This window comes from Natator depressus, chromosome 2 (assembly GCF_965152275.1).
Source record: "Natator depressus isolate rNatDep1 chromosome 2, rNatDep2.hap1, whole genome shotgun sequence".
Lineage (NCBI taxonomy): Eukaryota > Metazoa > Chordata > Testudines > Cheloniidae > Natator > Natator depressus.
Window position 1 is genome coordinate 120,711,175 of NC_134235.1, and position 72,089 is coordinate 120,783,263.

A 72,089-nucleotide genomic window follows, 5' to 3' on the forward strand; every position below is an offset into this window, starting at 1 on the left:
GGCACAGCTCTCAGTGTAGCTCACAGCTCACTCAGCCTCTGAGGTCACTTGACTTGCACGGCTCCGCCAGCTGCCATGCAGGGCGGGGGGCCCGGCGGCACCATGGGACTGAGCACGGGGCCAACTCTGCGTGAACAGGAAATCCACACACGGGAGTGGCCCTGCCTCGAGCCCTGGGAGACGAGTGGTTTCCAACCATAGCTTCCAGTTCCCCACCCCCTGCCCATCAGGGGGCACCTGTGTATTAGCTACCCCATGGCCCTGGTTAAATCCCCCCACCCCGGTCCCTGTGTGAGACCCGAACAAACACTGGGGCAAGGACCCAGCCTCATGGGCCAGCAGTGACCTCACAGTGGGCCCAGCCCTGCAAGCTTCGGGCGGGCATGGAATTTGCACCCCCATGCACAGCCTCATTGGCCTGGCTGGAGCTGCCCCCCTATATAGAAGTCAAACCATACCTATGTTTATCTTGTGTAATTAGAACATCATGCAGCTATCTAGAAGTGATCGCCAAAATACCTAAGGTACCAGTGTTCCTACTCTGCTATTTATTCCTCATCTCCTTTTATTACAAAGTACTCATCCAGGCTACAGAGTAGCAGTCGTGTTAGTCTGTATTCGCAAAAAGAAAAGGAGTACTTGTGGCACCTTAGAGACTAACAAATTTATTTGAGCATAAGCTTTTGTGAGCTTATGGATGTGATGAAGTGAGCTGTAGCTCACGAAAGCTTATGCTCAAATAAATTTGTTAGTCTCTAAGGTGCCACAAGTACTCCTTTTCTTCATCCAGGCTAGGATCTTTTAAATATATGAGTAAGGTTTAAATATAATCTCAAAGTTAAATTCAGTAAATTCTCTGCCGCTAGCATGAGAGATTAGACACACATGCTCACTTTACTTCCTTGTTTGACACCTTTATGCATCATCCTGTATATAAAGGTGATGGGTTGAAATTCTTACTTACCCCAGGCAGTTCAGTCTCAGAAGTTGATTTTGCAGTCTAATGAAGCAGTCAAGGAAAAATCAAAGTGCACATTGAGCTGTTTGAACTGGCAAGAGCAGTGCACTATGCGACATGTCAAACATAATAATGCTGCAGATGAACAACTGAAATTTCCCCAAGGAAATTATAAACCTGCCATATTTTGGAGACAAGTGTTCAGTTGTTTATGGCTACAGAGATGGGAAATAATTGTTTGTCTCTAGACCACCATGTTGTTGTCCAATTCAGTCCCTTTTCTACTCAGATTTGCAGAAATCATGTGAAGTCTCTACCCCAGGAGAGACTGATTTAACAACATTCCTCCTCCTCTAGCTACAGAACTGCACAGGAATAAGGGGAAGAATTTTAACAGCTTTTCCCTTACTCCTATACAGTGCTGTACCTAAAGGAGCAGCTAGTATTAGAGCAATCACTCCTGGAGGGGAGACGTCACATAACTTCTGCAAACATAGACCCTTTTTGCAATCTGACTAGAAAAAGGATCAAGGGTCTCATTTTGCCCTTACCTACACCATGAGGTCTCCACAGTTTTCATTAGTTCAGTGGGATTGTACAGCTGTAACTGAAGGAAGAATTTCACCCTCAAACGTAAACTGCCTCCTCAGTTTTCAAGAAGGCAAAACCAGTTCGGTGTCCATCAGAACATCGACAAAAATCTGCAAAGCGTTCAAAACAGATTGAAAAATCAGGAGTCACACTTGAGGTTAGTTTTCTTTTCCATTTCCATTACATGTTCCAGCAGTATCCCCTAGTTCAGTGTCATCTGTGGGATAAGTGAACAAATACTTTCCCTCCTTCTCCTAACATAATTACCTCTTAATAATCAGAGGATGGAATCTGCAGAGCAAAGACTTAGGGAAATTGCAACACTCAGTGGGAATTTGCCACTAGCCCCAGGCACCCAAACCAAGTCCTTCAACTCCAGACTTGTGGCACTGGCCCTCTAGAGTCAGTATTTCTTCTACCTGGTAAGTACCTAAGAGAGTCAGATTTTAAGAGCAGAAGGGACCATTAGATCATCAAGTCTGACCTCCCATATATGACAAGCCCCTGAATTTCACCCAGTTCCCTTCTACTGAGCCAAATAACTTGCATTTGGCTAAAGCATAACTTGTATTTGGCTATACAGTACAGGGGATTGTATGCAGACTGGTAGGCAACATTCACAGAAAAATTCCAAACCTCAGTTTCATATTCATTCCTTCTGCTTACACAGCTGCACAGAACACAGTTTGGACAGTGACTGCATCACCAGGTTTCACTTGCAGATTCTTCTGAGTGATTCCATTCAGGTTAATTTTCCTTCCTGGGAAGCCTGTTTCAGGAAGGAAGGAAGCAGTACAGACCTATGGAGTGTTTCAAATGAAAAACATTTGATGCTTAATCAAGGGCTTTTTTCCAACGTTCAATTCCCTAGTGAAGGGAAAGAAAACCTTCATACCTTTTAATTCAAACTCCATGAGAGGTTAAGGAGGGAGATAAAAAGGAACATTCCACAAACAGTTAAGATGCAAGACAACTAGCACCATGACTTCTTAAGGGCTGAACTAAAATGCTTTCAAAACCAAAAAGACTTACATTTTGTGAACCAGAAAGAGAAAAAAAATCCACGCGTAGTTACATATAATGTAAAGGATGGAAAAGCATCTTCTATATTACCTAGGGGGAAGGCTATAAAGCAATGAGGGGAAAAAAGAGTGGGGGAGTTCATTCCCATTTTCCATTAAAATAAATAAATAAAAGGGGAGTTGACTTCTAGTGGTATTGGAAACAATCCATGACAATAGCTAAATTCCTGCATAGAACAATCAGAAACTGTGCATAATTCTTGACACTGCCAAAGCTACAAAAATGGCCAGGCATGCTATTCATCTCCTTTTCCAGTCCTGAAGTGGACCAGATCATTGTGCTACAAATGTCTAAAATAATCCCACCTCTCCATGATTTAATCCCACTGCACCTTTTAACCATGCACAAAAGTCACCTAACAAGAAAGGAAATCTCACCTGTTTTCCATCTGGAAGCAGAACTAGTTGATTTATGCATATACTTGCAGATTTTATACAGTTGAGTCCTAGTTGTATGAAGGCTTTTCTGTACAAAACTGAGATACTGAGTGTGATCCATATAGCATCACAATTAATATGTGCCAGACACAACGCCTCAAGTAAGGTAACCACAGGCCTTCGTGTCATAGACTATATTGGGATTCTGACATTATTTGCTCTCTTGGGCTGCCCTCATTTCTCTTTTAAGGAGGCAGAAGAATCAGAATGAAGAAATAACCTGAAATTCTGATGGGAACATTGTAAGGAAGCCAAAGGCATGTGCTATGTGGAAACGACACGGGATACCTTTTAAGCAGACAGCCTGGATATTTTGGAAAAGATACCCCTAGGTGTCTGTTTAAGTACCACACATAAGTCACGGAGAGGTCAACTACATCCCTGATGGTAGGTGGGGGATAATATTTATGCAGGCGAAAGATACGTTATTTAGATAAATGATCTTTTCAGGAGGGTAATTAAAAACAGAAAAACAAAGCCTGTGCTGTGAATTGGCATAATATAGAACCATCTTGATCATCACAAGACACCGATGTTTCTGGTGTACTATCCGATCACTTGATGAGAGAAAGTGTACGGCCCCGTCTCTTGCTGACGGAGGAGGAGGAGGAAGGGGAGACTGGGCAGCAGAGCGGGCGCGAGGGCGCACACGCATGTTCGAGGGTGTGAGAGAGCACTGTGGTTACGCACGCCTCAAAAAAGTTGCCACCTCACTTGCTATCTTGCAGGGGTGGCCAAACTGTGGCTTGCGAGCCACACGTGGCTCTTTTACCATTAAAGTGAGGCTCACGGAGGCTCTCCACCTACAAGACTTAGGGAGGCGGAGCTCAGGACCTGTGCCTTGCAGCAGGATGGTGCAGTAGGGGCTTCTGCCCAGCAGGGAGGGGGGATCTCGGGGTTTCTGCCCAGTGGGGAGGGGATCTTGGGGCTTCAGCCCTGCAGGGCACACTTGCCAGGGCTCGGGGCTTCAGCAGGAGCCAGGCTGAAGCCCCAATCCCTGGCTCCTGCCGATGCCCCTGTTCTCGAACTTCTGAAGATTGTCATAGGTGGCTCAGAGGGCCAGTAAGTTTCGCCACCCCTGCAATATTGCCTATCACAGAAGGGGCAAAAAGAGTAATCCTACTGCCTATTAAGTCAAGACCAACACATCCATTGACTTCAGTGGTGCAGCACTGTGCCACTAAGAGCAGAGCTAGAAAGGTTAGGGGCAAGAAATGGTGGCTCTAGCCTGACAAAAACAACTTCCCTTTTCTGGTTTCAGAGTAGCAGCCATGTTAGTCTGTGTCCACAAAAAGAAAAGGAGGACTTGTGGCACCTTAGAGACTAACACATTTATTTGAGCATAAGCTTTTGTGAGCTACAGCTCACTTCATCGGATGCATGCAGTGGAAAATACAGTAGGGGGATTTTATATACACAGAGAACATGAAACAATGGGTGTTACCATACACACTGTAATGAGAGCTATTACCAGCAGGAGAGAAAAAAAACCTTTTGTAGTGATTATCAAGGTGGGCCATTTCCAGCAGTTGACAAGAACGTGTGAGGAACAGTAGGGGGGAAAAATAAACATGGGGAAATAGTTTTACTTTGTGTAACGACACATCCACTCCCAGTCTTTATTCAAGCCTAATTTAATAGTGTCCAGTTTGCAAATTAATTCCAATTCAGCAGTCTCTCGTTGGAGTCTGTTTTTTGAAGTTTTTTTTTCTGTAATATTGCCACTTTTAGGTCTGTAATCGAGTGACCAGAGAGATTGAAGTGTTCTCCGACTGGTTTTTGAATGTTATAATTGTTGACATCTGATTTGTGTCCATTTATTGTTTTACGTAGAGACTGTCCAGTTTGACCAAGGTACATGGCAGAGGGGCATTGCTGGCACATGATGGCATATATCACATTGGTAGATGTGCAGGTGAACGAGCCTCTGATAGTGTGGCTGATGTGATTAGGCCCTATGATGGTGTCCCCTGAATAGATATGTAGACACAGTTGGCAACGGGTTTTGTTGCAAGGATAGGTTCCTTGGTTAGTGTTTTTGTTGTGTGGCGAGTGGCTGCTGGTGAGTATTTGCTTCAGGTTAGGGGGGCTGTCTGTAAGCAAGGACTGGCCTGTCTCCCAAGATCTGTGAGAGTGATGGGTTGTCCTCCAGGATAGGTTGTAGATCCTTGATGATGCGCTGGAGAAGTTTTAGTTGGGGGCTGAAGGTGACGGCTAGTGGCGTTCCGTTATTTTCTTTGTTGGGCCTGTCCTGTAATAGGTAACTTCTGGGTACTCTTCTGGCTCTGTCAATCTGTTTCTTCACTTTAGCAGGTGGATATTGTAGTTGTAAGAATGCTTGTTAGAGATCTTGTAGGTGTTTTTCTCTGTCTGAGGGGTTGGAGCAAATGCGATTGTATCGTAGAGCTTGGCTGTAGACAATGGATCATGTGGTGTGGTCTGGATGAAAGCTGGAGGCATGTAGGTAAGTATAGCGGTCAGTAGGTTTCCGGTATAGGGGGGTGTTTATGTGACCATCGCTTATTAGCACCGTAGTGTCCAGGAAGTGGATCTTTTGTGTGGACTGGTCCAGGCTGAGGTTGATGTTGGGATGGAAATTGTTGAAATCATGGTGGAATTCCTCAAGGGCTTCTTTTCCATGGGTCCAGCTGATGAAGATATCATCAATGTAGCACAAGTAGAGTGCTCCTTTTCTTTCCCTTTTCCGATTATATACCTTCTATGAGAAAAGAGGTCTGAGAGATCAAGAAGCTTGGTAATGTTATGATTCCCTCAAAGAGTAGTGAGCCTGCCACTTATTCCTACCACACAATAATTTTAAACCATTGAACTCCTTTATGCAGATGGACAGTAACCATAGCACTCCACACTCAACATTCCTCTTGGCTATCCTGTGGCTGGTACTCATCAGACACACAACTATATATCTCTTGTGGGTCACAACACCCTTTTAAGACTAGAGGCACTCTCAGTGACATCCCAGAATGCCTAGTATAAACAGCAGAAGTAAAATAAGCTTAGAAAAGAAATAGGTGCATTGGTGGTTAACCCTCCCCATGAGGCTTGGAGGGAGGCCACTCTGCCTCACTACTAATAGAAATATCAGAAGGAAATAGGATTTATCAAGCACAAAGTTTCTGTGTGCAAGATTAAAGGAGTTCTAAGAGCCACCTGGACTGCAAAATATTTAAAACAGAAATCTACCCTTTGCCTTTGTAGACTGAAAATGCAGGAGACTATTCGAAGCCTTGCATAAATGTAGACCAAGAAATAATTGTATATGATGGATACAGACATTACATTCCACCCTCCCAGCATCTAGAATTAAACAAGAGTTTTTCTGTTTAGACAGATACACCAAATAGAGTAACCCTTATTTCCCTTTTACATTTTTCTACAAATGGAACTATAAGTTTTATATCCCCAACATACATTAGCCTGAAAACTGTCATATGCAAATAAGGCTCCAGGCCTTTGGGATGTTTGGAATTGCTCCATCAAGCAAATACCTGCTGAAATAACTGGCAGCTCACTTTGGGCCAGAGAACCTGTCAGACTTGGACATGCAGTATTATCTGATTGACTTTTCTTTGGATGTTTTTTCCCCCATTACGTCCAACCTTTTCACGGCTGATCTTTGCAACAAACTAGACTGCGGAGGAGGATTTGAGAAGTCGGACTACAAGAAGATATAGAACAAGTACAAACCAGAAAAAGAGCTAGAAAGTATATAATTAATCATATCTATGACTACTGCCATCTCCTTCCTCCTCCTCATTACGTGAAATACAGCTCTATAATTCAGAAGGTAGCTCCTCATTAAGATAGTGCAGTGGAATAAAAGAATGATACAATTAAAAATAAAGGCGAATGATACAGACAATTTTCAATCTGCATTTTTTGCATAATGTAGTTGAATTTATGGATGAGTACAACTGTCATTGTTTTGAAAAAAACAGCTAAAAAAGCTTATTTAGAAAATGCAGCATTAGAGTTCAAAGCTTACTTTAAACTATGTACCTTCTGATTGTGCCATGTTGTTAATACAACATGTAAAGAAATGGGAATGTCTTATGCAGCATCTTGTTGTACAATCTAATGTCATACAGGAAGTTTCCAGACAGCTTCATTTTTTTAGTCCATGTACGCAGTGTGAAGGGGTGTGTGTGCAAAGGGTGTGTGCAAGGAACCTTCCCCATCCCTTGTGAAACCTGCATAAGAGCCAGGCAATATTACACACCTGGAACTCAGATTTCCCCGGGTGTGTCCCAAAGGTGGCAGAGAGATGATAGCTCCATGGCTCTTTTCTTTTCTCAACATCAGGCGGTAGGATCAGGCTGCACCTTAAGAAGGGGCCTAGTAGCTGGCCGTTTTCCTTTGCACGTCAGGGTGAACACCAGGGTATTCTGCCTCCTGGTGTTCTACGTGGGTTGTTACAGCTCCACACCACCAGGCTGTGACTAAGGCTATGCCTACACTAGAAGCACTTCAGCAGCACAGCTACAGCTCTGCAGCTACGCCACTCTACTGCTGTAGTGTAGACACTCACTACAGTGACAGATGGGGCTTTTTCCATTGCTGTAAATCTACCCCCTTGAGAGGCGGTAGCTAGGTGGATGGAGGAATTCTTCCATCGACCTAGCGGTGTCTGTACCAGGGCTTAGGTCTATTTAACCATGTCTCTTGGGGTGTGAATTTTTCACACCATTGAGTGACAGAGTTAGGTCAAAGTTTTAGATTTAGACCTGGCCTCTTTGGCACCAACTAGTTCTAAATGAGATCCACAGAACAAGTCAAGTATGGACAAGATCAGTTAAGTATTTCAACATGAATATTTAAAGCTGAATCATTTAAGAGGCTCCCAACTGTGAAACAATCCTAAGTTTCAGGCAGGGCAGAGATTGGGCTGGTAAGGACTGGTGCAATGCATCACACCCTCTTTCATGTTGCATTCCTGTTCTCCAGAGGCTAAACTCTCATTGTTTAAAAGTCTCCACTTGCAGAGTTTTTGCACTGTAAGTTTAACCAGTGATAGGGAACCGGTGAAAGTAAAGCGCTGGCTTGTGTACTCACTTAATTCCTCAGGCGTCAGAGAGTGTTTACATTAGCAGCACGTCCATCCCTGATGAGAGCTGCACTCTAGGACAGCTATCCCACAGTGCAGCTCTCTGCAGTTTGACCATGGGTCTTGAGGGAAGGGGTGGGGGTGATCGCGGGGCATCCTGGGTCCCTGCACAAACACTGATCAGCTCCAGTAGCTCAGCATTGCTCCGAGCAGGGGATTGTTTGCTCCGTGGAGCAGCCATTGTCACCTGGCCATATGATAAGTGAGCATTTGCCAAGAAAACAGGAAGGGGAGTTTCAAAGTTCCTGGGGCTTTACGGGGGTGGGGTGGGGGTGGATGTCTTTTTATCTGCCATCAGAGCAGCAGAGCTGCTGGGCAGAGTGGTCACCGAAGCACCGTGGGATATCCTCAGGAGGCTAAAAGCTGTGTAAACAGGAAGAATATATCTTCACTTGCACATCACCACAAAAGCATCACCGGTAAGAGCTGTATCCCTCTCGTGGAGGTGGTTTTCTTTTTATGGTGAAACTTTTGAGTTTCATCTCAAAAAGTCATTGGCAAGTTTAGACGCTCCCACGGTTTTTGTGCAAAAAAAGGTACTTTTCCTGCTTTAAATCGCAAGCGTAGACATGCCCTAAGGCTCTAGTGCTTATGGTTGCTGAAGCAGCCTCAGAAACATGAACCATGTGTAACAGATGCAGTGATCTTGGCCTGGCTTTACAGAACTCAGAGATATAGCTCAGAAGTGTGACCTATCCCATTCATCTCAGTGCATAGGCGCCGACTTCCACTGTTTCTGGGGGGTGCTCGACTCACCTCTCTCCTTCCCCCACATCCCTGGCCCCACCCCTGCACCACCCTCACCCCGCCCACATTCCGCCCCTTCCCCAGCTCCAGCCCCGGAGCACCCACGGAGTGGGCACCGATGTCTCAGTGGGTGCTAACTCAGGGACTTATTAACTTATTAACTCAGGGTCAATGTTGTTAACTATTTCAGTGCTCAAAGCATGTAAAAAAGGGGAGGAATAATTACACCGTGCAGACTGACGCTCATTTTAGCACCATAAGGGAGTGGGCTTGGGAGACTAAATATAATTTCACCCATCCCCAATCAAGAAGGAGCCAAGGAGTTTAATGGATCCCAATGAGGCCTCTGAGCATCCACAATGAGGAGCCAAGCTCAAGAAGCGGATTGGGGCATATAAGCCTCACCAAGCAGAAGCCAAGTCTGGGGGTCCCAGCAGAAACTAATGAGTGTGTTTGGACCCTGCTGAGAGAAGTTAGCCCAAGGAACCCAAAGAGCATATGTGACCATATTTTGAACATCTGTACAACCTACTGTGCATCTCCTGCAGGTGGAACATCTCTGCACTCCACCCTCCCAGCCTTTTAGGTAACATTCAACAAACCAGACTCTAGCCCACACCCATGAGGACTGCCTATCAGTCTCTGCTTGTACATAGCTCTCTCTTCTGACAATAGCTGAACTACTAAAATTTCCTCCAGAGAAGCAATACACCTGAGCAGTTACGGATACTATATATGTAGATGTATGCAATAAATTGAGTTGGTATTTTCCATTGTCTTATGTTGTCTCTCTTATTCTGAACATTGTTATTACAAACTTTGATAGGACCTTGTGTAGTTCTCCTCTGTTGACGGAGAAGGATTATAGTTTACCCTGCCTAAATGCAATAGTGTTAATCCCAAGTACTGAAAAATCACAAGTCAGGCCCCCCCAAAAAATCATGAGATTTGCTTTAGAGTCATGGAATTTTAATTATATATATTTTGGGTCTTATTTTCTTTCTGGTTGTTGAGTGTATTAAGGTGTACATTTTTCACAAGCTTTTCTCACAACTGTGAGAGTTAGAAGCATTTTGTTTTACTAATGAAAGCTCAGATTCCCGAAGCTGGAGCTTTCAGAAAAATGCAAATATGACAAGATTCATGATAAAGTCATGAGAGTTGGCAATCCTGGGAGTGATTGGGCCATTTGGAGATGTAACCACATTCACTATCCATTTTGTTTCAATAGAAAGTACAAGTACTGTAAAAGCAGTAGTAGAGTTGTTTCTATGGAAGATATGAAGGTTAATATTTTGAAGGTATTTACTTTGATATTACTGCAAGGGACCACATATGCAATATGACCATATGATCTTTTTCTTTTCTATTTGAGGATCCAGACATTTTCCAGAAACCAATATATAGTCTGTAAAAGATTTTTCTAGCTACATTTAATTTAATAAGGCAGCATTCATATCACTTCAGTGATTTCACACCTACTGATAAATCAATAAATTAATTATCCCAAACAATTGAAAATAGTCTCAGCATCCTATTATTATCCATGATATTGAATTTGTCCATGGACAATTTCTGTGATTTAAAGCGGTTAGAAAAGTCCAGTCCTAAGCATTCAGCTAAACCAGGTTTTTAAAGCACACAAGTTTGAAGTAGATGGGAAATGTTCTTATGCTTAAAAGCAAATCAGGTGGTGTACAGCATTTAGCAACCAGTTTTAGTGTGGGATCAGGCATCTAGATCAATGTGCATTATGCAGATGACAAAGATTTTTCAAAGTGATAGTGATTGGTTGCCTCAATATTTGGATGCCAAAGTAGAGACAAAATTGCTAATCACTCTTGTAAATTTTGGATTAAACATTTACATTTAAGCATCTAGCTGTATCATCTTACTGCTATGGAGTATAGAACCTCATTTTTTCAAAATGGCATGCAACTAGCTCTTATTTTGATTAGCTTTCACAGTGGCAGGAGCTCTTCCATTGTCAATTTAAACACCAGGGTGAAATCCTGGCCTTTACTGAAGTCAATGAGAGTTTTGACATTGAGCTTAGTGAGGTCAGTGTTTCAACCCCAAATAAATATCCTGAAATACAGTAGGGTATTTAATGCCTGCCATCAGAGGCGGGTTTTAGGATTTTAAAGACCCTCTAGAAAACAATGAATTCGAGGACCCCACAGAATGCCTATCTTTGACACATGTACCTGGCAAGAGCAGATCATGATTAGCGGCCCAGATGCTTTCCCCTTTACGTAGTACAAAGAAGAGAGGATATCAGAAGTGACTTAAATTCTGCATGTGAAGGGGTTCATTAGCTACTTGGCATGGAGATAACTGTTATTAAATACTAGTGCCTTTGTGTAAAGGGGGGAAAGGGATTTGTTTAATTTATTAGTAATGAGCGTTAACTTTAATATAAAGGCACTAAAGGAAAACGCCCCTGGGACCAGCCACTCCAGATTCCTGATCAGGACTTTAGGATAACTGCCAAAGATAGTGCTGCTAAACATACATCCAAGGTTTTATACTGAACCCAGTGCACATTGGGACAGGATTTTTGGAGTTTAATCTAGGCTGTACAGCTATCCAGGTAAATGCAATTGGTGTGGTTACATACCTCACTATTGCACCTCAGTTCTTTGATGCAAGGCACTTGGGCCCAAGTTTTTGAAGGTATTCAGATGCCTTATGGGTCATAGCATATAGATGCACAAACAGGTAAATGCATAGTCCATTCATTGCTCACCTGTTGCTATATAAACTGTCAAGCTCTACTGGCCCAGGCAGCAGATCTCGTAAAGAATGATTACCGCCATATTTTATTGTGTTTTTGTTTTCTTCCCTGTACGTCTCTTTTTTGTCCCTTAAAAAAAGATCTTGTTTTAGTGTAGCCAGTGACAGGCTGAATTAAAGATGATCTCTTTGATAACCTTAAGTATCACAGGTGCTATCAGTGACTATTACAGTATACAAAGCAAAAAACCTCATATACTGAATTCTTCTACACAAAATTTGAGGACAAAGAAGTGAATCTCGAATTACAGACCTCTTCAAATAAGGGTTATTTTAACAAGAGTCATTTCAGAGAAGCACAATTAATTTCAGTGCTATGGAGCTATTTATAGCATAATCAATTAGCGCATTCCTGCTGCTGCATGTTTACTAATACTACATTGTTAACTTCTTCTAGTTGCCAGCATGCTCCAGTTTAGTGAGTCTTCTTGGGCATCACTCCACATCCACTGAACTGACGGAGACTGAATCATGCTGGTTTTTTTTTAAATTTGCTTCAGAGCAATTATAAACCGAATTGATGAAACAAATTATACAAAGCTATAATTTTTTTCTTAAGTTAACTGAATGGGAAGGATGGCTAGTGCAGTGATGGACAACTAGCTGCCTGGGTGCCACATCGGGCCTTCCAGATCATTTTATTTGGCCGGCCATAAACCAGATCTGATTAGGCAATGTGGCGGCGCCAAGGACAGAAAGGGGGTTGGGCAAGGCGTTGTGGGGGAAGGGCCCCACCTACGCACAGGTGCATGCATCCTATGAAGCTGTGATGATATCCAATGGGCCAGAGCAGGTAGTAGGGTTGCCAGGTGTCTGGTTTTCAGCCGAAACACCCGGTCAAAAAGGGACCCTGGTGGCTCCGGTCAGCACCACTGACCGGGCCATTAAAAGTCCAATCGGCAGCGCAGCAGGGCTAAGGCAGACTCCCTGCCTGGCTTCATGTGGCTCCCCAAAAGCTGTGACATGTCCCTCGGCTCCAAAGCGGAAGCGCGACCAGGGCACTCTGTGCCCTGGCTCCACAGCTCCCATTTGCTGGGAATTACAGTCAATGGGAGTTGCAGGGGTGGTGATTGCGGGAGGAGGCAGTGCGCACTGTGCAGAGCCACCTGGCTGTGCCTCCACCTCAGAGCCAAGGGACATGTTGCCACATTCGGGGAGCCACCTGAGGTAAGTGCCGCCTAGAGCCCACACCCCTCACCCCCCCAACCTCTGCCCTAGCCCTGAGTCCCCTCCTGCACCCAAACTCTCTCCTGGAGCCTGCACCCCGCAACCCTCCCCCTCCCATGTCCAATCCCCTGTCCCAGCCTGGAGCTCCCTCCTGCATCCACATCCCTCATCCCCGGCCCCACCCCACAGCCCTCACCCCCAGCCAGATCCCTCAAGCCCCCTGAACCCCAACCCTCTGCCCCAACTCAGAGACCCCTCCTGCACCCTAAACCCCTCATTTTGGGCTCCACCCCAGAGCCCGCACCCCCAGCCCAGAGTTGGTATCCCCTCCTGCACCCCAACCCTCTGCTCCAGCCTGGTGAAGATGAGCAAGTGAGTGAGGGTGCGGGAGAGTGAGCAACAGAGGTGGGGGGATGGAGTGAGTGGAGGGTGGGGCCTCTGGGAAGGGGCAGGGCAGGGGCAGAGCCTAGGGAAGAGGCAGGGCAAGGGTGTTTGGTTTTGTGCGATTAGAAAGTTGGCAACCCTAGCAGGTAGCCAGTTCCAATCCCATGGGATAAGCACTGACTCTATGGGTGAGAGTGGGGCAGTTTTACTCTGCAATCTCCCACCCTACCCCAACATCACACACTCTGGGGGCAGGACCAGACTCCTCTCAGGACCTCTCACCTCCCAGGGGCAGGACACTCCTCCCCCCACATCACACCCTGTGGGACAGCACCCTACCTCCCCCCCGCCTCTGTGTCAGAGCCCCCAGCCCATCAAAGTGTTACAACTGAATTGGCTCATTAGCACTGACCCCCCCCCCCCGAACTTGGTAAGGCAACTCCCATCTTTTCATGTGCTATAATATATATTCTGCTTACTGTATTTTTCACTCCATGCATCTGATGAAGCGGGTTTTAGCCCACAAAAGCGTATGCCCAAATAAATTTGTTAGTCTCTAAGGTGCCACAAGGACTCTTCGTTGTTCTTGCTGATACAGACTAACACTACTACCACTCTGAAACCAGTGGATGTTGTGGCCCTCTAATACCTTAAAGTTGCCCATCCCTGGTCTAGTAAATAGGGCAAGGGACTGGAACTCTTTTATGGAAACTACGACAATATTGTTGAGGAAAAAAATCTGTGGGGTAACCAATACATTGTGAAAATTACTGCCTTATTTAATATCACCCTAAACCATAAAATATAAGATAGAATGTTAGCTCTGAATGTTAAATGAGTAATTCAGAAAATAATTTGAAGCATGATTTCCCAAGCACAAATTAGTTGGCTGAAAATATCAGCAAATGTTGCAGTGTAATTCAGTACACTTCCCATTTGTAGATATGTGTGATGTCTTATAGATGATGAAAAGTTCTTTGACAGAATCAAATAGAATTCCAAGTTTTTTAGAGGATAATTTTTTTTAGATTAATCTATTTTCTCATCTTTAATCTTCTCTCTTTAGAATCTGTAAAAGTGATTTATTTTCCTCAGGCCCCCAGCACAGGTGAATCAGACAAAGGTATCTTAATTCCACCTTTTTTTTTCTTCTTATAAAGGGAAATGATTAATGTTAATGCAGGGGGTGCCATTAAAATCTCATTATTTGCCACTCTGCATTATATCATTGTCTTTCACTGTAAGAACAGGAAGATACCAGGATCTAAGCCACAATTCTGCAAGACACTGAGTATTGAAAGATTGGGCCCAATCCTGAGAGGTGCCAAGAACCCTCAACAACAACTGAATTATCAGCCTCTTATTGTTGGTTCCTAGCCTAGCAAGTGTTGAGCTTTCATTGACACCCACTGTCATTAGGGTATATTCTGAGAGCCTGATCCTGCACAAACTTATACATGTGCTTAACTTTACTACCATTAGTCCCATAGAAATCAATGGAATTCCACATAGTAGTAAATTTAAGCATACGTATAAGTGTTCGCAGGATCAGGGCATAAATTGTAGAGGCTAAAATTCCCCTTCATGCTGACAATTTAATGTTTTAATGCATTATCTTTCTTCTGCATTTTCTGAACTTTCAGGGGCTAAAAACAAGGAGAAATCTGAAATCTTGCACCTCAACCAATATTGTATGGGTTGATATTATCAAGATACTGCACATATCCTTTCTGTACCATCTTACTGAATGTCTCAAATAGACAAATATCAGTAGCTGTCAGCACATAAATGATTTTAAACTTACTTGTCCAAAATACTGAGATTCCCAAAGTCATACATAGATGTCCCTCTACATGCAGCACCACCCACTATATTAGTAATAATAATGTAGACACTCTGGCCTAAACTTTCAGAAGTAGCTAGTGATTTTGATGCCTCCATTCTTGGATGCCTAACTTGACAAACCTTAAAGAGGCCTGATTTTCAGAAAGTGGTGAGTAGAGCTCATTGAAAAATATTCATCTAAACAGTTTTCCTTCAGAAAAACACTGCTTCAACTAAATTGACATTTTTCATGAAGCTGTATTGATTTTAACAAATACTTTAGGGAAAACATTTTGACAATGTAAAAAGATCCTATTTAACATTTTCAGAACAGAAACTTTTGATTTTTCTTCTAGAAACAAGTTTTCATTTTGAAATTATATATATATATATATATTCACACAGGTCAATATGAAACCAAAATATTTTGATTAATCCGAAAATATTTTTTTTAGAATTTAATTTAATGAAAAACATTAAATTGTGGCTGTTCATCCCTAATCAATATTAAAAAAAATTGAAATCTCAATTTTTTTTTGTGGGATGGAAAATCCATTTTTGACCATTTTTAGTGTTGAGCACACACACTCTGAAATTTAAGCCCTTTTAAAACATCTAAAGTCATGCATCCAAAAAGTGAGTCATTTTTAAAAATTTAGGCCTGTGAAACTCACCCTGAGCTTTGAGCTAATCTGCAGAGAAAGAGGAAGCTGGATTTTTAGGTACTTAAAAAAAACCCTTCTTTGTTATGGTTTTGCAGAGTTATTTTATAACCTTTGCAAAATAAAATAATTTAGAAAATCTGCATCATGTAACATAAAAAACATCAATATACCTCTATAAACTGATGGCACTCTAATTACAAAATGTGTTTTTAAATATTAATTGCTTTAATCTAGAGTGAAGACATATTGTGAAAAAGCACTTTTGGGGCAAATACATGTGTAGCTTTGACATTTTGTTGTGGAAATAGAAATTTCTTGATGAACTAATTGCTTTCCCCTTGTGGAAGCTGCATCTTTTCCAGGTTAAAGGTTAAAATAAGAAAATGCTTTTCATATGGCTCCACAGCATGAAATAAAAAGAAAAAAAGAAAAATCTAATGTGTCTTTAAACATCAGTTTCATCTAATTTAGGTACAAAAATATTAACAGGCTTTAATCATAAACATATATTTATTTATTGCCTGGTGTCATTGCAGGGCAGACTTAAGGTTGTTTGGGTGCACTAATTGTGCGTTTTCATACTTGAACAGGTTTGTATTTATTTTAAGGTTTCCCTTAACTTTGAATTCACTGGGTTTATAGAATTTGGTTTTGGAACAGAGAGACAAAATGATTAGACACAGGTCACTGGCACCACTGGAAGTAAAACCAGGGTTCCAGACTCACAAGCCAGTGTCCCTTCCATTTTACTACACAGTCTCACCAAGCAATGTCCAAAGGACATTGCTCATTGGCATACGAGGAATGAATTAATCATCTCAGTGCATGTCCTGGCTGACGGGTGATTTTATTAAAAAGAAAGTACTATAAACAATATTCTACAATAATGGTGTGAACCACTACATCTTACATAGCAGTACTGCAGAATTTGGGGCAATTACTATTGAATACTGTGGTACTATTTGTATAATAAAAGGTGCCTGCATCCCACTTACAACCACAAGTGACACCCATACTGGTAGTCTCGTTGGAGAGGGGAAGGACAGAAAATACTCAGAGACTGAAGTTGCCTTTTAACCCTTGAGATGGATCCCCTGGTACCAAGGTAAGTCTACATATAGAAGCTTGTGCTGTTAATGCCCATATTGAAGCTCGGAAGGATTAGATTTTTTTATTGTTAAATATCAATAAATGTGGATTTTTACACACACACACACGCAAACCAATGAAAAAATATCTCCATCAATAATACTCAAACTTTACAGAGAGGCAAAGTAAGAAAAATGTTGCTTGAGAACTTGAGTCTGATTTAAGGCTATTTACTAGATATATTTTGATGTGTGATATTGACAATTTGTGTTTTAGTGGTTATAAAAGTTTAACTTTTTGAATCTCAACATGTATTGTTATGAAACATTTCTTGTCTGGCTGCCATAATTTCCCACAACTGGGAAAATTTAAATTGATAAAAATAGGAAACAATGCTTTAAAATAGACATTGATACTATCCATCAAAATTATTAAAAAATTCAAAAATTCTGCCAACCCTATCCATATTATATCTGTTCAGCAGATAAACAGAGCCTCCAAACTGATGTCAGTCTGGCAACTTTATCTAGCACTAAATGTCACTCTAGGAAAGTATCTCCACTTGCTGAACTGAACCTCAGTCATACAGCAATCACTATCTTGTAAAACATTATATATCTAGCTATCACCTTGTGTCGCAAGGGTGTAAAAATCTCATTCATTTTTGACAGTACATGCATCAGTGGAAAGGAGCTTTATTCAATTATTTTGAACCCCTATGATGAAGCTAATTATTGAACTGACAGGTTTCAGAGTAGCAGCCGCGTTAGTCTGTATTCGCAAAAAGAAAAGGAGGACTTGTGGCACCTTAGAGACTAACAAATTTATTTGAGCATAAGCTGTCGTGAGCTACAGCTCACTTCATCAGATGCATTCAGTGGAAAATACAGTGGGGAGATTTATATACATAGATTGTTTCATGTTCTCTATGTATATAAATCTCCCCACTGTCTTTTTCCACTGAATGCATCCGATGAAGTGAGCTGTAGCTCACGACAGCTTATGCTCAAATAAATTTGTTAGTCTCTAAGGTGCCACAAGTACTCCTTTTCTTTTATTGAACTGAGTTATCTCAATGAAACATGTCCATTTAAAATATATAATTCAAGCCACCATTACACAAATACAATACAGAAGCACTCATCATTAGCCTAACTACATTTTAAATTTTCACGTGTGTATAATTTAATACATGGATGAAAGTAACTCACTGCCTCTGTTTTTTAGGTTAACAGAATTAGGATAAGTGTGGAGAGTAATATATGTGTATTTTAAGCAAGGCAATTAAGTTATTTCCCAACATCTAGGACCTACAGATAATCATGTTTATTAGTATTTCACAATCCAGAAAGATTACATTTTTCTTTTACTTACAGACTGGTGAGCTTTTTTCCCCGCAAAGTTAAATAATCACAGCTGTAGCTTTCACAAGCACTACACAGAGGTATAAATTATATATGAATGAGACGTATAACTGCAGGAGAGAGGGATTCATTATTAAAGACATAGCCCAGGTTCTGTTGAGAAAAGTACTAGGAGGTTTTGAGGTCTGTGGTGTGTGTGCACAGTAGCTTCTCTGTTTCCATTTAGTATTTGTTAGACAAGTCACAAAGCCCTCGCTGGCAACAGCAGCAAATGATCTCCTTGAAGGTTTTCCTGAGCTCTTGACTCCGGAATGCGTAGATAAGGGGATCAATGATGGAATTGCACATGATGAGAATAAGGTACAAGTTAAAGTGGGACATGAAACACACACAGTATGGATTGTGGGGGCAGGAGATGTAGAAAATCAAGTGGAGGAAAAATGGGGCCCAACACACAACAAAAACCCCTATCAAGATGGTCAAAGTGATGGCCCCCTTCATGTTGGCACCTTGACGAATTGTGCCAGTCCCTGGAAGAACTGCAATCTTTTTGATATGCAGTCGGGCCAGCATGAACATGTGGACATAGAGGGAGGCCATGAGAACTAGCATGGTGAAGAACATGCTGATAAGACAGATGATGACAACACTGCTGTCTGAATAAATAATGAACAAAATGCCTGAAACCGTGCAAGCAGCCCAGATGCATGTTATGATGATCCCTACACGCTTCACTGTCATAATGTTATGGTACTGGAGAGCATAAAAGATGGTAAAATACCTGTCCACAGCTATTGAAAGCAGGCTGCAAATGGATGCAAGTAAGGAACTGCAAATCACCGAGTCAATGACATTGTCAATGTTTACAGTGAAACTTTGTGCACCAGTATCTGTATCGTTTAACAGGGTGATTACAATGGTTTCTGATCCATTTGACAGACTCACTAGCATGTCAGCCACTGCCAGACTACAGATGAAAAAGTACATAGGTGAATGCAGATTTTTGTTCTTGGCTATTGCCACAATGACCAAAATGTTCTCCAATAAACTTATGATGCCCAGAGTCACAAACACTTCTGGGGCCACAAAAAGTTGCTCATAGCACCCTCCAGAGGAGTAACCTTTTCCACTTGACTCATTGGCACCACCATGCAATCCATAGCTGTGGTTCCAGAAGCGCAGAGGCTGGTGCATGCCATGGTGGCGTGTGACGTTCATCTTATGAAGTGCCGATCCAACCCCAAGTGGTATTTTTCCAGCTTGCTGCCTTTTAAATATCAAGTTTCTTTTTGGTTTCCTTGTAGTCCTCCTGAGACTTTTCACTTGCAAAGTTAGCACAAAGGCCTCCAAGGGAGAAAGCAGTTAAAACTCTAGCATGACATCAAACAACAGGATTTCAGACTCTGACATGCTGGTTTTGTCTCTTACAGATGCAGTTTCTAATAATCATCACCTTTAGCATGGTTATCAAGTTCCATGATATTCAATCTACAGCTGTTTTGGTTCCCCCCCCCATCACTTATATTTTATACTGATGCATTCAGGTATTTTCTTGTCTTCTATTAGGAGAGGTAAAAGTAAAATACTCAAGTGACTGCTGCTGAGCGGAAACCAATTTCAAACCGCAAGCACCACTCTGTCAGGCAGTGTATGCTTGCTGCCTGTTTTATGGTGTGTAGAGGGTGAACAAGTACTCAGAGGCATGCTCCGCCTCTGTTTTGCCTTCAGCCAATAAGGCTAAGGAACAGTGAAAGTCTAGGAGATGCTGATTACATTTCAGAACTGCACATCACATAGCAAAACAGTTTCAGATGCAGCACAGCTCCCTGCAGTTACGGGAAATTAGACTTTGTTTTGCTTCCTTATCTTTTCAGAATAGTTTTATTCCCCTCATACTCCTCCGCAATGGATTTTCTGCATCATCACCGCCACTTCTTACAACTACAGCTGCTTTAAGAGTCTTAAAGAAGTCCTTAAATCATTCTGATGCCTTATAGAATCATAGAATACCAGGGTTGGAAGGGACCTCAGGAGGTCATCTAGTCCAACCCCCTGCTCAAAGCAGGACCAATCCCCAACTAAAGCCTTGGCTTATATCCTTTTTATTGTTAGTAGTAGAAATAGTCCTTTGTATTTATTTTTGATGACATAAAGTTACTGTATTTTATATGCATGCCAAGTATGCTCTAGACTGGGAATCAACTGAACCCAGATTGCCTCCTGGCTCTGCCATAGACTTCCTGTGTGACATTGGCCCTGTCATTTAATCTCTATGTGCCTAAATTCCCCATTTGTAAGCTGGATAATTCCTTACCCGACAGGTGTTGTGAAGATAACTGCATTTTAAAAAGTGGAAGGTACTCAAGTGTTATGGTAAGGGGTGCCACATAAGGACCGGAGATAAAGCAAGAAGGGTGCATAACTATTCTGCAGATGATGCTGAGCTCCAAGACACAACACTGTCACCAAGGTATCATCCTCACTGCTGGCACAATTTAGTGCCAGATGTTGGGAAACTAGATCGAGCGTGGACATTTGCTTTTCCATTAGCTTTTCTGATTAGTTAAACAAAGCTGTGATTTTTGAGAAAGGTGTCTCAGGGATCAGCAATAAGACCAAGTAGACAGTAAGTCCTCAGCATAATCATTAATCATCCCACAACACTGTGTCCCATCAGCAGGACAGACCTTCATTGCACTTCTGTCAGCTCTGCCTTAGCATCCACTAAAAAAATACAATTCCAGAGTGGAAAAAACAGCAGGAGACCATAACACTTTTGTTCATCAACCACTATAAAGTATTTTTAAAAATACAAAAACTACCAAACAAAAAACTAAAAACCAATAGAAACTAGAAAGAACAGAAAAGGGGGGCGGGAAATGGCACTTAGAGTCATTGCACTCAGGAGCATCGTATTCATTTGGGAATTGTTTAATGAGCCGCTCCTGACACCTGACAGGAAAACAGAAGAAGGGCTGAGTCTGGTGCAGCAGCAATCCCCACTAAATAAGGGCTTAGTTCAGAGCTAACTTCCCTTTTCCCACATCCCTCCTCCCCCATGCACTGGAGCTCTGTAGAGGAGTTGTAAGATAAACTGCTGTGTGGGGAGACAGGGAAGGGAGTTTGCCTGTGGGAGTGCTACACACCCACACACCAAATCTGAGCTCTGGGTTAAATCTGCAGTGTGAAAAGGGCCTTTATTGTTACATTTGTTTTGCTGAGGCAACTTGTTTTGGTTTATGGTGATCTGCTTACAGAACAGCAGCATATTGCAGAAGTATAAAACCACAGATACAGTAAATAGCCAAATCTACCATCCATATGCACAGGAAATCCTAAACTTAGAGATGACATTCCACTAACCAGCAGCATTCCTATAATGATGGTGTGACATACTGGCCAGACAGTGATCTTTATTTCCCTGCCCCAGTCACACAGACATGAGTCAGGGCTATAAAAGGTCAATATCCTTGTCACATGACATTGGTGATTGTCCACTAACTCCTGTTGTAGTCCCCGAGACTGAACTTGAATACCTTGCCCATTGTGGTACAGCTGCTCCAGGAGTGGTAGAGGGAACAAAAGGACAAAGCTTGGTAAGAAGGCTTAACAGGGAGGGAACCAGCTCCCAATACCTGGCCTTGTCCTACGTGTGCCTCCTGAAATGTGCAGACTCTGAGTGTTCTCAACTCCCACTTAACTTTGAGAATCCTTTGTCAAAGGTGTATTTATTGTTTTTTGCTGCCCATGTCTAAAAAGTTCAACTTGTTCCTCCAAACTTTTGCACCCAGCAATGATGATCCTGCACAAAAATATGCTTTTGAGATTTGTGCAACCCTCTGTGGTAGTTGCAAGCAAAAATATTACAGAACTAAATTACAAGGACTCTTCTGTGTAGTAACCCTCATCTGAAGTGTTTGTGGGCTTTGAGACACATAACTACATAAGAAAGGAAAACATGATCAATACAAGGTTATATAAAATATTTTTGGTTGAAGCTGTGCAATTTGTTTGAAAAAGGCAATGCCTTTAGAAGACACTGTACTTAAAAGCCTGGCTTTTGTTAATCCAACCCATCATTTATATGCATCTTTCCATGATATAGAGGTCGTAACTGATCGATTTCCTGATGTGATCAGTGTGCAACAAATGGATCCTCTGCTTTCTCAAATTAGGGATTGTCAAATCTGGGATGCATTTCCTGAATTGTGTCATAAAATATCTCAAATAAACGACTTGGTAAGTGCACAGGCAAGATTCTCTGTGCTTTCAAAACTTGTAAAATTCTTCTGGTTAATCCCCCACAGGAATGTATCATATGAAAGACTATTCAGCATAGCACCAAAAATAATAACCAGCACAAGTAGTTCATTGGGAAAAAAATCCTCTCTTCCAGCAAACTGTACCCAACATGTCTGAAAAGGCAACAATGGTGAGGAATAACTATGTGCTGTACAGGAGGCAAAAATCAATCTCTCTTCTCACCTGAAGTATCTTCAGTGGTATCCTTCACCTGAACTGTGCAAAAAAGCAAAATGTACCATATACCAGGAACACACTGCAGAGTAAAAGAAGCAGTGCTCTTATGTAGGTAAATACTAACTTTTGTTCTAGCCAAAACCAACCGTTGAATTAAAACAAATCTGGTAGCTAACCGTCATTTCAAAATTTGTTTGTCAGTGGTGAAGACAGATAAAGAAACATTTATTGGCTTAGTTTCTTCCATTATTTTGAACATGTTATTGTTATAGTTCTTATACCAAACCTTCCCCATAAGCATAATTACTGTATTGGTTTATTTTATTGCATCCCACTTCAGCCCCTTGAAATTTTGGGACATAAGCCACTGAATTGAGATTTCTCTGAATTGAGCTCCCCCCTTTCCCCGCCCAAACCGTGCATCCCCCTCTTAGCAATGTGGGTTTAAGGGAATAAGAAATTCCAGGGAGGAGATAGCTCCAGGGGCCAAAGAAACTGAAACCTGTGGGAGCAAACCCAGAAGCAGCCTGAGGGCGTTTGCAGAAGAGTGTTCTCTCCCTTGGTCTGATTGGCTGTTTGCTCCATTCCACAGTCTCTTCACCTCAGCTTCCATTACCCTGACTTCATACCCTTTTCCCCTTCTCTGTCTCCGCTTCCCCATCCCTTGTGATCGGTTTAGCTTCTCCACTCCAAACTAACCGTCACCCAAAAACAGTACTCCTTCTTGATTGGTCCCTAGACACTACTATAATAAAAATAATAATTCTTATTCTTGCTCACTGACATGATGAACTTGTTTGTTATGTAGAGATAAGACTGTCATGGAGGTTCTGCTTGTTGTCAATGAGACACTACTGGAGGAGAGTTAAGATTGTTTTGGTGCTTTAACCATGCATATCCATACTTTCAAATATGTGGGTTTCTTCTGCCTTTAGCCAAATATTTCCTAGTTCTCTAAGGCTTGAGGTTTTGTTTCTGTTGTAATGTTCACAATTTGAAAAAAATATATAGATTTCTAGGGGTTCTTTTTATTACCATTGTGCCCCCAAATCCTAATCAATATTGGTTTCCATGGGTTTGGCCACTGTATAAACACAGATGGAGACTCCCTGCAACAAAGAGCTTACAGTAGAAGATGGACTCACTTCATTAAGTCCAGCTTAACAAATCATTTGCTTGTGGACTTTAATTACAGCTCAAGGGATCCTCGCTCTGATATTTGAGAATATGCTAAGATTTCAACATCAGAATATGATGGACCAGAAAATTAATATATTGTGCCTAAAACTCCCTTTGAAATTTTAAAGGGAACTGGCATAGTCAAGATTCCCTATAAACTGTGGCTGACGAGCTTATTAACACCTCAAAAATTGTCATGGACACAGAAACTAACTTACAAATAATGGAGTTCATCTTAGAAATGAAATACCAAAGGAGAGGAAATAACAGCCTGTCTTTACAGCCTGAGGATGAGCAACGCAATGATGAGATATGTTTCAGTTTTGATTTTGTGAGATGTCACACTGAGCTTCCTTCAGAAGCCTCTTCCCAAAATCCTGCACCTGCATGGAATCTAACATTATTTCTGAATCACACACCAATATTTCCCTTTGAACAAAATAGAAGAGCACCCTCCACGTGATTCCTTAACAGATGGATGAAATTCAAACTACTCACATTTTAAAAGAAGAAAGATGGAGGGCGGGGGTCAGGTGGGACAAGACAGTTATGGAAGAAATGGTAAAATAGGGAGGAGGAAGGATAGTACATTTGAATGGGGTGGTGTCAGAACCTCACAGAAGCCCAGCTGGACACCAAGTTCATCCTTGAAAATACTAGCATGGCAATGGGTGCAAATGGACCTACAGCATGGGACTGTGAAAAGGCGGTTGAAAGAAAAAGCTAAGCAGAGGACTAATAGAACTTTGTCCTGTAAGACTGTGCAAGAAGTGTACTGATATTGTTTAAGGGATACATACAGCATAAATCATTGTGTAATTGAAAAGAGATGTTTTTAAATGTGTCCACATCAAATTTCTCAGTGTACCCAAAAGTCATGCTTGTAAATAAGTTAATTGAAACATCTTTTGTATATTTTACAACGTGCTTACACTCTTTTCAGCATGTAAGAGGAGCCGACCATTAAACCTTGGAAAGGTCTCAGGTTTTGTAGCCTGCTGCATGTCGTGGAGTATTGAGCAGTACAGCACTGATAGGCTCCCCCAAAAGAGAATCATCACAAGCATTTCTCTGATGAACTCTATCCCCAGTAAACTAGTGTGCGAGCCACGCTTTTTTGTTCAGATAATCATGAGACTTGCATGTGTTAGACTCGTTGGGAAACAGAAGCACTTAGCGTAATGAGGTCCTGACCCATGGATAGGGACAGTTGCTACTGCAGTGCAAGTGTACTAATAACTATAGCAAACACAAAAATAAAAACACAAATGAGAACTAGAACTACACTATTATTAAAGAAAGTCAATGCCATTCAGCTTTAAACTAATGAAACTAATTCATAAGAGTAGAAGCCACACATCATACCACAGTCAAAGGCTGTCTGGGTTTTGAAAGGGTCATTAAGATGTTTGTTTATCCCATTACTACCTCAGAAATAAAGTACCTGTTGCTGATGGTTACTTAAAAAGGTCCCTAATGAGAAATAATGCAAGAAATCATTTCTCAGCACTTTGCAGCACCAAATCCTAAATTAGACATTTCCTTTCATCCAGCTCTATAAACCAAAAAGCAATAGTCCATAGCCCACAGCCTGCGTCTGTGTCTCCTGCAATATGTTTGATGCTAATAGCCAAGCTGTTAGTATGTCCATTGCTCTTGTTCATGACCTTCATATTAAAATAAAGGAGAGCAAATATGCAACATGGTTTTTCTTCAATTCCCATATGTTCCTGAATAGAGCAGCTTTCAGTGCTGTCCTTGCTTGTCTCTCTCTCTCTCTCTCTCTTTTTTTTTTTTACCATTAGTGTTTATAGTATCATTTTATTTTATGATTTTCAGAATGATCTTTTGAGGTTTACTGTATTCAGTTCAGGTAGATATTTAACATTCATTAAGAGTTTCTATAAATTACAGAGTTACAATTGGATTTATTGAGTTACAATTGCATTTTATTCTATCCAAAGGAAGTTCCAATCGACCCAGCTGTCAAACAAGACAGCTTGAAAAATAATATTTCATTTTAGTTGAGAAACAAAAAGAGCACAAAGAAGGAAAATAAATATACAGTCATTTACTGACGACCAAGGTTGCATTCTGGATCAATAAAGTGTCACCACAAAAAAAGCCAGTTTGGATGATGACACTATAGTTTCATTTCAGTTGTTTGTTTTTTTATAGAAGTCTCTACAAGTCCAGTGCAAATGTCAAACACTTGTGGGGAGGCAGTGCTTGGATAATGGGAAGTGGAGAGTCATTAAATATCTTGATTTTATTTTCTTCTCTTTATCGCTAATGATTATAGCCATGATATTCATATAGAAAAGGGTGATCCAACTTCTGTGTGTGTATGCTGTGAACATAACATATGGGAGATGGGGACCTAACTCCTTTAGATTATTTTGAAAATCCCAGCCACGGTGAATATTTCTTTAGCTGCACCATCTCTACCAACATTTGTTTTTGTTTTTTAAAAGGATTCACAATATAGCTGATTCTGACATTAATGCATCTCAAATTTCTTAATGTAATAGCTTTCAAGACAAAATTCCACCTAGTCCTGCTGAACACCCTGAAGCTTTCAGAAAGTGCAGAGAATACATTTTCTGTCCTGTTCAATGTACAGTACAGAGTACATTCAATATGATTTTCACCAGTACACTAGTTTCCTTTAACAGCATTATCTGTATGCTACAAGTCCTACATAATTAGATCACCAAGCTCACCCTTGAGAGATTTTGTCCCTCTTAACATCCGGCTTTTAGTCATCCTGAAGAGACATTATAGCCCAAGTCTGCAATTTTTTTTGTCTGTGATACTTACAACTCTTAGAACTTGTAAACATCTTATGTAAAACACTATTGCCCTTCATTTGACACCAGTATCACCTATCTGCTAAGTGGTCGCAGATATCCAGGGCCTTGCAGTTCAGCTTCCCTGGGAAGAAGAAATTAGAGACGCAAAGTCTGGGTATATTCTAAATGTAGCTTGTTTTATTTACAGGTAAACACTACCCCTGGAACACAGGCTCTGTTCTTGGTCCTCTTCTCTTCTCCCTGGGTAATCTCATCTGCAACACAAATTCAATTACGACCTCTAGGCAGACATATCTCTCTCTCTCTCTCTCTCTCCCCCTCTATTCCAGACCTGTGTCCTCCTGTCCAAAGCAAAATCTCAGCCTGTCTCTCTGACATCTAGCCATCTGCTCAAGATCAACATGGCTAAAACAGAGCACTTCATCTTCATCCCAACTCCTCCCCACTACCTCCACTCTTGATCACTGTAAATAGCACCCTCTACCTATCACTCAGGTCCAGAACCTAAGTGTCTTCTTTAAATTGGACCTCCGCCTGGGCCCTAACACCCAGGCTGTGTCTAAATATTGTTGATTCTTTCTGCTTAACATCTTTAAGATAGGGCCTTCCCTATCCATCCACACAGCTAAAGATCTTGTCTTGGCTCTCATCATCTCATGGATCAATGACAGCAACTTCCTTCTCTCTGGCCTTGACAAATGCCCCACCGCAGAGCCCGCACTCACAGACAGAGCCCTCACTCCCCCCGCACATCAACCCTCTGCCCCAGCCCTGAGCCTCCTCCCACACTCCGAACCCCTCGGCCCCACCCCGTCACATGAATTTTGTTATGTGCACCAATATGAAGGTGATGTGTCACATATCACCTCCACATTGGTGCAAATAACAAAATTCATTCGGCACATGGGTGGGAAAAATTAGAGGGAACACTGCTAGCTACCATGAGTAATCTAAATGAAAGGAATCAGCATGACGCTTATTGAGAACTATATTCAAGATCAGGTATAACAAAGTAACAAAATTAAACATATGTTGAACCTGATCCTGAATATACTTCTTGATAAGCACAGTGCTTACTCCTTTCTTTTGGACTACTCATTATATAGTTATACACACACACGCGCACACACTTGTGCATCTAGGACAATTATCAGCCCTGTGCAGAGGGACAGTACAAGGCTCCTGAATCACCAAGAAACACTGGTTGCATGCTGGCCCTCGGCACAGGGGTGACTTAGCCCATAATAAATAAAAATGAAACACTAGATAAAAGAATAAAATGTTATATGAACAATGGAGATGAGATTTCTATCTGGATCATTCAAACCTCCACATGCTGACTTGAGGAACAACTGGAGCACTGTAAAATACCAGGGAAATGAAATCAGTAGAAACATTTGCCACATTTTCATTTTTCAAAAACAAGACATGTCTAATAACTAGCATATATCAAAATACCACACAGAGCTCTGCCTCTCTGAATATCACACATTCCTGCTGGTGAATGAAATATCAAAGGAAAAAACGTTTAAAAGGTCTAAAGGTGCTGGATAGATAGAGAGCATCTACTAGATAAAAAGGTGACTGAAACTAGCAATTTCCAAACTTTTTAAAGCAGAGCCCACTTCAGGAAAATGAAACTGATTCAACCTTACTGTGTGTTGTAAAATGACTACCCAAAATTTTCAGTCAGACCTAGATTGTGCAGATCACAATATGAAACCATTTCTCTTTTCCTATATGCCTAGAGAAGTGAAATAGATTCTAGGGATGATATTAATGGTGATATTACTGGCATTTTAATTAGCGCTCACTGAAATGAGCTCTCAGAGCTATTGGTTAAGGCTCTCTGCAAATTCAGACATGCCTCACTATATCAGTTACACTCAGATCACATTTTCAAGGTTTTTTTCACAATCATAACAGCTAGAAACTTAATGTTTTTATTTTATTATTTTAATTGAAACTGAAAAACAATTAAGAGGTGAGTCCATGTCTATCTGTATCTGCCCAAGGAGGCATCCCCCCACACTTCAGAAACTGCTGATTTAGAGAAGAGAAAGCATGAAGAATTATTTCCTAAGCCCACCAGGTGACACTGGAACTATTATACTATGCTGTAGCAGTCACTGTGGCTGAAAGGCTTGCCCTCTCCATTGGGCAGTGGTGGGAAGAGAGCTAGCAGATCTGACATCACTGATCCTCCAGCCCTGCTCCTTCTCTAGCCCACACCACACCTAGGTGCCCCCACCTGCATTATGCTGGGTTTCCTGGTACACCCAGAACCTATAGCTCCTGCTTTGGCTCCTAAAACACTGCCCCTGAGAATGAGCACTGGTTTGCTGTGACCAGGGCAGGTACTGGTTGTTGGTTGACGATCTCCATCTGGATGGAGCACTGGTCTGATCCAATATGGCTACTCCAGTGTTTCTGAAATAGCACTATCCTTCAATCTTCTCTTTCTAGAGTGCCTTTCTAGAACCTTCCCTATCCCTATCCTGCCTGACTTCCTGCTACAGATTTAAGGTAAGAAGACAAACATCCTCACATCTTCCTTCCCCCTCCTATCCCCCCACACACCTGTAATATCAACAATCTATAACACAAAACAATAGATTATTCCTCATTATAGATCCAGACTAGTCACTAGCTTCACTGCTCATCCATATCTTGCTATCATTTGGCCTTGAGGAGAGCTGTATCCAGTTATGCATTGGGACTTATCAAGTCTCAGAGGTATAGACTCCTTTCTGACAGATTTAGGACTCTTTTAAAAAAGATAGGGTCTCCCTTCAAAATGGCTGTGGTGCCAATACAATTGGTATTAAGATTGTACAACAGTTCAGCTCGGTTTGGAGCCAAGTGATGATGCCACTTGTTTCTTCAGCACTGAGTACCTTGGTCAGTTTAAGCCTTCAAGGATTTCAGGGTGCCAGTTACCAAGCCATTTCACTTCAGTAGTGCTGAACTGTGAAACAGGTTACAGAGAACATTATCTAAACCGACACAAAATTCATTTTATTAATATTCTTCCTAAAAAAATTAGTATGGACATCTGATCTTCATTAGTCACAGATGGAGATCGTCAACCAACAACCAGTACCTGCCTGTTATCCCTGGTCCACCACAATAGAGATTGAAGAGCCCAAGACCTCTGTGACCTATCCCTATCACCACATCTTCAGATCATAGTAGGATTGTTCCATCTTCACCACCTGAAGAATTGGCATTTAAAGGGCAGAAAGGGGTACTCAAAAGAGATATCCAGTACCAAGCTGCTTACGTAAATCTCATGAGAATATTTCTTCTCTTGAATATTCCAGTTAGATTTTCAGATTAATCATGTTCAGTGAAGCTTCTAAACTGAACCTCTGAACTCTTTGATGTTTGCTAATCACTAATGTGGGTTTTAGCCGATTAAGGCTATGTTGTTAAATACTGTAACCTTCCCATACTATCTTCATGACAGGGTTGTTCTAGGGGCAGGTGAGCAGGGCAGTCACCCGGGGTACCAAATTCATTGGGGTTCCATACTACTGTGCTGCTTGGCTTTCCCCCCAATCCCTTCACACTGTGATTGGCCAGCCATTTTTGCTCCGTTTATTGGCTCAGCTGAGGGGCAGAAGGAGCGGGGAAGGGAATTTTCCACCCTGGCAAAATGACTAAAGACGCTCCTGGTGATAATACACTGTGAGGGGATGGTAGAGAAGATTGAATTGGTAGAACAATGTCTGAATTCAGAATTCGCTGGAATTATAAAATCTACTTACCAGTCTCCCTGGAGATGACTAGAAATAGAGAGCGCACACACCAGTGATCAAGGACAAGCAGCACTATATAGCTGAGAAAATAACACGCTTTATCATAATTTGCAAGTAAACAATTTTAACTGTTCCAGAGTAAACAGTCTTCTGTTTGGACATCATGTACTATATAAAAAAGTACAGGATGAGCCATTTTCCCTCATGATATAATAAAAAATAGCTTTTATTATTCAGGCTAGCTTACCTAGATACAAATAGTCTCCTCTCCTGGATCTGTGCAGAAGGAAAAGCTTTTGTGCATGAATCACTGACCTCCTCGAAGGGGCTATCTTTGCAGCACATCAGTTTCTTGCTTCCAATGGCTGCCCCTTCACATGTTGCTGCATGCAGACAGGACTACGCAGAGGGTTTGGAGTGAAGCTGGAGACAGGAATGGTGGAGAAGGGGTGATGCTGATCTCTTATGTTCAAATATATAGTAGGGAGACAGCTAGGTTTGATTTTTGGGGAGGGAGAAGTTTCATTTTCAAGCCTGAGAAGGATTTCTTGATATTGTTCCATAACCAGTGACTTTGGATGTATTCACCAATTATTCTATAATTTAGGTAGATTTTGAAATTCTAACGTAAGACATGCTGACAGATGCTGGACCAAACTCCATTCTAGATTACCAGTGGAAATCCAGAGGAACTCTTCTACAGTCAGTAAGGTCAATGGAATTACTGTGGCTTTACGCTGGTTTGTCATCACAGAGTTTGGCTCTCTGTGCTCATTTTTGTGCTAAGGAAGGGGTACTCAAAGCAGTGCAAGAGATTTAGCCACACATTTCCCATTCTTTCGAATGGTAAATCACTTTTATACTGCTTTGCAAGTTTCTATAACTTTTGTAAGTTACTGTTGTTAATAATGATGAACAGTTAATCAGTAGCTATATACTTATATAGCTCTTCATCTACAAGACTCAAAGCACTTTGCAAAGACGCATAATCATTATTCTCCTCCCCCTTCCCTTTTTTTTCAGGCAGGCAGGGAAGCTGAAACAACTTCCCAACTCTTACTTTTCTTTCAACCAGTTCAGTTTATGGAAATTTATTCCTGCATGTCAAAAAGAATACATTAATTCTCTTTGTACTGTCAAAGACCTTTCCTTCGAACAGTTCACAAGAGCAACAACTGATGTCAGGAGAGGACTTGCAGGGAGAATTTTTCAAAGGTACATCAGTTAGTCTAGCCTTAGGGCAGGAGTAACTTGTGTGTGATCAAGTTCCAAGAACAGCAGACCAAGTTCTTTTATTGTCAGTAATTACACTTTTTTTTTAAATTGTGACAAGAATTGTATCATGTTATGGGCTCAAAAATGTCTCCCCAATGGATGAGTCATACTGAAATGTGCAGCTGGTTATTTTCAGGGGGAAGATTCCCACTGCTTTCAGGAACAAGTCCCAATATTTTCTTAGTTTGAAATTGGGTTTGCATGTAAAATTCTTAACTATATTTAACTTTTTTCCAGCTCTAAGTTTCTTTGAAAGCATTCCAGACCTTCAGTAGAATCCATCAGGGCATCTCAAATCTTCTCCAGCTCTACCCAGAGCACCAAGGTCTTATTGTCACCCAAATTCTTTACAGCCCACAATCCTTCATACCCATATATTTCTAGTTTGCCTACTTTATAAAACCAGAATAAAGAATAAAAAGCTAACAATAAATAAGCATTGCCAGATGAGTGGGTACAGGGTAGTGGTAAAGGGAGGTACTGATTGGGGAGGTACTGTCTCATGTTATTTCTATTGTGATAGCCAAGGAGCCCACTGGAGTGGCACTATATGAACATAGTAAAAAAGTGGCCCTTTTGTCCATAACTATACAGCCCGACCTCCTGACACACCTTAATGGTTGAGAAACTGTGGCCTAGACAATATGGTGCTAACCATTGTCTGCATGTTCTCTAAGTAGATGCTCTGGACATAGAAGCATTTAAGAACACAGAAGGAATTTAGGTCTGTTTCCATTCTCCTTTATCTGCTGCACAGCACAACACTAAATTTCTCATACTGATTAACACAAAGGAGCTGTAAGCCCTCTCTCCAACCCAGGTGGGGCTCAAATGGTAAACTTCTAACAAGAACAACTGCCTTTTCTTTGTATCCCTGCCACAGGCTTTTAAAACTAATCTATTTTCCATAATATTTAAAAAAGGGGGATGGGATTGTGCCACTTCTTTACTGCTTTTGCTTTTCTACTTATTGATGTACTGCAGGACAAGAGACCTTTTCAGTACGATTCTTATTACATTCTATATTTATTGCACAGGTACCTCACTAAGGCTGTGATAATGCTATAGGAAAGCACAGGTTAAAAAAAATCCATACACTAAAATAATTTTGGTTCTGATTCTGCTCCTAATGAAGTAAATTGCGCCTGTTCTATTGAACTCAGTGAGAGCAGGATTAGGCCCTTGATGCCATGTACATAAAATTCCATTATAATTAGTTATTATTGTTTAAATAATCCTTTTCTATGTGCCTGCAGGGCTTTGAAAATACCATGTGACTCAAATATTAGATGCTGACCTTATGAAAGACCCAGATTTCCATCATCAGGGTATGGTGACGAGTGTGTGAATAACTCTGACTTGTCAGTTTGCTGGCCAAACCAAAACATTGTAAAATTAAATTTTGGGTCTACTAAATATTTCATTTAATTTAAAAGGTTTTGTTTGTCTTTGAGGGTTTTTTGTTTGTTTTTTTAAAAGTTCCTTATAAAAATAACATTGAAGTAAAATTCTGAATGCAAAAATCATTTTGAATTGAAATGTTTTGATTTGAAAGTTCCAAAATAAAATATTTCTATTAAAAATGTTGTTTGTTTGCTTTCAACTGAAACAATTTGGCAAATACAAGAAATGCTTCAGTTGACCTAAAACTGCATTTTTTGGCACAAAAGATTTTGCCCAAAACATTTAACCCAGCTCTTACTGTGACCAGTAGTATTCTTATAACCTCCATCATTTACAATGTGATTTGATGTTGACTTTACTCTCTTCAAATTACAGGTATAAAAGGAGCTTTTGTCTGCTTGTCCCAATGCTCTATGTGTAAGAATAGGCATCAATTTATTTGTTTGGAATGACTATGTTGGCATGTTTGTTAAATGTCTGAGCACGCTCAGATGTTTCCAAACAGTTTTCAAACACAGTTGTTTCCAAACCAGATGTTTCCAGACACAGTTAGCAGAAGTGCTTCACCTTCTCACTACCTTATACAATTCAACATTACAGGACTGTTTCCCTCTTTCACATAGAATTCCCTTCTAACTTACTTACTATTGTTTAGGCTTTGCTCTGTATCACTGAAAGGTTTGTCAAGGTTTGTGATCATTACAGACAAGATTACAATGTATTTAGAGCACACTTGGGGGTCAGTTCACTCTTTCCAGGTGAACCCCCCCCCCCAACTCCACAGATTTCAGGGCCTGATTTATGGCTTCAGGTGAAACCATATATTGTAATTGTAAACAACTTACCATGTTCTTGATCCAAAACCAAGTAAACCTGCCTCTTTTCAGCTGAGCTGTAGTTGCAGTTTTGGGACTCATTCAAACTTCAAATAATATTCAGGAGGTGTAAACCCATGTGCACCAAAACCAAAGAAGAATTTGTCAATCCACTTGATGGACTAAAACGGTTTCATTTCACACAGCTCCAGTGAAGAGGAAAGAGTTTCTGGGAAAGAACAAAATAGCTTTTGCCCATCAAAGAGTGAATGAAAAATTGAGTTGATTCTATGACCAAAGAAAGGAAAAACAGCAACTATGTTGCTTAGGGGTGTGGTTATATGACAAAAACTCTCAGGATAGACAGTGCTATGTCACCAGGATGGCTTCTCCCATTGGCACAGCTACTGCCTCTTGGGGAGGTGGATTAACTGTGCCAATGGGAGAATCTCTTGTTGGCATAGATAGAGTTTTCACTAAGCACTACAGCAGCACAGCTGCACCGGTGTAGCACTGTAAGTGTAGATGAGCGCTGAGTGTATATGACAGCATAGAGTACCTTGTGTTCATAGCCTTATTATTACAGTTTGCCTTAAAGTGACACCTACAGTCCCAACTGAGATTACTGCCTCATTTTCCTGTGCACTATACAATAGTGGCAATCTCCGCCCCCAACAGCTTAACATTTGAACAGATAAAAAAAAAAGGTGAGAGGTGAAACAGCGGCATAGAGAATTGAAGTGACTCACCCAGGCTCACTCAGCAGTTCAGTGGCAGAGCTGGGAATAGAATCCAAGCCCCTTGACTCCCAGCCTGGTACCCTATTAAAAAGCCACATTACCAACAGTTGTATTCACATTGCTATTTTTCAGTTTCTCTGGAGTCTTCAGAAAAGTGATATACGTGATAGCAACATGTTAACTAAAATTCTCTTTTCAGAGTAACAGCCGTGTTAGTCTGTATCTGCAAAAAGAAAAGGAGGACGTGTGGCACCTTAGAGACTAACCAATTTATTTGAGCATGAGCTTTCGTGAGCTACAGCTACTTGCATCCGATGAAGTGAGCTGTAGCTCACGAAAGCTCATGCTCAAATAAATTGGTTAGTCTCTAAGGTGCCACAAGTACTCCTTTTCTTTTTTTAAAATTCTCTTGTTATTCAGTTTTATGAATCAATAAAACAACCTAGAGTGAACAGCATCTGTCCCTCCTTCATGAGCACAAGATAGATATTTACAATAAGTGCCTCTTGTTCATGTAATGGTTCCTTATTTAAAGTTATACCTAGATACAGTATCTTTATTTAGAAGGTATCAGTGAGTAAACACTTTGTTGGGATTCCCTCTGAGACCTTGTCCACTCGGCTTATCCAGAAAACTTTGTCCAGCTCTGGGAGAACACTTCATCCAGTTCTCTAGGGGATCCAAAACACTCACTTCAACTCCAGATTTCATCACTCAGGTTCCTTTATTTGGCATAGAACAAAGCTATACGGAGCTGATCAGACTCAAGCATAGGGGATGGGTATATGGAATACCGCACATCCAAAGTTACACAGAAACCCTCTCCTTTGACATACCCTCTCTCATTGCATTTACTATACATTACAAAAACATGTTTTGATTGGCTTGGTCACTTTGCAGGAACCAATCCCTGTGCAGCATACTCAACCTTCTCTTTACATTCGTAGTTTATCTTGTCCGTTGCTAATAAATGGTCCCCTGCGTCTTCTCCCTCTTGTCTTAACTGGCTCAGACATTGTGTCTTTTTTAGCCTATTGACCTATTTACTTCAACCTAATTATCTGTTTCCCTCCATAATTCTATCCTCCAAGAAATGAGGCCTCCCTCCATGTGTTGATTTCTCATGTCAGGCCAGGCCTCAGCTATACCTTAGTGTCTTAGAGCTTGTCTGCACTGGCACTTTACAGCACTCCAACTTTCTCGCTCAGGGGTGTGAAAAAACACACCCCCTGAGTGCTGCAAGTTTCAGCGCTGTAACGTGCCAGTGTAGACCGTGCACCAGCTTCCAGTGCTGGTAGCTACACACCTCATGGAGGTGGTTTTTTTAGCTCTCTCCCAGCGCTATGCTGCAACTACACAAGCCACGGCAGCGCTTTAATATTGCCAGTAAACTTGTGCCCTTAGTTAATCAGAGTTTCATCTCTTGCAACACAACTGCATCATTTTCCTTCATGGCTCTCTCGTCCTAAGAATGAAAGAAGAATGTTGATTAGCCAAGAGAAGTCAACATCCCATTCATTGATATGTAACAGCACACATATCACTATGAAAGAAGCCTACCTCTGCTGTGAATGAATTTTTACACAGAGAAGAAGTTTTCAGACCTGATCTATTGCCTTCCAGATAAAATTTCTCTTCTCACTGAGCTGAACTTAAAAATGTGAATGGCCTTTCCCCCACAATTTTTTTGTAGTTCAGTGTTACAAAGTTGCTCTATCAAAAATGAGACAGATCAAAGTAGAAATGAGAGGCATTTTCCATGGAGATTTAACAACTACCTATTAGTTATTGTAGTCGACCAGGCACTCATTGTGATAGGTGCTGTGCAAACACAATCACATTCTTTGTATTCTCTGCCTAAAATAGGTAGCGATTAGCCCTCCTGGTAACTATTCAAAAACAGTATTTCTTAACACTTACTACACAATGTGGGATAGAAGATTCCATAGGCTTTCCCTTTGTATATGTGAGTGTCATCATTGAAATCTTAATGAAATATCACTAGTATTGAAAAACCAGCTGGAATAGTATATACTACTGTACTAATATTCAAACTGAAACAATATTATAATCTTCCAGTCCCACAAGGAACACCTTACTTTGATATACAGAAAACTTCTGTGTGTGCATGTCTGTGAGAGAGAGTGCATGTGTGAGCTGAGATATATTTGTGAATTAATGAAATTTTAGGAGTAAGGATGGATCGTGCTGTCAGTAACTTCTATTAAAGTCAGTGGGAGCTAGGTGAGTGCAACTTACAAGACAACCCAACAATGCGGCAGTACCGCTTGGCTTGAAGTGGTTTCCATTATATACAGGGTTTACAGTTTTGTTCAATGGCTCTCAGCACCCCACTATAAACATTGTTCCAATGCCACGGGACAACCTACTCCTGGAAGCAAAAAGAGGGAAGAAATTTGCACAGTTTTGGCATTCAAAGCACATAGGAAATAGCGACTTCCCCAACAAACACACCCTAATCTTCCACTTTGTTCACAGGATTCAAATAAAAGGCAAAAAACCAGTAATCCTGAATGCTGAACTGCCCTTGAGCCGAATTCCATCTGAAGTCATGAAGAATTGCAGGAGGAGTCCCTGGGAACAGAGTGTTTCAAGAAGCGTGAAATTGGTCCTCTTAACATTACATCAGCTCGTCCCTGCCTGTATGTGCAAAAAGAATCACAGGGAAACCTGCATTAAGTAGAAAGCCCTCTGCCTGCTGCCCAGCTGCGTACCTGGGCCGGGCCTTGGGAAGATGAATCGGTGAAGCGGAGGAAAAGAGTCTTTCCCCCAGGCTGTGGAGCCAATGGTCCTTCTGCTACCCCGTATAAGGTGGAGGCTGGGAGGACCCAGTCAGCAGTGCACTGCCCAGTTCTCTCTCCTATTCCTCTTTTCCATTACCTCCTAGACAGCTATGTTGATATCTACATTCTGCAGGGATGTGTCCCCCCTTCAAGGTCTCTTTGGAATCCCAGTCCTCTTTGTGCAGCAGTACTGCATCAGTTCCTCACCCAACTAAGTCAATGTAGCCAGGGGCCCGGGTGGGATTTGCCAGCAAGAGACTCCCCTAGTGGTCAACTACCTGTAAGACATCTTAAAGCTCCCTCTAAGATTTACCATCCAATGTTCCTCAACTTCGAGTCTCCCTTCTGCTAAGCAAGGAGTTTCTTGCTGATCCTCTGAGTCTTAATTGAGCTCAGGTCTCACAGTACACAACTGATATTGCCTCAAGTAGTCTTGTACTGAAACTGCAAACAGTCCAGCACTTCTGCCCACTTAACTCAGAGGGCCAGATCCTCAGCTGTTGTAAATCAGCATAGCTCCACTGAAGTCATCCCAGCTAAGCATTTGGCTCAAGAGTGCTTAGGACTCTTTCATCTAAGTGCACTGTTTCCTTGTCTGCATTTCTCAACTGTTTGCCTAATGAGATACATTAAGTTTATGATGTATAAAATGCCATGATATTTGTTTTTAACAAGCCCCTGGGCTGCTTTTAAACCATCTCATCCTAATTTAAATAGGACTGAGCAGGAACAGTGTACACGTGTCCTCAATGCATTTGTCAGTTGTTGCTTTGGGGATAAAAAAGTAATTGAAACTGTTTATCTCCGATATTCTATTTCACAGCTTTTATCATCCTAAGATTTGGGCTCAGTCTTCAAGCCCATTGTACTCCTCTCCCAGAAGCACTAATTAAAGTACTAATTAAAGTACTTAGCCTCTCAGTGCTTGAACAGTGCACAACATTAAAATTGCAACAGGTTCCATTCGATCATTTCTGGTTTATTACAGTATATGCTGCTTGCACCTCTGAGGCAATAAGAGTAAAGAGACAATGCTGTCTTTGTATTCTGCAGTTCTGAGTCTACCACCAGAATACTGGGTCCAGTTATAATGTCCATATAAGATATTGAAAAATGAGCTACAAGAGATGAACTACAAGAATGATTCCAGGGTTACAAGAGATGCCTTCCAATGACACACAAAAGGATCTCAAACTATTTAGCTTGTCCAAGGAAGGGTTAAGATGCAACTTAATTAAAGTCCATTCCAGGAAAAGGTATCTGACATTACAGGGCTTTTTAATGTATCAGACAAAACGTAACAAGACATAGTATCTGGAAGCTGAGGATAGAAAAATTCAAGCAGCAATAAATGTTTCAAGCAAATAAATATGGTTGATTTGGCTCATGACAATCATTGTACCAGAATATCTTCAAAAAGTGCAGTTCCCCTAAAGGTTAATTTTAGGATGAAAGGATTTAATTAACAACAACAACAACAACAACACACCTGATGACTACTGAATCCTTTGTCTTCCCTGTGCATGGAAAAGTGTACAGAAAATTCTCTGTTGTCCCTCCAGAACTGGAGCAACTCATTTCTTCACAACCTATTTTACTGATATTAGGGAATAAATGTCTGTTACTTAGGACTTTTATGTGTAAAATTAGTTCTAGTAAATCCTTCTTCTCAATAGAGTCTTCTTTGGGATTATTGGTTTCTAAAACTTTTAGCAATAAAAAGCACTTATCAAATGATGTTTAAAACGTCAGTGGGGCCATATCTTTTTAAAATTGATTGCAGTTTTTTTTTAAATTGATTGCAGTTTCAAAATGTATCCAAACAAGAAGCTGGATAGCAATTATCAGGTCCAAGTATCGCAAGCAAAACTACCATATTTTTTTAAAAAATGAAACCTTAGAATAAAGAAATCTACAAAATAACCTTTGGATAGAAAACAAACCCTATTTCTTGACTATGGCATATAAATCATGAGCGTAAATTATACAAAAAGAAAAGGAGTACTTGTGGCACCTTAGAGACTAACAAATTTATTTGAGCATAAGGTCTCTAAGGTGCCACAAGTACTCCTTTTCTTTTTGCGAATACAGACTAAAATGGCTGCTACTCTGAAACCCATAAATTATACAGAATGTTACAAATAGAAAATATAATTGAGAAGCAAATTGAATAGATAATTAATCTTCAGTGCTCAATTCATCTTTATCTTTAGAAGTAATCTGCATGGAAGGAAAAGCTTTAACTTAAGCATAGTTGAAAAATAATTGTTTCCATCTTTACTTTGAGGAAGCTTAGCGGGGAACAAGACTAACATCTTGAAACCAAAAGATAAGAATTCAGCTGTGTGAGGCTAAAATCTTTATCAGTCTTCATGTTTCTAGAGACATCTCAGAATATATGAATGTTTTAATTAAAAGAAATGGCCTTGTTATTTCTGCACTTGATCCATTAGCTTTTCCATTACCAGTGGGTAACAGAAGATACTATCTTTTATGTGTAAGAGCTTTTACTAGTGGAAGTAGACAAAAGAACCTGATTAGGAATCTCATAAATTTAGATTTCTACAGTGGAGGGTTCATGTTTCAATTGCGTCTTTTACTCTTTATTCAACAAACAACAACAACAGGTAAAAATAACATGGACATGGTTGGGTCACAAATAGCCATGTTTACTAACTAAATACAAACATTCCAGGCCTAGCTACATATATACTGCTGCTCCGACTGGTTTTTTATTGGCTTCTAAGGCCTGGTCTACACTATGAGTTTATGTCGGATTTAGCAACGTTAAATCGAATTAACCCTGCACCCGTCCACACAACGAAGCCATTTTTTTCGACATAAAGAGCTCTGAAAACCAATTTCTGTACTCCTCCCCAATGAGGGGATTAGCGCTGAAATCGACATCACCATTTCGAATTAAGATTAGTGTGGACACAATTCAAAGGTATTGGCCTTCGGGAGCGATCCCATTGTGACTGCTCTGGACAGCACTCTGAACTTGGATGCACTGGCCAGGTATACAGGAAAAGCCCCAGGAACTTTTGAATCTCATTCCTGTTTGGCCAGGCGAGCTCATCAGCACAGGTGACCATGCAGTCCCAGAATCGAAAAAGAGCTCCAGCATGGACTGGGAGGTACTGGATCTGATCGCTGTAGGAGGAGAGGAATCCGTGCTATCAGAACTACATTCCAAAAGGCAAAATGCCAAAACATTTCAAAAAAATCTCCGAGGCCATGAGGGACAGAGGTTACAGCAGGGACGCAACACAGTGCCGCATGAAACTTAAGGAGCTCAGACAAGCGTACCAGAAAACCAAAGAATCAAACGGACACTCCGGGACAGAGCCCCAGACATGCTGCTTCTACGCTGAGCTGCATGCAATTCTAGGGGGGGGCCGCCACCACTACCCCATCCCTGTCCGTGGACTCCGACGATGGGGTACTCTGTGCCATGCCTGAGGATTTTGCGGATGGGGAAGATGAGGAGGAGGAAGACAAGCTTGAGGAGAGCACACAGCACACCGTTCTCCCCGACAACCAGGATCTTTTTATCACCCTGACCGAAATACCCTCCCAACCCAACGAAGCCAGGAAAGGGACCTCTGGTGAGTGTACCTTTTTAAATATAATACATGATATAAAAGCAAGTGTTTTTTAATGATTAAGTAGCCCTGAGGACTTGGGATGCATTCGTGGCCAGTACAGTTACTGGAAAAGCCTGTTAACGTGTCTGGAGATGGAGCGGAAATCCTCCAGGGATATCTCCATGAAGCTCTCCTGGAGGTACTCTAAAAGCCTTTGCAGAAGGTTTCTGAGGAGAGCAGCCTTAGTCCGTCCTCCATGGTAGGACACTTTACCACGCCATGCTAGTAGCAAGTAATGTGGTATCATTGCATGACAAAGCCTGGCAGCGTATGGTCCCGCTGTTTGCTGGCATTCAAGCAACATCCTTTCTTTATCTCTGTGTTAGCCTCAGGAGAGTGATACTGTTCATGGTAACCTGGTTGAAATAGGGGAATTTAATTAAGGGGACATTCAGAGGTGGCCGTTCCTACTGGGCTGTTTGCCTGTGGCTAAAAGAAATCCTCCCCGCAGTTAGCCACATAGTGTGTGTGTGTGGGGGGAAGGGGGGCATTGGCCCTGAGCTGTTTGCGTTTGGCTAGCAGGGATCTTCCCTGATACCAGCCATGCAGTGGGGTGAGGGGTAGAATCATAGAATAATAGAATATCAGGGTTGGAAGGGACCTCAAGAGGTCATCTAGTCCAACCCCCTGCTCAAAGCAGGACCAATCCATGCCTAAATCATCCCAGCCAGGGCTTTGTCAAGCCTGACCTTAAAAACTTCTAGGGAAGGAGATTCCACCACCTCCCTAGGTAACGCATTCCAGTGTTTCACCACCCTCATAGTGAAAAAGTTTTTCCTAATATCCAACCTAAATCTCCCCCACTGCAACTTGAGACCATTACTCCTTGTTCTGTCATCTGCTACCACTGAGAACAGTCTAGATCCATCCTCTTTGGAACCCCCTTTCAGGTAGTTGAAAGCAGCTATCAAATCCCCCCTCATTCTTCAATTCTGAAGACAAAACATCCCCAGATCCCTCAGCCTCTCCTCATAAGTCATGTGTTCCAGTCCCCTAATCATTTTTGTTGCCCTCCGCTGGACTCTTTCCAATTTTTCCACATCCTTCTTGTAGTGTGGGGCCCAAAACTGGACACAGTACTCCAGATGAGGCCTCACCAATGTCAAATAGATGGGAACAATCACGTCCCTCAATCTGCTGGCAATGCCCCTACTTATACATCCCAAAATGCCATTGGCCTTCTTGTAAAGCAATCATCCCAGAGAATTTGATCGGGCGGGGGGTTAGTTTGGTTTCTGCTGCTGCACGTTAACAGGAAAACTGCCGCACTAAATGGCCAACTCAACGTGCTTTGTTTGGTATGGGAGAGGAGGGCACTGCTGTTATGAAGGTTGCAGAAGCCAAAAGACTATGGCTTACCATGGCTGCCTGCAAGCCGAATTCAGTTGCCCGGCACTGCGTGTGTGATCTCTAACACCAAAGCCGCAGGCACTCACTATAAGAGGCAAAATGTGACCTTGTACCGAAATCACATATGCTATGTAATGTGAACAGTGTTGTTCACCGTGAAAGAGTATAGCCATTGTTCTGTAAAATGTATCTTTTAAAATACTTCACTCTCTTTTTTTCCTCCAGCAGTTGCAAATGTTTCAAGCCTCCCTTCTCTGTCCCAAAGGCTATCTCAGATAAGGCGGCGAAAAAAACGCACACGATGAAATGTTCTCTGAGCTCATGCAGTCGTCCAGCACTGACAGAGCTCAGCAGAACGGAGGGACACAATAGCAGAGTACAGGAAAGCGGCCGATGAACATAAGGAGAGGTGATGGCAGGAAGATCAGAGGAGGCATGAGGCAACACTGGGGCTACTGCAGGATCAAACTGACATGCTCAGGCGTCTAGTGGAGGTTCATGAACAGCAGCAGAATCACAGACTGCCGCTGCAGCCCCTGTTTAACTGCCCTCCCTCCTCCCCAAGTTCCATAGCCTCCTCACCCAGACGCCCAAGAACGCCGGGGGGGAGGCTCCGGGCACCCAACCACTCCACCCCAGTGGACAGCCCAAGCAACAGAAGGCTGTCATTCAAGAAGTTTTAAAGTGGCCTTTTCCTTCCCTCCTACCCTCCTCCTACACCCCACCTGGGGTACCTTGTGAGTTATCTCCCTATTTTTATAATCAATTAATAAAGAATACATTTTTTAAACTATAGTGACTTTATTTCCTTTGCAAGCAAGCTGTGATCTAAGGCGGGAGGGCGGGTGGCTTACAGGGAATTTAGCGGCAACCAAGGGAGCAGGTTTTCATCAAGGAGAAACAAACAGAAGTGTCACACAGTACCCTGGCCAGTGATGAAACTGGTTTTCAAAGCTTCTCTGATGCGCAGCACTTCTCATTGTGCTCTTCTAACCGCCCTGGTGTCTGGCTGCTCATATTCAGCAGCCAGGCGATTTGCCTCAACCTCCCACCCTGCCATAAATGTCTCCCCCTTACTTTCACAGAGATTGTGGAGCATACAGCAAGCAGCAATAAGGGGGAATTGGTTTCACTGAGGTCTGAGCGAGTCAGTTAATTGCGTCAGCGACCCTTTAAACATCCAAATGCACACTCTACCACCATTCTGCACTTGCTCAGCCTATAGTTGAACAACTCCTTACTACTGTCCAGGGTGCCTGTGTATGGCCAGGGCTTTAAGGGGTAGGCTCAGTCCCCAAGGATAGCTATAGGCATTTCAACATCCCCAACAGTTATTTTCTGGCCTGGGAAGTAAATCCCTTCCTGCAGCCATTTAAACAGACCAGAGTTCCTGAAGATGTGAGCATCATGAACCTTTCCCAGCCATTCCACATTGATGTTGGTGAAATTTCCCTTGTGATCAACCAGTGCTTGCAGCACCATTGAAAAGTACCCCTTGCAGTTTATGTACTGGCTGCCCTGGTGGTCCGGTCCCAATATAGGGATATGCGTTCCGTCTATAGCCCCACCACAGTTAGGGAATCCCATTGCAGCAAAGCCATATAGTATGACCTGCACATTTCCCAGAGTCACTACCTTTGATAGCAGCAGCTCAATGATTGCGTTGGCTACTTGCATCACAGCAACCCCTACAGTAGATTTGCCCACTCCAAATTGATTCCCGACTGACCAGTAGCTGTCTGACGTTGCAAGCTTCCATAGGGCTATTGCCACTCACTTGTGAACTGTGAGGGCTGCTCTCATCTTGGTATTCTTGCACTTCAGGGAAGGGAAAAGCAAGTCACAAAGTTCCATGAAAGTGCCCTTATGCATGCGAAAGTTTCGGAGCCACTGGGAATCATCCCAAACCTGCAACACTATGCAGTCCCACCACTCTGTGTTTGTTTCCCAGGACTCATCACCGTGCTGCCATCGCCTCCTCGCCTGGTTTTTCAGGTGCTGGTTCTGCATAAACTGCACGATAATGCGCGAGGTGTTTACAATGATCAGAACTGCTGTGGTGAGCTGAACGGACTCCACGCTTGCTGTGCTATGGCATCTGCTTGGGCAATCCAGGGAAAAGGGCTTGAAATGATTGTCTGCTGTTGCTTTCTTGGAGGGAGGGAAGGTTGACTGGCGACATTTACCCACAACCACCCGCGACAAATTTTTGGCCCCATCAGGCATTGGGAGCTCAGCCCAGAATTCCAATGGGCAGCGGGGACTGCGGGAACTGTGGGATAGCTACCCACAGTGCACCGCTCAGAATGTCGACACTTGCCACGGTACTGTGGATGCACACCGCTGAATTAATGTGCTTAGTGTGGACTCATGCACTCGACTTTGTGCAATCTGTTCCCAAAAATCAACTTCTGCAAAATCAGAGTACTTTCATAGTGTAGATATGGCCTAAGACATAGAACGCAGTGAGAGCTACAGGGCTCACAAACTATTTAAAGGGATACTATCTTATTCCTATACAGTACAGACTCCAACAAAGTTTTAGGATATTTGTAATAATGTCATATAAGGGCCACTCCCACATAATCTCCAGCACGACAACACTGTTAATCTTAGACAAGTATTTCTACTTTCTTATACCATTCCATGTGATCTTTAACAAGCAATTCAATTGTACTCTCTCTCTTTAATACTCTGTGCTAAAGCAGCTTTTACCTCGAGCAGGAATATTTTTTAAATACAAACTCTAGGGTGTTTTTTTCCCTTAAAAGGGTGAAACAGGGCATGCTGACTCAGGAGCTAACTCAGCAAACTGTCACTCTAATACCCACCCATGTATATTAATTGGGACTTAATTGGATAACAGGGAGTTGAAAGAGGGTGCTAACAGAGCAAAGCTACAACTGAAGGGCTAATTGAAGGCGAAGCAATGCCAGCAGGTGAGATTATATAAATTGACAGGAAAGAAGGGCAGGGATCCTGAAGGAAGGCGGAGGTAGGCAGGACTGGCTGCTGCTGGCACAGCTCCCAGAGGTCAGTGGCCATGACCTGGCTATGGAATGTAAATACATGTACATAGCACTACAGGCTGCAGCCTGCTGAAAGAATACAATCAAGCAGTGGTTCTCCACCCTTCCAGACTACTGTACTCCTTTCAGGAGTCTAATTTGTCTTGTGTACCCCAACTTGCACCTCACCTAAATACTTGCTTACAAAATCAAATATAAAAATACAAAAGTGTCACCGCACACTATTACTGAAAAATTGCTTCCTTTCTCATTTTGTCTGTATGAAATGTTAGTTTGTACTGACTTCGCTAGTGCTTTTTATGTAGCCTGTTTCAAAACTAGGCAAATATCTAGATGAGTTGATTTACCCCCTGAAAAGCCTCTGCATACCCCTGGTTGAGAACCACTGCAATAAAGCATAGTCGTGGTGAAGGAGTGGTTGTGATCTGTGACTGAGGCCTCAGAGGACTCTCAGGGGAACCACCCTGTGACAAAGGGTCAAAACTGTCTTTGTGCTTTTGAAAAGCACGAGGCATTTTCATATATAGTATTAGACATCATGGAGGGAACCATACACTTAAGCAGTTATTACTATTTCATCCAATTTGTCAGCTTCAGCTCACAGAAGAGAGAATGACAGGGAGGGTGTAGGTAGGGGAGGGGAAGTTTGCTTATATCAGCAGATCTTACCTAAGACACTTCCAAAGTGCCATTGATATGGACACCGTGGCAAACTGAGGACCGACCCATGCATGGAATTAAGCAGCAGGCCACAACTTTTATTAAACTTTAACACAGAGAAGGGGCAGTGTCTGCCAATCACCCATACTCACCTATACCAGATATTTAATTGGCTCCAGTGAGGTGGTTATAGGGCTCTTACCATGTAACCCATAATACCGGATGGCTCTCCTTGGCCTACATCCCAGGACTCAGCTCTCTGAGTCCTAGCACCCTCCTCCCCGTGAGAGGGACAAAGGTGCAGCAGGGTGGGAGCACTGGCCTGTGGGGGACACAAGGTCTCATCCTCTCACATGAGCCCAGGGCCCATCACCAAAATCCCAGGTCTTTTATCTCTGCTGGAACGGAGCCGAAAGAGGTTCCACATGGCCCTTGCACTGAGCTAAATCCTGGGAGTTGGGGAATGCTGGTCAATGAGCACTCCTCTCCCCCAGCTGGCCAATGGGAGCCAGAAACTCCCAGGGAGAGGAGCTACCTATTGTCCCTTGGACAAAGTCTCCCTCCCTTGCTACTGGGACTGGCCCCCTTTTACCACCAGCCCCATCAATTTCCCCCCACCTGTTGATGTGGGTGGCATTTCCCCCAAGTATGTGCTAAGATGCTGTTATGTCACTCTGAAGAAGCACTTGCAGACTATTTTCATTATGGGAATTATATTCATGCATGAGCAAATCACTATTTATCACAGCACTGTAATAAAGTGATGCCAATTCTCCATTTTGTGACATTGGTGTTATACCAGTGTAACTCCATTGGCATCAAGGAGGTGAGATATAGGCCCTTTATTTTTAAGCCTGACCTTTAGGTCTTCATCTGTAATAGATAATCCTCAATTTCAGTCATACAGCTGGCAAAGGAGCAGTTTCATACATACACCTAGTTAAAAAAATATTGCAAACAATTTTTCGTGTTGTTTGAAGTTTTCCCCTTGAAATGACAAACTTTAATTTTGAATCAATTGACAAGAAATTGAAAAGAAACATTGGCATTTTTTGTTTGCTTCTCCAAGCTTTCTCTCTTGTTTTCTTCTCTTTTTAAGGGGGTGGGGGAGGAATCTGAATGATTTTTTTTCTTTTCATTAAAAAAAAATCAGCAATATTTTGAATGAAACTCTTTTTTCCCTTTTGTCTGAATTTTTTTTAAAGAAAAGAATTCCCATTTTTCAGATTAGTCCCCATATGCGCAACTGATTAGCATTGATAATTTACTTATCGTTCATCATAGAGCATTGATCTGCTAATCAAGTCCCTCAAGCCTATATTTTCTAAGGCTAATTCTGCCTAGTTTATTAAACTCCTTGATTTAACTCAAAATATACATAAGTTATTATATAGTAGTATGATCACTTAATTCCATGGAACGCTTCATGCAAGCCAGAGGTAGGTAAAACTTTATAATTTATAAAATGTCACAGTTCAACTCCTCCGCACCCTATCCACCCCACACATACCACCTATTTTTGCTCAGCATTGTGCAGAGTTTGTTTAAAAAACTCTAATTTATCAGAAAATCTTACGATGAATCAGATATTCGCAAAAGATGAAAACAAATAACCAGGCTTCTCTAATATAAAGGTCAGAGCTGCAAACATTTTTAAATAGATATGAATTTTAAAGATGATCCCTTCTTTCTGTAAAGTTCACTTTATGATAGATGAAGCAAGAAGATAAATAACTAATTGATTCTGGAAGGGTAGATTTTCTGATGTTGCGTGTTGCTGGATGACATTAGTATTTTCAAGTAGATTATTCCCAATCCAGTTTTATACTCAAGAGCTGCTAAAAGGTAATAGTATCAAAGGAGGGTTTCAGAGTAACAGCCGTGTTAGTCTATATTCGCAAAAAGAAAAGGAGTACTTGTGGCACCTTAGAGACTAACCAATTTATTTGAGCATAAGCTCCGATGAAGTGAGCTGTAGCTCACGACAGCTTATGCTCAAATAAATTGGTTAGTCTCTAAAGTATCAAAGAAGTGTGGCAAGGTTTTGTTTCATCTCATCTTCCCCTTAAAATGCAGTTCTACTTTGAAAAGCGACTATGTAAAAATGCCCCCTTCTTATTAGATAAACCTTTCCCTTGTCTAAAAACTAAAGAGCAAATTATGCTCCCATTTCCCTTGTACATCATCAAGATAAAAAAAATCTAAATCTCAAATCCCCTGTTGAGATTGTAGAAATGTCAGCAGGAAAGAAAGGAGGAAAAAAACAGTAGTACTTATAAATGGAACATTTCTAAACTGAAAGGTAAACATGACAGTCCACAGTGCCATTCTTCTGATGTTGCTTTTCAGAGCAGTACAGTACATGAAGCAGCAATATTCAGATTTTCCCCTTTTACACTGGCTGTCTAATGCAGCCTTGTGAATGACAACTGAGTCTTGTCAGGTTTGTATTTTAAGCTCTGCCACTGACCTGCTTTGTGACATTGTGTGATGCTTTCCCGGGGGGAGCCAGGGCTGTGAGCCATGGGCAACACAAGCACTACTCCCCGCCCACCCCCCAGGCCTTGCGCGCCCTGCTGTTACTGTGCAGGTTAACAGTAGGCACACTCCAGCCCCTGAGCTCTCCAAGCATCTCCTTGGAGTATCTAGCCTGGTCCACTGGAAACTTGTAGTATTAACCAATTTGCTGCTTCCAAAGAAACAGTATACACCACAGTTTACCAGAACGTCGCTCTGCCTAACACACAGCACTTAGATTTCTTCATAGTAAAATCAACTATAAATTTAACAAGGCATAGAGAATCAAAAGTAAGTGGGAAACAAATGATTACATCAAATCAAATCATAAAATGCAATCCAAAGCCTAGACCTAATTACATATCTTGTAGAGATTTGCTCACTCAGGAATCTTGCAGTGCTTTACAGCCAGGCTGGATGTGATTTTCTTTTCATGAGACAGACACAATGCCAATTTGCCTCCTAGGTGAATGATTCAGCGCGTATCTCTTCGCACTCCAAGATATACCAAAACAATCTTTTGTCTTTATTTATAGGCAGGACTCTCCCTGTTTGTTTCTTTCTGTAAATTTCATAATCCAACAGTGAAATTACAAAGAACCTTCCATTCAGGTTAGTAGTGGAGTTTTAGCACAATGCTTACCAAGAGCCCACTTCAGCACAAACTGTATGTGTAACTTTATGGTGGCTTAAGGGGATAATAGCAATGAAGGATTTGTTTAAAAAAAAATAATAGCACTTACTCTATTTCTTGTGATCCACTTTGTCTGACAATTTATTGTGGCCTAATCAAAACTGCAAGATATGGATCAGAAGAATCTGTTTAAGCATTCTCATTATTGAAGCATTCTCAAAAGTGCATAATTAAACAGATATTAGAAGGTGGATAGAAAAACAAGAACTTTTTAATCCCCTTTTTTTATATTGTCCTTGGAAATAATCACAGAATTGCACTAAGAGACTATTATCAGAAGGGTAGCCGTGTTAGCCTGGATCTGTAAAAGCGGCAAAGAGTCCTGTGGCACCTTATAGACTAACAGACATATTGGAGCATAAGCTTTTGTGGGTGAATACCCACTTCATTGGATGCATGTAGTGGAAATTTCCAGAGGCATGTATAAATATGCAAGCAAGAATCAGGCTTGGGATAACGAGGTTAGTTCAATCAGGGGCTGTGAGGCCCTCTTCTAGCAGTTGAGGTGTGAACACCAAGGGAGGAGAAACTTCTTTTGTAGTTCACTAGCCATTCACAGTCTTTGTTTAATCCTGAGCTGATGGTGTCAAATTTGCAAATGAACTGAAACTCAGCAGTTTCTCTTTGAAGTCTGGTCCTGAAGTTTTTTTGCTGCAGGATGGCTACCTTTAAATCTGCTATTGTGTGTCCAGGGAGGTTGAAGTGTTCTCCTACAGGTTTTTGTATATTACCATTCCTAATATCTGATTTGTGTCCATTTATCCTTTTACGTAGGGACTGTCCAATTTGGCCGATGTACATAGCCGAGGTGCATTGCTGGCACATGATAGCGTAGATTACGTTGGTGGACGTGCAGGTGAATGAACCGGTGATGGTGTGGCTGATCTGGTTAGGTCCTGTGATGGTGTCGCTGGTGTAGATATGTGGGCAGAGTTGGCATCGAGGTTTGTTGCATGGATTGGTTCCTGAGTTAGAGTTACTATGGTACGGTGCGTAGTTGCTGGTGAGAATATGTTTCAGGTTGGCAGGCTGTCTGTGGGCGAGGACTGACCTGCCTCCCAAGGCCTGTGAAAGTAAGGGATCATTGTCCAGGATAGGTTGTAGATCACTGATGATGTGTTGGAGAGGTTTTAGCTGAGGACTGTATGTGATGGCCAATGGAGTTCTGTTGGTTTCTTTCTTGGGCTTGTCTTGCAGCAGTAGGCTTCTGGCTCTGTTGATCTGTTTCCTTATTTCCTTGTGTGGGTATCGTAGTTTTGAGAATGCTTGGTGAAGATCTTGTAGGTGTTGGTCTCTGTCTAAGAGACTATGTTTCAGTTTGGGTGCAATTCACAGCCCACTGAAATCAACAGAACAATTCCCATTGACTTCAGTGGGTTTTAGATCAAGGCCCATATAAGTTAAACATGTGTAGTACCGTGTTTAATATCATACCAGATGGAACATCTGACAAACAGTTCAGATGGCATTATTCCTGTTAAATAGGGCTCTTTTTCCCCCCTTTTTTCTTTTTTTAAAGACAATGCTACTGTGTTCAGCAGGAGAGTTCTTTAAAAAGCTGACTTTTGAAAGCTCTATTTTATTTTAAAATCACAGGCTTTATCCTTTAAGCACTTGTTCACAAGTAAATTAGGGACATTAATACCTATTATTGTTTTCTTAACAGTGACACACTGGTTTTGAAAATAGGACTTAGGTTTCTAAGTCCTTTAGGTCTAGATCCTCAATAGTATTTAGATGTCTATCTCCCAACACATAAATTGCTTTGAGGATCTGGGCCTTAGGGATGTTTGAAAATGTCACCCTTGGTTGGTACAAACCTGAAGATGTCTCTGATTAAGCCTCTAAATCCAGAAGCAACCAAATTAGCATCTACTTTTGAAAATTCAGATGACACCTTAAGCCTGCAAGGTGGTGATCAACTCCCAGTTGGCCTAATCTGGATCCCCTTGAAATCAACAGCGAAACTCCAGTAAACAGCAGCAACCAATTGATTTCAATAGGCATTGAGGATCCTCATGAGGAAAATTTTTGTCAAAATCTTACAGCTCTATTACCTAGTTTAAAAAAAAAAGGAAAATTTTTCATCAAAATCTGAAAAATTTCAGCCATCTCTAATTGTGAACAATAACTTAACCAGTGAGCCAATTCTATAATTAGAATAACTTACTGAAGGGATTGATGGGGAGGGCAAAACATATGAGGGAAGGCTACCACATCCTAATTTCTACAATGTATTTTGAACACAACATAAGCAATGTGACCTGGAACAAAGGGAGTGGAGACTACGGCAAAATCAGAACAAAGGAATCTGAGGAAGATCAGTGCTCTGGTCTCCATGCACTGATTTCTCAGTTCCTCTGAGGAAAATCATGTCTTACTTGTTGTTCTAATTCTTCCAAATGATTTATGAAACTTGCCAAACAATTTCTGCCCATATAATTTATTCTCAGCTTGCAGTGAATGGAGAAAGAGAAAGCCATGCTTCCCAATACTGACTTTAATCCACAGTCATCCCTTTCAGAACCCCCTGGGTTACAAACCCATATTGATTTAACGGGGCCAAGATTTCACCGCTGGTAATGATCGACATAATGCTTACGGTAAATACAGGGCAGCAAATATAGACAATTTAAGATTTCTGAAAACACAGATGCACCATTTTACTCTGACTGCTTACCTGTATGGTACTCTTAAGATTTGACATCTTTGTGGTACTTCCACTGAATAGAGATAAGTTAGCTAAATGACCAGAAATGTTACTGTATGTTCCCTGTCTCTTTAAAGCATATCAGAAAACTGGCATTTTAAATTGCAGTTGATGTCAAGGACAGGTTTAAACTGAATAGTAGGTTCACAGAGGATGTCAGAAGGCTGTTGTGATTAAACAAAACTATGCAGTACATCAGATTTTCAAAAAATAAATGACTGGTGGGTGTAATGCACCAGAATCAGGTTTACATTTAGAAATAAAGCATCAGCTGGCTAATTTTCCACCACCCATGCCATCTATAACTTATTTTAAATGGTTAAAGAGGTAAAGGTTATACTTCTACTGAGTGAATCTGTGGCAGAATAATATTAATAGCTAAAAATCTGACTGCAACCCCGAGAAAACAGAAAAGAGAATGAAATTGAGGAAGAAATTGTGTTGGTGGTTATGTAAAGAGAAGGCTTTCATGCTTTGCCAATGACAATGAAGACAGTGGAGGAAGAATGGACGAAGATCACAGAATATTTAATCAAGGCAGTAAAGGCAATCTGTGGCAGAACGCATGTGTGACATTGTCTACTTAAAATATAATCATGCAAACCATTGCTACCACTGCTATATAATTGCAGCAAATCTTATACAAAATAAAAAGAAAAGGAACCACAAGTCCTCCTTTTCTTTTTGTGGATATAGACTAACACGGCTGCTACTCTGAAACCTGCCCCTATACAAAATATAACTCATGGCCAGAAAGGGTTAAACGGCTTGCAGGCTGAATGACCCAAAGACCAACTTTAAAGTCATGTTAGAAAGGTATGCAAATGATAAATAGCCTAGAACTTTGAAATGCAAATCTATATTGTTAGAAGTAATACTAGTTGTGTGTATCTTAGATGCTACCCCTAAACAGACTGTTCCTGTCTGTCACTATAACTATTGATTCTGAGATCAAAAGGGTACATTAACATTTAGATGGATCTTGGGTGAAATTATGTCAGTGTCTATATGTCTCTCGGATAGACTGCCTAATGGATAAATTGCCCTATGTTAATTTGTGTAACTAATTACTGGTGGTGTTTAGGAAGTAGAAGGTTACATCAAAGGCCTATTATTTACCAAGGACTGTGTGGTAAAGGGAATGCTAGAACACTGTATAAAAATACCCTTGGGTCCTGATTCTGTCATCTCAGATCTGCCTGAGGTTTCGTGCAGGGGAAGCCTAAGCCACAAGGACTGAGATCCCAGCTTTGACTGGATCGCCCTGAAATGTAAACATTGGACTATAACCTATGGACTATTTCTGAAACAAACTCTTTGCAACTACAAAGCCACCATCTCTGCTATGAATCTGAATCTTAAGAACTGAACTCATGTCTGTATGTATATTGATCTTTTAACCATACTCTCTCTCTTTCTTTTTTAATAAATTTTAGTTTAGTTAATAAGAATTGGCTGTAGTGTGTATTTGGGTAAGATCTGAAACATTCATTATCCTGGGAGGTAATGTGTCCGATCCTTTGGGATTGGTAGAACCTTTTCTTTTATATGATGAAATAAGATTTTCAGAAATCATCATATGTGACTTAGGTACCTGGATGGAGACCTGAGGCTGGATCACTTTGAGGGAACTGTGTTGTTTGGACTTCTGAGTAACCAGTAAGGTTATAAAGAAGCTGTTTTATGCTGGCTTGGTAAATCTAAGTATTGGAATATCCACCAGCTTTTGGGGGATTGTCTGCCCCATTCTTTGCAGTTCCCCCTAACTGAGTGACCACAGCTGGCCCCACTGGGACCCTGGTCACAGCATGGTAAGAGATGCATGGTGGTGGCAGTCTGATGCAAAAGAGAAGTTAAAAATGAATGAATTATTCAAAGAGTTTGAGGAAGCAGGTTGTGATAATGAAAATCAAAAATGCATACAAGCAGGCAAAAAAGAAGGCTAAAAAGGCAGTTGCTAGGGCAGAATGGAAGCTGTAAAGGAATTATACAGAAAGCTGAAGGAAAATGTCAGAAAGTTGGTTTTTAGTCTGGCAGAAAAGAGAAACAATGAAACATAAAATATGAAAAAATCTGTGTGTGAAGGATGGGAACCGCTGGGTGACTAAGGAGGTGGTAGAGGTTTGGGGAACAAAATTCCAAATGCTGTTAAGTGAGAAAACAGAGTTGCAAGCGCAAGCACCACTGACAGTTATGGAGAAGCCTCAGAAGGTATCTGTACAGGAAGTAGAAGCAGTGCATAAGATGAAGCTTCTGAGAAAGATGAGATAATAGTTGCTACGATCAAGTCAGTTGGAAATACTAAAGCAAATGGCTTCATAGATTACTATTAGGTTTCAGAGTAGTAGCGGTGTTAGTCTGTATCCGCAAAAAGAAAAGGAGTACTTGTGGCACCTTAGAGACTAACCAATTTATTTGAGCTGTAGCTCACGAAAGCTTATGCTCAAATAAATTTGTTAGTCTCTAAGGTGCCACAAGTACTCCTTTTCTTTTTATAGATTACTATGTGCTTGCGGGGATCAAGCTAGGATACCGGATGACTGAAGAATGGGTTGATTGTGCCTTTTTTAAGGGGTAACGGTGATGCAAACAATCCAAACACCTATTGGTGCATCATCCTGTTAAGTCAGCCTCTCAAAATCCTTGAGAGAGTTTTGGAGGCAAGGCTGAGGTGCCAGATGGAAGAAAATATAGGAAAAGAGCAAATGTGGCTTTAGGAAGGGAAGGAGTACTATAAACATAATATTTGCAATGGTACAGAAGTTTGAAAGAATGATAAATTGAGGGTATAACCGCTATGTGACATTTACTGATCTTGAGAAAGCATACAACTTGGTTCTATGAGAGCTGGTGTTTGAAATACTGAAATGGATCGAGGTGGGGGGCGGGGCCTGAAGTGGAGACGACAGAGGAACTGTATCAAGGGTCAAGAGCTCAACAGTACATGGAATTTCAAAGAGTTTTCAGGTGATGACCCTCCTTGTCTACTGCATGTTACATGGGGGTTGGCATATTTGTCACAAACATACAATCTAACTTCCATTGCAGATAAGAGTTTGAAACCAAAACTACAAAACTAAAAACCAATAAATACACCAAACCAATTCCCATCATCTCCAGCAGACAGAGATGTTCAGATTAAATTAAACTATAGGTCTTTCAAAGAAAGCTGAATCTTTAAAGCTATAGGTATGTTTTCTCAAGCAATTTGAAATTTACTACCTCCCCCCCCCCCCGCCCAATGCACAGCAGAGATGAATATTTTAAAAGAAAAATGTCCCTTCCAATCAATGAAAAAAGCAAGTGATGAGAAAAAACAATAGATTCCAAAGGAAGGTAAAATATTTTCCACAGCAGGTAGATGAAAGTTAAATCATAGAAGGAAAAACTGGATGAAATAATAGGCCTTATTCTAAAAGGATGACTGACATTTGGAGATTATGTGGCATTTACAAAACCAACAACAGGTCAAACAGAAGATTTCACAAAGCATGAAACGTTGCCTTAATTACCCAACAGTGTGTGTTGAAATGTGTCATCATTACTCAAAGATGATTAGAAGCATCATTTTGCTTTGTAACATGCATACCTTTTCATATTCTACAATAAGCTTCTATCTATTGTGTTCTTACAATCACATTTAATTAGGCAAAGACTTCTGAAAGCTTCACTGCACACGTTTAATAGTCAGTGTATGAATTATTCCATTTTAATGTATAACTGCCTATTCAAAATAAGTAATGAATCTCTCAGCAATGAACTCACTGATTAAACTACAGGGAAAAACTTCTTAGTGTGTGTATGTGTTTTTTTACAATGTGAATCATCAATCATTTATACCAATATAGCTTCAGAACATAGTCTCTGGGGTTTATTTTATGTAACCTTAATTGACATAATTAAGCACAGAAGAAAATCTGATAGTTTAATGAGTTGAAAATGTGGGAATACATAGCACTAATAGTTGTTTTGAATTCTAATGGGTTTGAACCATCTTGGGACCTGCAACTTCAGGGTTTGATTCAAAGTCTGTGAAAGTCAAAAGTTTGGGATCATGCCCAGCGACTGTAGTCTATTTAAGCTAGCTCATGCTGGTGTTAGGTTTTTGGCTTTGCAGTGATGTAGCAGAATGCTAGAGAGCCAAGTTTAGACCATTATATCAGCCTCATGTTCCTGAGGCTGGCTTGAAGAACTGGTGTGCTCAGCCTACAGCCTGATATAAGTACTGTAGGCAGTTCTTAGGGAATTCTGAAAGCAGCTCCAAGCATGCTTATTAGTTTGTGATAATACTCCTGGAGGGAAATGGTGGAAGCCCCATCAAATAAATCAGTTAAAAATTGGCAGGACAAAATACCCAGGAATGAACTCAGGAATTTATAGGAAACAGCACTGAACTAATAGTGGTATGCACATGACAACCAAATTGCTTCACATCTCCATAGAAAATCTGTAATTAGCTCAAGGGTCTCTTCTAGCCATACTAAGATGCTAATTTCAGTTTAACTGGTGCACAATAAGTCTGCATAAATGCAGGTATGTAAGGGTAAGTCTACACTGTCGTTAAAAACCCATGGTTAGCCCATGCCCACTGACTTGGACTCATAGGGCTCAGGATAAGGAACTGCTTAATTGCAGTGTAGACGTTTGGGCTTGGGCCGGAGCCTGGGATCTAGGACTCTGCAAGGTGGGAGGGTCCCAGACTGAGCCCGAGCGTCTACATTGCAATTAAACAGCCCTTTGTCTTCGCCCAAGCACCTTAGCCCAAGCCAGCTGGCATGGGCCAGCCGCGGGTGTCCAATTGCAGTGTAGACATAGCCTAAAGCAGTGGCTCTCAACCTTTACAAACTACTGTAACCCTTTCAGGAGTCTGATTTGTCTTGCATGCCCTTAATTTCACCTCACTTTAAAAATACTTGCTTACAAAATCGGACATAAAAATGCAAAATTGTCACAAGCACATTATTACTGAAAAATTGCTTCCTTTCTCATTTTTACCATACAATTATAAAATAACTCAACTGGAATATGAATGTCGTCTCCACTTACGTCACATACTTACATTTCAGTGTATAGTATATAGAGATGTATAAACAAGTCATTCTCTGTATGAAATTTTAGTTTGTACTGACTTCGCTAGTGCTTTTATGTAGCCTGTTGTAAAACTAGGCAAATATCTAGGTGAGTTGATGTACCCAGTGGAAGATCTCTACATACCCGCAATAAGAACCACTGCCCTAAAGGATAAGAAGAAGATTTGGGACAAGTGGATAACCCGTATTTTGTCAAATGTTCATCCGTAATACTAAGGGACTCTACTGATTATATTCACCATTACCAATGGCGGTACATCCTTTAGTCTTCTGTGCAGTTATCCTCTTCCCTAATGCTCTTGGCTATTCTTGTCCTATTATCCGTCTGCTTGCTTCTTAAACATAGGAGCAGGTGTTTGTTTTAATTTTTAATTTTTGTTTTTGTTTTTAATAGTGTCGTGTAGATAACCAGGATGTGAAAATCATTTGAATTGTTAAACAAATGTGGTTGGGTAGTGTCCGTGTCCAATTTATATTCACTTTCTTCTTCCATATTTGTGGAATTGAGTGTTAGAAGCATGAATGAAAACTCACAGAAAGCAAAGTTTAAACGGATTTCCCATGAATATTTGCAGCAGAAATCTCATTGTAAGAGTTACATTTATCCAATCGGGAAACAGAACCATGTGGCCTGTGATCACAGATGGAGCGATTTCAAATAGTAAGATGCAGAATATAAGTAAAATTTATCCGGTATGGCAAATCCTGTAGTCAAGTATTACTGACAGGAAGGTGGAAAAAATAACCTAATAGCAAAGATTGGAGAGGAAGTGTTTATGATTTTGCCACTAGACTGGGTCTCAGTTCAGTGGGTTCAGTTTCTAGCTATGATAAGCTTCATCTGTGACCTCAGACAAGTCATTTACTCTCTCCATGCCTTAGTTTCCCTTTCCTAAATTAGGAGATTAATATGTTCTTTTCCTACCTTTAGTCTGTTTAGATTATAAATGTTCTGGGGCAGAAACTCTCTCTTAATAGATGTATGTACAGTGCCTGTAACAATGAGACCCCAATCTCAGTTAGAATGACAAATGCTACAGTAATACAAATAATTAATAACACTGCATTGAAAGACAATGCGTCCTTTGTGCTGAAAGTTGAGGTAATTCCACATGCAGGGAACTAAGCCTTTAGGCGTCTTTGCTGGAATGTTCCCATACAACATTTCAGAGACTGCTTTAGTGGTCCAGCTTCCAGTAACATTAACAGGAATTGGGCAAGTCAAATACTGAGTTCTGAATCATAGAAATGTAGGACTGAGAGCTCACCTAGTCCTGCCCCTTGTGCTGAGGCAGGACCAAATAAACATAGACCATCCCTGACAGGTATTTGTTTAACCTGTCCTTAAAAACCTCCAGTGATGGGGATTCTACAACCGCCCTTGGAAGCTAATTCAAGTGCTTAACTACCGTTATAGTTAGAAAGTTGTTCCTAGTATCTAACCTAATCCTCACTTGCGGCAGATTAAGATGGATCACTTCTTGTCCTACTTTCAGTGGTCATTAAAAACAGTTGATCACCATCCTCTTTATAACAGATATAATATACCCTTTTAACATATCAGTCTTTTCTCAAATCTAAACATGCCCACTTTTTTTAACCTTTCCTCATAGATCAGGTTTTCTAAAACTTTTGTTCCTATCTTCTGACTGTCTCCAATTTGTCCACATCTTTCCTAAACTGTGGTGCACATAATTGGACACAATAGTCCAGCTGAAGCCTCACTAATGCTAAGCAGAATGGGACAATTACCTCTTCTATCTGACATATAACACTCCTGTTAATACCCCAGAATGAAATGTACCTTTTGCTCAACTGAAACACATTGTTGATACATATTCAATGTGTTATCCACTATTCTTACCCTGAAAATGGATTTTGGGGCACCCCTAGAAAAACCTGCCCCTGTTCTTCCCAAGGTAAGGGTTTCTCGGGGAAACACTTAAAGGACACGGATATAACCATCTGATAAAATGATTGACACAGGTAGTATTCTTTTCCTTAATATTTTATTAATTAATATTCCTAATGCTTTTTCTTTTTTATTAATGTAATTTATAATCCCTAGTACAATCTAGTCTAAAATTTAAAGTCAGACACTAATCCCTTATTTCAGAGTAACAGCCGTGTTAGTCTGTATTCGCAAAAAGAAAAGGAGTACTTGTGGCACCTTAGAGACTAACCAATTTATTTGAGCATAAGCTTTCGTGAGCTACACGAAAGCTTATGATCAAATAAATTGGTTAGTCTCTAAGGTGCCACAAGTACTCCTTTTCTTAATCCCTTATTGCAAGTTAGAGAATATCCAAACTGCAATAGCATACAGTTTAAATGATTCTAAGCGATGCACTATACTGGAGATGGCCAGTCTACAATAAATTGCTGAGAGCAGTTCTTAACTTACACTTTAAATTTTACATAGATAAAATACAATTCACACACATGCTTCAAGCACACACATACTAACACTAATCCTATACTAAACTATCATTAAAACCTAGCAAGCTTATTCTATCTGTGGACTCCGCTGCATTGTTTGTGGCTGCCACTGCCTGCTGCTGCTTTCTCCACCATCGTCAGTTTCAGTCAGCTGTCCACCTCTGCTCCTCTGTCTTCTCCTTCTTTGGCAGCTTCTGACTTCCTTGTCAGCTCCTCTCCTGACTGACTTTCTCTGCTACAAGCATGTACTTTTATACTGTTCTGTGAGCTATCATCACCTAGTTGTTTACCACAGAGTTGTGATGCACCTGTTTGGCTTTTTGCCTATACATTTTTTTCTCTAGCTAAACTTTTGACTTGCTGAACTTTAGTCTGGGGAATTTCTATGATATCACAATGACCCTCCAGATCCTTTTCCTCACTGGTACTGCTAGCCGGTATTACACAGCTATAAAATGTGGATTTGATTTTTTTCTTCTCAAGTGTAGTACTTTGCACTTATCTATACTGAATTTCATCTTATTGATTTCAGACTAATTCTCCAATTTGTCATGGTCATTTTGAATGCTAATCCTGTACTCCAAAATTCTAGCAACCTCTCCCAGCTTGGTGTCATCCACAGATTTTATAAGCATGCTCTCCAGTATACAAGTCTTTAATGAAAATATTGACTAGTACTGGACCCAGGACAGACTGCTGTGGGACCCCAATACATATATCCTCCCAGATTGACAGAGAACCATTGATTTGCCCCATCCATTAGGCCAGGCAAAGAAGGAAATTAGGTTGGTTTAGCATGATTTGTTCTTGACAAATCCTGTTGGTTATTACTTGTATCCTCTACTAGGTGCTTACAAATTGATTGTTTAATAATTTGCTACAGTATCTTTCCAGGTATCGAAGTTAGTCTGACTGGTTTATATGTCCCTGGGCGGTCTTTGTTCCCCTTTTTAAAGTTAGGTGCTATGTTTACCCTTCTCCAATCCACTGGGACCTCATCATTTCTCCAGGAGTTTTCAAAGATAACCTCTTAATGTTTCAAACTTCCTTCAAGTAGTCCCTTAAGTACCCTAGAATGACTTTATCAGGTCCTGTCAACTTGAATACATCTATCTTATCTAAATATTCTTTAACCTAGCCTTCCCCTATTTTTGCTTGCATTTCTTCCCCTTTTTGTTGTTAATTTTAATTGTGTTGATTACCTGATCACTAAAGCAAAATAGGCATTAAACACCTCAGCCTTCTATATGTCATCTGCTATTAGTTTTCCCTTCCTGCTAAGTAGAGGGCCTACACTTGCCCATATCTTTCTCCTGCTCCTAATGTATTTATAGAACCTCCTCTTTTTGCCTTGTAAGTTCCTTGCTAGGTGTAATTTATTTTGTTCCTTAGCTTTCTGATTTTTTCCTCTACATGCTTGTGCTATTTTGTATTCATCTAAGCCATTTGTCCATGTTTCCACTTTTTTCCTAGGATTCTTTTTGCATTTTGAGGTCACTAAAGAGCTCCTGATGGAGCCGTACTGGGCTCTTACTATTCTTCTTATCTTTCCTGCGCATGGGTAGTTTGCTGTTGCACCTTTAATATTGCTGCTGTAAGAAACTGCCAGCTCTCAAATTCTTTTTTCCCTTATCATTTCTTTCCATGAGACTTTACCTACTAGTTCTGAGTTTATTAAAGTCTGCTTTTCTGAAGCCCATTGTTCTTACTCTGCTGCTCTCACTCTTTCCTTTCCTTAGTATCATGACGCCTATCATTTCATGATCACTTTCACCCAAGTTGCCTTCCATCTTCAGATTCACAACAAATTCCTTCCTGTTAGTTAGAATCAAGTCTATAATGACTGTTCCCCTGGTTACTTCCTCTCTATGTTTGTAGTTTCTTGAAATGACATTTAATATTTTCATCTCTTCCATTTTAAAAGGTCAATCAAAATTTCCAAAGTTAGACTTATTAGAATAGGTCAAAAATTTATCATAAAACTAATTAATATTGAGAGTTTGCCAGGCAATTGCCAGTTTGTAGGACACAATCCTGTTTCCATCTGTAGTCAACGGAACCTGAAACAGGACCCTATAAAACAAATATTGCCACATTTTTATAAAAAATGAATGCATCCATTTCCGAGTTCTGCTTTTTATGACATGTTTCCTAAGAGAGATTTAGAATTGCTTGGAGAAGAAATTCACCAGCAATGAAAGCAAAACAAAACACTCAAGGCATTCCCAGGATCAACCCAGACACAGGGAAGGTCTGGCCTGTTAGTAATTGGGATCACTAATAAGCTAGTATAATTGCATACCCAAGATATAGATAACTGTCCAGAGGGCAGTGGTCAGTCATGATTTAGGACACTCTGGGTCACATCTGGGTACACATAGGTTAGATAAACTATGAGTAAGGTTAAGATTTTTCACGGTTATTTTTAGTAAAAGTCATCGACAGGTCATGGGCTGTCAAGGTTCCTTCCCCACTCTGAACTCTAGGCTACAGATGTGGGGACCTGCATGAAAACCTCCTAAGCTTACTTTTACCAGCTTAGGTTAAAACTTCCCCAAGGTACAAACTATTTTACCCTTTGCCCTTGGACTTCCACTGCCACCACCAAACGTTTATCTGGGTTTATTTATTAGGAAAGATTGTTTGGAAACGTCTTTCCCCCCAAAATCCTCCTAACCCTTGCACCCCACTTCCTGGGGAAGGTTTGGTAAAAATCCTCACCAATTTGCATAGGTGACCACAGACCCAAACCCTTGGATCTTAAGAACAATGAAAAGGCATTCAATTTCTGAAAAGAAAGATTTTAATAGAAGTAAAAAGTAAAAAAGCATCATCTCTGTAAAATCAGGATGGTAAATACCTTACAGGCAAAACCTTAAGTTACAAAAAGACACACAGACAGGAATATCCATTCTATTCAGCACAGCTTAATTTCTCAGCCATTTAAAGAAATTATAATCTAACGCATATCTAGCTAGATTACTTACTAAATTCTAAGACTTCATTCCTTTTCTGTCCCTGGCAAAAGCATCACACAGACAGACTCTTTGTTTTTCCCTCCCCCCAGCTTTTGAAAGTATCTTGTCTCTTCAAGCTAAAACTGCTATAGAATGGGAGATCCAGGATATGTTACAGATGGGTGTAATCCGCCCCTCTGGAAGTGCATGGGCATCTCCAGTGGTTCTAGTTCCCAAACCAGATGGGGAGATACGTTTTTGCGTGGACTACCATAAGCTAAATGCTGTAACTTGCTCAGACAACTATCCAATGCCACACACAGATGAACTGTTAGAGAAACTGGGACGGGCCCAGTTCATCTCTACCTTGGACTTAACCAAGGGATACTGGCAGGTACCGCTAGATGAATCCGCCAAGGAAAGGTCAGCCTTCACCACACATGTTACCAAGAGTTAAAGAATACTTATAGATGGTTTCATTGGCCTTGATGGAGTTGAATAGCTCCTAACTGAATTACTGAAGATTCAGACCATGTGTCTGCATTTATCTAAGTACAATAACTAATGAGGAAAAAGTCAGAACACTATAAAAACTCTGGCAACATGTTATAATAGGTATCACATAATCACTGAAGCTTTGTTTATACATTGGTGTGCACGGTGACCAGATAAACATGGGTCGTTTGGAGGGAAACAGACTTCATACAAAATTATATTTAAGACAAATCCCAATTTGGTTCACTAATAATCCTGAGATTATTCAAGAAGAAAGGATTTTTAAAGTCTGATTTTCCTTTTAACATCAATTTTGTTTGTCTTTTAGAATTTAGCTCATCTAGGATGATGTAGCTATGTGTATCAGGTTCACTCTCTGCGTTCTCAAGCACTAATACAATGGTGTGTTAAAGGTTCCAAACTCTGTTCTGTGAACCTAGAGCTGGATGAAAAAAGGAAATTCAATACCATGGAGAATTTTTATATTTTGAAATTTGGTTTTGTTCCAATTAGATGCTCTGGAATCCCAGACTCTGAGGAAGTCTGCCTGGTAGGTTGTGAATCATAGAAGACCTGGCATTCCCAGCCCTGGCTCAGTCTGTAGGGCATCTTCTTGAAAGTGTTTTCCAGCTACTCCAGTGTCTACACGGTTTCTATTTTATGTAAACACCAGCATGTAAGAACATCCCATTTAGAAGTCTAGTGGAATTTGAGCATCTTCTGCTCTTCTTTCAAAATAGGCTTCGCTTGGGATATATATTTTTTCTTATTTCATTCTTTCCTTCTCCTCCCATATTTATCTGCTCACTGTGGGACATCTTTATTTTTAAAAAGTGTATATTATATGAATGAAGTATTCCAAATAATAATTTTGGCATAAACTTTAATTGTTTTACACTGCTATATTTTTGTCTGGATTCAACCTGGGGCCTGATCTACACTAAAAATTTAGACACATACAGCTATGTCATCCAGAGGATCTGAAAAATTGACCCTCCTGAGTGCCGTAGTTAAGGTGACTTAATCCCTGTTGTTAGGTCAATGGAAGAACACTTCCATTAAGCTGGCTACCGCCACATGGGTACATGGAGTTCATACAGGGATGGAAAAAAAACCTTCCAAAACTATAATCTGCCTCTGCACTGTGGGGTTACAGAAGCATAACTGCAGCACCATAGCTACCCTGCTGTAGTTCCTGTATAGTAGACAAGCCCTTAAGAAATAATTGGTCCTGATAAAAAGCAAACTGCTTCCCTTCACCTCTGATGAAGCTGAGACACAGAAATTGCCCAGGGATTGATTGAGCCCATGCTGAGACAGAGTGAACTGTAAGTGTTGATTTTCCTTGAATTACCATTCCACCTAGTGAGATATAAATCCACACTTATATTTGACACTACACACCAAATTCACCTCATTTACCAACTATATTCTTGCCCTAAGAGGCAGAGGTTGTCATTTGACTATTTGAGCAGTGAGGTACTGGAGTCTGATCTCTCAGAGCAGGAAGATTGGGACTCTGATCTGTTAAAGGAAACTCATTCAAATTGTTCAGCAGAACATGAAGTTCCCTAACTTGGAAGACGGATCTCATTGTGCATTGCATGTGGCACCAGGGGTGGTATAAAGATAGGTCTGATATGTATGCTCTACTGAAATTCAAGTCAAGCCTTAGATGTGACATGCGAGAGGCTGGGTAGGGAAGACAGGAAGTGTAAGGAGGCAGAGGATCAATTATGTGAATTAAAGGCAGGAGAAAGAATTTCAGGTGCTTGTAAGAAACAAATTGTGTTGTACCAGGATTTTGGGATACCTGAGAGATCTTTGTAATGAATGTGACTGATTTTCCCGAAGGGGGGATTGAGGTTGAGAACCCAGACATGAGTGGGTTCTTAGAGGAGGCTGAGCAATTAGAGCAATTTGACTCCCATTCATGAGTTAATTAACATATCACTGCAGTTAAAATTATCTAACATTTGTTAGAAATATATCAGAAGCAGCTATAGTGAAGTTTTTGAAGTCTGCAATGACATACAATCCTAGAAGATACTTGACTTGCTTCCCTCTGAAATGAGCAATGATTTGAAGAGGCTCTGTTGTGAATTGGTTACGCATTATCCAGAAACGTTTAGCCCTGCAGCTAACATTCACAAAGTTATATTTCATAAGGATGACATGCCCAAGACACCATATGAAAGGATGTGGTGGATTTGCATTCCCTCCTGGAAGTGACAAGTAACCAGACCAAAGGCCTTACTGGAAGCAACTTAATCTGGAAAAATTACCCCTCTGTGTGTGATCCAGATGTAACCCCTGTGAGGAAGTTTATCACCTTACTTCAGAAAGCATGGTTGACCAGAGATTCTGCCATGAAAGGCTGAAAGAAAGGCTCTAATAAGTTGCCAGGTAGCCTTTGTGCCCTGGGATCTGGGAATACTCAGCAAATATGGGAAGGCAGGCTTGTCTCCAGGAAGTGGAGAGGGGTAGTGGTAAAAGACTGAGCAAGTAAGACCCTCACACCCAAAGTGGGAGACGGAAAGTGAGAGTGAATGTTATAAAAGCTGCATGACTTGGAAAAGAGGTCAGAGAAGCAAACCTAAGGATGTGAGATCTGAAACAAAGCAGCTAGTCTAACTGCTGAATCACAAGCTGGAAATTGTATGTCCTTATTTGTTCACCAGACCACCAGAAGTGTGACTGCAGTAGAACAAAAAGGTATCAGGCAGAGTTGGCTAGTGCCTCTTCAATTAAGGAAGAGTGTTATTTGGAAAGGTTATAACGTTAGCAGTAAGAATTGTTCAATAACTACTTCTGTTCTGAAATCACCAGGTAAACCTTTTATCCTCAGTGCGAAGGGGAAGAAGAAGAGGAGAATATTAGCTACCATAACAACAGTGAGGAGGAAGTGTGGAGTAGCACTGAGGTTGTGAGTTAAAAAAACCCATTTGGTCTCTGTTCTTCCTTAAGACTAGCTAAGTGGAGTTCACCACTCCAGGTGATCTCTGTCAGGGACTAAAAATAAAATGGACATGTCAGATAAGCTGTTTTCACTGTTGAAACGTATGAGTGGTTTTTGATTAAAGCGAAAACAAGCTCCTCCTTCAGTATCTTGTTGCAGGATAAATGAAAAGCAATTCTTTTTTGGGGGTCTACCTCATGACTTGATTCTCTCCTGTATTAATTGGATGATTTGATACATTGACAATCAAAGGCAACATTGTCATCAACCCACTAATCTATTAACTTCATTAAATTAAGATCTGATGGTCACAACTGAAACTGAGTTGTAATTTTAGCCCTAGTAACATGTTCATTTAACCTTAATATCGGTTTGCTTATTCTTTTTAGTGAAACCTATACAAGTACATAGACTTGTTTATTCTTTCAAATTGTAACACAAGTCCAGACCTGGGAAGTACAAAGTAATTTAGCTGAGTTACCTGAGAGCTGCTTTGCCCTCTTCTTAAATTAAAAGCTTTATCCATCACAACTCTAAACTTAAGCTACAGAATCAATCACTTTACCTTTTGTCCATCTTTCCCTGTTCAAAGAGGAAGGAATGTACCCATCTCACTCGAGAAGTGTGAGTGTCTAGCCTAAGTCACTTTTTATAATCCCATCTTTGAAATAATATGTTCATAGTAGGGGTTGATTATATCATCCCTTTGTTGCTTTCTTTCTGTTGGATATGAAGGTGTTTATTACCCAATCACACAAAGGATGTCAGCTTCTCTGGTGTCATTTCTAAACACATTTCTTATTTCTGTCTCTTGCTTGTTTTGTAAAAATAGCCGGGAGCATTTACCAACTGGTCTACAGAACACACAAATTGTCAAAAAGTTTGATCCACACTGTTAATTGGTCTAGGTCAACCTGGTGTATCACGTTATTCATTTGCTCAGGTCACCCAAGAAGCATATAAATACACTGTCAGGCAGAGTGTAAATGAAGTTACAAGGCCAAATTCACTCCAGGAGCTGCACTAGTAGAATTTGTCACAGATCCTAGTGGAAGGGCCCCTCCTGGGAGAAAGCCTGACAAGGATAGTAGGAAAGTCATGCTTCAGTGGAGCTAAGTTCCCACAACTTCTTTTCCATCAAGGGGGCCTGCAGGGTGCCCACATCCACCCTAAAATAAATTATATTAGCAGCGAAATCCAAGGAGGGGGAGTAGCTAAAGAAATACGCTGATTCAGCATGTCCCCTCACCAGCCTCAATTAGCAGGTCTTTTATGGCTGTTTGGCAGAGATTACAGCTGCTCTCCCCTGTTGGAAATCCCAAGGGCAAGCAGGCACCAGTAGTACCCTGGGTGAATGCCTCCCTAAAATACAGTGGACTACGGTAGTCCACAGAGACTAAATGTGCAGTAAAAATGCCCCAGAAAAAAATGAATTGGCCACAAGTTAATAGGAAATACAGACATTGTAAAGAGCCATCACACTAATGCTAAAACCAGTCAGTCATATTTATCATAGTGACAAGCCGTCAAAGAGGTGAGCAGTGGCAGATGGTTTAAAGACTGCTGGCTTTTCAGATAAGGACATTTTTGGAGAGCAAATAGTAATTAATCTTTAGTAAAAAAGGTGGCTGGAAAAACCCCCCTGATAATGAGTTACTGGGCTTTTCACCTCCAAACTGCTGCTTCTAATCCAATGCACAACTATATTGAAAGAACCTGTCAGCCCCCCAAAAGTTGTTTGTGAGTCCCTCTAATATACTTCAGTGGTCTCAGTCCCAATCCTGTGGACAGAGGTCTGTCACACAGACCAAAGCACACCATAGAAATAAAAAGCTGAGACCACTTCAGATCTATGGAATGGGATATATTACTGAGGGAAATACGCGATCTCCTAAAAGAGCTAGTAAACACATGTTTATTGAGCATTTTTCTTAGCCACTGAGAATAATCGATTCTTCATATTTTCTAAAGTATTCTCAGCTTTTTATTTTCATTCATTACATTTATGTTTTATGACGTGGACACTTTTCCATTAGGTGTTGGACTGAGATGACCAGTTTGTGTCACGAAGACCCCAAAGAGCTGTCAGAGGGTAATTACTTGCAATCAATACTGCAGTGATCCAGATTAAAATCAGTCACAGAACTGAAAGGCCCAGCAGCTCATCTCCTGAGTCATCTGCGACTCACTTTTTTTCCTTTTAATAATTTAATTTTCCTTTTCTCTTCTAAAATTCTCTTGACTTCCAAAATGGAGGTATCTGCCTGGTGCATCCTCTGTTTCTCACCAATGCTTCCTGTCTCATATGGTCACTTGCCCAATTTTTATGGTTCCAATCTCTCCCCTCAATAAATTATTCTAAGATGTGACATAGGGACAGCCTGCAGGCATAAAATTTATATTTCAACACGCTAACTAATGAAGTTACATCTCCAAGGAAAAGAGGTGCACACGCAAAAAATCAGTAAAGCTTATTATTTGGCAATTTGTCCAAAACAGACTGGCTGTTCCCAGCTTGAGGGCTTGTTTCTTCTTTACGTGACTGTGCTACTAATTTGTGTCTCTGGAGGAACTTGGTGTTCTTTTAAGGGTCTGTGGCACTAACACCTGCAAGCAATAAATGACATATCCAGCACATTGGATTACTATGCTTCTTACGCATTAAAAATTTGACCTTTGCTCCCCTCCAAAGTCCTGAGTCTTTTATTTTTAATATTGCACTTTCCTCAGGCACCTCTCCAGAAAACCTAGCCATTTATGGAAACTGACAAAATGCACAACATTCTTTTGTTGAGTGTGTTTAGTGCTTGAGAGAGGAGATAGTCTGACAGCCCTGAAGCAGGCAGTGTTGTGGTTATCCACAGCTACAGCACTGGCAGTCGCTGTACACGTTTCCTCTCAATACTCTCATCCCTGACTTTTGGGAACCACTTCCTGCCCACCCTTCTTCATTTTTGTGAGCACAGGCCCTGCATAGCCTTTGCACTTCTGATTGGCCTCTACATGGAGGTGCCAAGGTCCACAGAGTAAGGCTCCTTGAGCTTTCCCTACCCTTGTTCACCCACACTGTGGCCAGCTGCATTCCAACTCTAACACTAGGCAAAGTTGTTCTAACTTGATCTCAGACATTTTAGGGTTCAAACCGGAAACACTTTCATCACTTATTTTTCAGTCTATCTTCAGTTGCTTCAAAACAACCCCACAAAAAACACCTAGCATCACTAAAATAAAATAAAATCAAAGCACAAGCAACCCTCTTAATCAAAAGTGACATGACAGAACAGCGAGAAAAAGAAAATAATCTCCATCAGTGACTAAACAAAGTGAAAAATGGTAATGCCTTTGCCATCCACTGGAAAACAGCAGGCAGCAAAGAACAGCTGAATAACACAAACTACAGATAGTAATTTGATAGAGTTGTGATTTTTCCACCACTTACATTCTTTGTCAAACTTGAAATAAGTTTACGTTCTCAGACCAGCTCCTAGTTCACAGTTGTGCTCCTCATTAAACAAAACTTCAGAATCGCAATTGGCATCGTGATTGGCAGAATCAGGAGAGCTGCCAAGGATTGACTGTACATGGAGGCAAGACCCATTGGTAAAGTCTGATGCCTCCTTTAGCTTCCTCTGGGGCAGGATGCCTCCACATCACTCCCTTACCCCAGGATCCTGCACAATAGATTAATAGATTCTAAGGTCAGAAGGGACCATTGTGGTCATCTAGTCTGACCTCCTTTGTAACACAGGCCATAGAACTTCCAAAGAACAACAATGAATTCTTGTTGAACTAGAGCATATCATCTAGGAAAAAATCCAATCTTGATTTTAAAATAACCAGTGATGGAGAATCCACCACAATCCTTGGTAAATTGTTTAAATGGTTAATTACCCTCACCATTACAAATTTGCTCCGTATTTCCAATCTAAATTATTCTAGATTAAATTTACAGCCATTGGGTCTTGTTCTTCCTTTGTCAGATAATCAGGCTCCAAGTATCCAAGTAATTCACACAATTCTGTTAATTTTTACAAAACATTATGGGAATTTCTGTATTATAATAGCTCTTGGAGTCCCCAATCAGTATCCACGATGCAGTAGGTGGTATACACACACACACCCCATCATCAGGGACTCCTTGCTCTGAAAGCCTTATAATCGAATGCAGATAAGAAAGTATAAACAGCCACTTGCAATATATGTATTATCTTGACCTGTGTGATAGCCTGTTCTGGCTCTCAAAGAAAACAAATTGTGTATATTTGTATACATACATACACACAGTTACCCCCTTGTATCAGAGAGGAACTGCTGTAGAATTTATTACATGGAGGTGATTTTCAAGCATATCAGTGCTGAACTCCAACATTTAATATTCAGAAGGGACTATGTACCAGCTTTTCCCCAAGAATTTAGAGTGAAATATTGTACTGTTTCAGCAATCTGAAATACGTACATACACTCATTGGCTGATTACTTCTCAGAAGTTGCTTTCCAACCACCATCCTTCCTATGCAGCTCCTGCTATGAAATATTGAACAACCGAGGAAGCACCCCTAGATAAGACCAAATTGTGTATGTCCCATGTGGAAGGCAAAAGTGATCCTTCCTCTTCATGCATTCACAGATCTCGCACATGGCAGTAAATAAGGCAATAACTATTAAAGTCTTAAGGGACTGAAGTAAAGCCTTCAACAAGTAGTTTTAACATGTGAACACTAGATGCAGTGCCAAAAAAAAAAAAAGATAGTTGGCTGAAAATTTAAAGAAGGCATAAAGGACTTGATAGATAACTACAGGTCTATTAAACGGAATCCAGTTGTGGTGAAGAGATTGGCAATCATGAGATGTGACAAGATTTCCAAATATTGACAATGTAAAAATTAGCGGGCAAACATTCAGCTTGGATAGCAGTCCAAAGGAAAGTGGTGCCTTACAATTTTGCTTGAGTTCTACTAAATCATCACTGTAGAGTTGTAGACATATACTATATCTGGATTTTCAAGGATGAATTTATAGTTGTACTACAAAAGCTGATTGAGAAAGTCAAAGCATATAAAAGGATTTTTACTTTAAAACATATTCTGTGTATTTCTCTCTTGCTTTCATGGATATTAAGCTATTTAAATGTGGTATTTTGGATATTCTCTTATGTACTTTTAAAACTTGTTAGTGAATTTGCTGTAATCTCAACTCTATTTTTTCTTGAAACTTATCCATTTCAGTAAAAAAAATCTTTATTTTTAGAGGGCAGATTAGTAGTTTATTTTCATTTTTCTAAGGATATCTATAAATCAGTACACAGGTAAATATATACGTATGCTTTATGTGCGGTACTCTATGTAGGTTAGATCTTTGAGTCTGATCTAAATCCTACTGAAGTCAATAGGAGTTTTTGGATAGCTGATACAAGCATTGTTATTATATACTAGAAAATACTTTGTGTAATACTGGTCTGCAAGAAATGGTAGAATATTTATATGTAGGTGTATACATATGGTGTGACAAAGTTCCTCCTCTGCCTTGGTGGGTCCTGCGCTTATTGGTGGATTTGCCTCAGAGATTCACGGCAGCACTCAGTTTGGCTACTTTTGCTAGTGGCTCAAACCTACCATGCACTCAGCTAACCTCATCACTGGCCAGCATGGGGAAAGGGAGGAAAACAATCCCCACTGTCTCTGCTGGTCCACCCAGTGGGCTGGAGGACAGAACAGGGACCTTCCCCTCTGCTGGGACCCACAGTCCAGGTCAACTCCTCCTGTATCCAATAGGGAGTTGGGGGGATAGGGGGAACCCGGGTCTGCCCTCTACTCCAGGTTCCAGCCCAGGACCCTGTGCATCACAGCTGTCTACAGTGTTTTGTGTAACACCTGTGTGACAGCTACAACTCCCTAAGCTACTTCCCCATGGCCTCCTCCCAACAACTTCTGTATCCTCACCACAGGACCTTCCTCCTGATGCCAGATAGCATTTGTACTCCTCAGTCCTTCAGCAGTACGCCCCCTCACTCTCAGCTCCTTGCGCACCCCTCACTGACTGAAG

At 41.0% G+C, this 72,089-nt stretch overlaps 1 protein-coding gene across 1 annotated transcript; it reads right to left on the bottom strand.

The window, feature by feature from the left end:
* Nucleotides 1-18,018: 18,018 nt before the first annotated feature.
* Nucleotides 18,019-19,809, bottom strand: MC4R (melanocortin 4 receptor). The gene has a single exon (XM_074943188.1). It carries the CDS (start codon nt 19,446-19,448, stop codon nt 18,453-18,455), a length of 996 nt encoding a protein of 331 aa, XP_074799289.1. The 5' UTR covers nt 19,449-19,809; the 3' UTR covers nt 18,019-18,452.
* Nucleotides 19,810-72,089: the final 52,280 nt, after the last annotated feature.

Bases quoted from the DNA above. Each gene is read 5' to 3' on its own strand.
- MC4R (XM_074943188.1), bottom strand. From the start codon at position 19,448: ATGAACGTCACACGCCACCATGGCATGCACCAGCCTCTGCGCTTCTGG.